Here is a 66228-nt window from a genome sequence, read left to right on the forward strand (position 1 = left end):
CAATCGGCTTCATACCTGAAACCAAGCCCTTCCTGGGGTCCATTTTGGAGTCTGGCAAAATTTAAGCTCCACGTCTAAGCCAGGAAAGCCAAGCAGCACACATAAAGAGGAAACCTGGAGACAGTGCCTATTAGAACCTAGGGAAAAGGGTGCCCTGCCGTGGTCATTTCTTAAGAGTCTCTCAGCGAGATTCTGGTGCCCTCTGCCCTTAACCAAGATGGCCGCTCTGAAGCGGCAGCGCACTGTGAGATATGGCAGCGCTTCCGGTCCCTCTGCCCTCAGCGAAGATGGCGGCAGTGGAGAAGCGGCGGCAGGCGGTGGCACAGGCAACCAGTTTCACAGACAGCGGCCGGCCGGGGGTGCCCCGAACGGCGGCGACGGCCGAGAGTGAAGAGGACTTCCTGCGACAGGTCGGCGTGACGGAGATGCTACGCGCGGCCCTGCTAAAGGTGCTGGAGGCGCGACCGGAGGAGCCCATCGCCTTTCTGGCGCACTACTTCGAGAACATGGGCCTGCGGTCTCCTGCAAACGGCGGCGCCGGGGAGCCTCCGGGCCAGCTCCTGCTGCAGCAGCAGCGCCTGGGCCGCGCACTGTGGCATCTTCGCCTGGCTCACCACTCCCAGAGGTGCGGGGCTGGGCCGGGCCTGGACGGGTAGGGGCTGCAGCCGGACTTCAACTCCCAGCGGGCTCCGCGCGGCTCCCCACCCTCGGCGCCGGTGCACGAGCGCGGGGCGTGCTGGGAACTGTAGACGGCTGCGTCTGGCGCAGGAGGGGCGCGGACCGCGCGGGGGTCCAGGGTCCCGGCGAGGCCACCCAGCTGAGTGCTGGCGCTGGTAATTCTGGTCGACTTGGTATTTGGTGATGCTGGGGGCCACCCTGGTTTACACCGCGTGACTCAGAGGGGCAAGTATGAAGGAAAAGGCTGTGAGCAAGGAGAGGACCCCATCTCTTCAAACACTGAACCAGAGCCCCTCCCCCTTGGCTCTCTGACATTGTGTGGGTGGGGGAGGTCACTCTGTAGAGGGTCCTGCAGGTGTTGAGCAGCCTCCTGGGCCTCCACCCACCCAATGGTGACAAACAAAACTGCCCCCAGACATCATTACTAGTGTCCCCTGGGGACAGAGTCACCCTGTCGAGAGCCCCCTGTCTACAGCGGAAAAGTCTCCCTGTTTCTGTGACATGACCCATAAATTGGTTCTTTTTAACAAATGCCCAACATGCTCTGTAAACTCCTCTGTGTGGGAGCTGACATGGGGGAGCCTGAGGACCAGAGCCCAGGATGGCAGACCGCGTGGGTGCGCCCTCTCAACTGGAGCCCCCAGAACGGCCTCAAGGTGGGGTGTGGCCTTCCTCTGTCTTCTCCCCTGATGATCTCACCTCCCTGGGCCATCACTGCCTGCTATGCATCTTCCTGCCCACAAGGCTGGGAGCCCATGGTAAACAGCACCTGGACAGGGCTGCATGGCAGCAAGTGACAAGCACACGTGGGACCCCAGCCTCACACCAGGCACAAAAACTAATCTCTGTCCTCCCAAGAATCCTGAGACACAGGTTAGAACCCTTATTTTCCAGATGAGAAAAATGGCACAGTGGATAGAACCGGCACAGGTCTAGGCCGGCCAGGAACAGCACTGACCAACTCCAGGGCGATTGAGTCACTCAGAACAACTGGCTGGTTGACCAGGTTCCTGGGGGAGACTTCAGGCAGAGCTGAGTGGTTGATGGATGAGCTGTCAGGCCACAGGGACAGGAACCTGAAACCTCAGTGGCCTCACAGCTGCTGCAGAATCAACAGGGCACTGCTCACCCAGGGTTGCAGGAGTGGACCCTCCATGGGAAGTGGGCCATGCCCTCGGGGGTGGGACAGCCTGCTGCCAAGATACCCCCAAGAGCCTCCTGTATTCACAACCTCAGGCAGCTGCCTCACACATCAAACCAGACCAGCCCGCATCACCACCTTGCCTGTCACCCACTCAGGGGGCCAGCACCATAACCTGAGCGTGTTCATGCTGCCCCTGGGGAGGGGCTTCCACAGGGAGCCTTCAGGGGAGGGGGCTCCACCAGGGTCCTGGCTGCACACTGAGCTAGGACCACCCAGCCAAGCCGCTCCCAGTTCCTGACTCAGTCTGGGACACGATCTAGGTGTGGGCTTAATTGCTACACGGCCACCAAGCTGGCCCCAGCATCATCACCACCAGGCTTGCTCCCACCAGAGACCCTTGTCCTGGGGAAAGGAGCTGACAACAGAAGTTCCTACAAGGGCTTGTTTCGAGGTGGCAGCAGTTAACGCAGTGCCAGTTGTGCAAAGGGAAGGTCTGGCACCCCCACACTTCACAGGGTGCTCTCACTAACCCCAAAGCCCCAGCACATTGTCCTAGAACTGAGAAGTGAATCCCAGCTGGGCAAGACCCCAGGTCCTACCCTCTCCCCTCTGCACCTCGGCTCCTCCTCTGTAAGGGGCCTTGACCCCTGGAGCTCACTGGGTGAGCATGGCTGTTCCTGGACCCCGCCCTGCTCCAGCCCAGTGTAGACCAGGTTCCCACCCATGCTGTCCAGTACAGGCGGGTGGCATGCCGTGTCTCACAGATAAGAGTGGAGCCAGGCTCTCAGAAAGGGTGAGTGTGAGCCGTGGGGTTCCGCTTTCTCTGTGGGACCCCTGGCCCGGCCATCAGCTGCCTCAGGCCTCACTTCTTTGCTTTAGAGCTGCGGCAGGGTGCTGGCTGCCAAGGGAGGGGTTGGAGTGGGCACCCAGGTTGACCCAAGCCCACACACGACCACCTGGGAAACTCCTGGCATGGCCAGGTCACGGCAGAGGGGGACCTCATGGCTTCGTGAGGCAAGCAGTAAGTAGTGTCGGCACTGGGGCCATTCCTGATGTGACCTGTGGAGGCAGGAAGCAGTGTGTCCGGGTTGATGTGACCACTTTCAGATAAACTTACAAAGCAGCAGCAGCAGGCTTGAGCCACACCCTGGGTTACAGGCTCAGGGCCTGCACAGGTGAAATGAGTTAACTCAGTTAAGAGGTAGGGACAGTCCTGCCCAGTGACACCTCTAAGGTGGAAAGTCCGTGGGCAGGAGCCCGTTGGCAGCCGTTTCTCTAGCTCCTAGGTGGTGGTGTGGGCCCTAGGACTGTAATGAGTGACCGGACAGATGAACTCCCTGATAGGCTCCTGAGCTCATGTGACGGGAAGGAGGGAACTCAGGAGGACTCCGTGAAGATAAGTATAGGAAGGGGTTAGGCGGTCGGGGAGGGTACTGCCCTAGACATGATGCTGAACACAGACGGCTGAGCACAGACTCGGTGGAGCCGTGGGGAGATCTGGGGGAGGGCGCTCCAGGTCAGGGCACAGCTGGTGGAACGGACCTGAGGCAGGAGGGGCCGGTGTGTTGAGGTTGGGGGGCCGGAGCAGGCCTCTAGTGCGAGCCGACGCCCCCTCCGCCCTCAGGACGGCCTTCAACAACAACGTTGGTGTGGCCTACGAGTGCCTGAGCGCCAGCGGGCGCAAGAAGAAGCCGGGGCTGGATGGGCGCACGTATAGCGAGCTGCTGAAGCGCATCTGCCGCGACGGAGAGGCCCCCGAGGAGGTGGTGGCGCCACTGCTGCGCAAGATCCAGTGCCGGGACCACGAGGCAGTGCCGCTGGCCGTGTTCCGCGCGGGGATGCTCACCTGCTTCGTGCTGCTGGAGTTCGTGGCACGCGCCGGCGCCCTCTACCGGCTGCTGGAGGACCCGGGCCTGGCCATGGCTGACCGCCGCTTGGGCCAGGCCGTGCTCGACACGCTGGAGGGGGCTCTGCAGGCCAGCGACGACACCGCGCCCGCGCGCTACCTGGAGGCGGGCTCGCGCCTGGGGCCCGACAGCCTGGCGCTGGCTATGGACCGCGCACTGGTGGCCCGACGACCCAGCGCCCCCATGACCCGGGAGGAGTTCCTGGAGAAGGCCGCGGCCCTCTTCATCGCTAAGGTCAAGCCCGTGGGCTGAGCCCCGCCCTCCGCCGCCGCCTCCTCCTCCGCCTGGACATACAGGGCCCTCAGGGCCTGTTCACCTGCTTCTGGGCGGAGCACTTCCGGGGGCCAGGACTGGGGTGTCCCTGCATGCCAGCTTCCCACCTGGAATGGTGCCTCAGTCCCCTTCAGCGGGGGAGGGGGCAAGGGTCCCTCCCCGCACATTCACCAAGGTTCGCCTCTCCTGAGCAGAAATAAAGTCTGTTCCCCAGGCAGACCTGATGTGTGTGCAAGCGCCTGTGACCACTCCCAGCACACGTCCCCGGAAACGCTCTCCATTCGGGGAAACGCCAGCCAGCCCCAGCGAGTCCCACCGCTGCCCAGAAACCAGGGTGGCCCTGCACTTGGCTTCATGGGAGCGGAGGGCACTGGGACACCCAGTGAGATGCCTTGGACCCACAGCCCCAAGATCTGGGAGGCACGGGCGGCCCCCAGCCGTCCCTCCCCGAACCCCCTGCCAGAGCAGGTCCTCTCTGGTCCTCGATTTACCCCAGCCGCCAAGGGAAGAGGTCAGCTGGGCCGGTAGTCGTGATGGTGATGACTGAAACAGCCAACAAGTCCAAGGCCTGCAGTGTCTTGCCTCACCACTGTCTTATGCAGAAGGTAAACCACTGCCCACATCTGGCAGATGGTGAAACCCAAGCCCAGAGGAGCAGAGGTCACACCACCAGCAAGGGGCCAATAGGGCCCAAGCCCCAGTCACCCACACCCACACCACCTCCAACACCATGGGATTGGGGGGGTGGGCAGGGAACCCATCCAGGATCTAGGCACACCAGACAGTCACCAAGTACCTGAGTGTCCCCTTCCCACCAGTGGGATCACTTCCTGGACCCAGGACTCTGCAGGAAACACACTGCTAGCCCAGATCAGGTGCAGGCAGGTCCAGCCTCAGCTTCCTCCTCTGTCAAATGGGATCCAGGCCACCCCTGTTGACTGAGGGAGACCACACACAAGGAGGGAATCTAAAGCCTTTCTCCAGCTACCTTTGGCAGGAACCAGCTTGCCTCCTCCAGTTTCCCAGCACCTGCCCTTGGCCGGTAACTGATAAACCAGTAACAGCCCCACCTTCCTTTCTTTTCCCACTGGCTCTTCCAAAATCTCCCAACCCCCTCCAGGGGCAGGAAAGAAATGGAAACTGAGTCCCCCCCTCCTTGCGCTTGGTGGCTTTTGTGACAGTACTTGGCTGTATGTACCTGTCATCATGAAAGGTGACAGGTACCCCTGTGGGTGCTGGCATGGTATGCAGTGGCCATGCTGTGAGGAGGCACAAGCCACCTGGAGGTACCTGACTGGCAGCTCCTGCTTTGGGGTAAATGAATGAGTGTTATTGTTTCAAGTCTCAAAGTTGTGGAGTCATTTGTTCCATAACCAGAAGGTTCACACAGGTGCTTCAGTCAGTAAGCATTAGCTGTTACAGCGTACAGATTACTCTTGGGCCCCAGGAGCCGCCAGTAACCTGTGGTTCCCCCGGGGCGACAGAAACTGTCGCCAGCCATCAGAAACAGGGCTGGACAGTATGTAGAAGCCGTCACTGGTGCCACCAGATTCTCTTCCCAGCTAAGGAGGCTCACTGCTGCCCCACTGCAGAGAAGGAGCCACATGGCCCAGGAGACACCTTCACCCCCTCTGGGACAGGAGTGGCCAGTGACCACCAGGGGATAACCAATGGGGGACTGCCGGGGGCGTGGCCAGTGAAGGACTGGCCAGAGGTCTAAGCTGGCCTGCTTGCCTCAGGGGAAGCTACCTCTGGGGGCAGCTCACACTTCAGGGCCAACCTCCAACTCCCCCCGTCCCACCTGGGTCGGGCTGAGGCTGACACCAGCTGGGGTCATGTCCCCCGTCCCGTCCACCTTCCCTCACTGCCTCCCCTGAGTCACCATCACGCCTGGTCTTGGGTCCAGAAGTCCTGGCTTGACCTTTACAGGCATGACCTAGGGAAGCTGAGCCATCTTGCTTACCTGGCCTCGCAGCAGCGTGGGCACTGGCCTCCCTGCCTTCCACACTCCACAGGCCCCAGAAGTCTCCTCCTCTCCCCCAGCTTCCCAGGGGAAGGCAGGTGTCCTTGAGCTCTGTTAGGGGCCTCTCCTCTACTCATGCTTCCTCCTCACTTGGCATCTCACTGGGGCCGCAGCTTCAATTACTGCCTGGTCACCAAGGAGTCTCAAATTCACATCTCGAGCCCAGCTCTGCTCTACTCCAGCCCTAGAGAACCAACCACCTGCTGGGCATCTCCTCAGGGACATCCCAAGATCATCCCAGGCCTGTCACATCCAGGATGGAGCCTCCGGACAGCCTCCCTGGTCCTGAGGCTCCTCTAGAGTTTCTGGTCTCTGAGGAAGCCTCCCCGCCCAGGACTGGGGCTTGGCCTGGGTGCCTCCCCTGTCCTGTCAGCGGGCGCTTCTCTGCATCATGTTGCTTGCACATTATAGCTTCATCCTGCCTGGTCCTCCCGACCCTGGTCCAGTCCACATCCCCACCAGCCCAGCAGTGCTCCAGGCACCCTGGCCTCAGTGAGTGGTTCAGGAACAGCATGTGACTCCCAGCTGGCCAATAAGACACACAGCCCTGGGACTTTTCCTGGAACTGCTGTGCTGAGAAGACCTGGGCCTGGATCCTGGAGCCATCTGGTCACCACATGGCCTGTGAACAAAGTGAGCACTCAGGAAGGCTGGGCAGGGAGACTCCTCAGTGTCTATTCTTGCCTCTGTCCCCTCACTGGGCCAGGCACATGGTATCCAGCTGGTCTGGCTTGTCCCTGCTTTAGGCCTTTGCACATACTGTTCCTTTTTCTGTGACACTATTCCTCCAGACCCACGTGGCTCACTCCTTTCTGGTCTCTGCTCAAATGCCACTTCCGGAGAGGCGCCTCCCCCAACGATCCCCATCCAAAATAACCTGTCTGCTCCACTCCTATTGCTAATGCCTCACTCTGCTCTATATTTCTTCATAACAATTACTGCTACCAGAAGTTGCTTAACAATTTGCTTCTGTCCTTTCTTCTTGTCTCCCCCAAAGCAGGGGTTTTTATAAATTTTATTCACTGCTGTACCTGAATATGTCTATGGAAGGCCATGAATTAATCACTTTTCCAGAGGAAGAATCTACACTCACAGAAGCCAGGGTATTCATTTCCTGTGGCTGCAGTAACAAACCACTTGAAAAACAAAACCCCAGAAAAACCCCACAACAACACAAGTTCATTATCTCACAGTTCTGGAAGGTTTAGCATTTGAGGATCATTTCCAAGTTTATGGCAGAACCTAGATTTGAATTCAGGGCTCTTCTATGGCATGTGATGGAAGGCTCAACTCAAACTGGCTTAACAAAAAAAGAAATAATTTAATTACTTGCATTACTGCAAGGGGAGGTCAGGCATGGCTGGATCCAGAGCACAAACAGGATCATCAGCACGCTCCCATCAGGCAGCTCAGCCTTCCTGAGGACCAACTTTTTTCACAGGCCTCATGGTGATGAGATGGTCCTTTAGCTGCAGGCCCAAGTTCTCCCAGCTCAGCCACACCAGCATCGTGTCCCCAGAAAAAGACCAAGTCACATGCTGTCCCCAAATGAACCACTCCAGCCAGGGGCCCTAGGACATTGGTTGGATGACCCAGCTCTGCAGCCAGGGCTAGGGGTCAGTCCAATTCAAACCTTGCAGGCTAAAAATGGGTACCTCCACAGGAAAATGGAGGTGCTATGGCTGGAAAACAGGCAAGTAGAAACCCCAGGTGGCCACCACCCCAGGATGTTTCAGAGTCCAAGGTGTGGACTTTCCTGGAGCGACACAGCCTTATGTGGGGGGGACTGGCTGGAGGGTCCATAAACCTGGCACCTCCCTTTACCCTTTACATTTTCCAGCTGAGCCCCCACCCACCCCAAAACTCCTGTGATGTGGGGTGTATGTTGGCAAACTTCTCTAGAAGAATCATAATTCATTCTAATTACTACTGATCAACAAACTGGTGCAGCCAATGCTATGATGTTGATGCTATGAGCAGAGAAGGAGGAACAGAAAACACTTAGAACACTAGACAAAGCAAGGTGTGCAGCCCGGTTTATAGACGAGGGTCCCCTCCAGGTCCCACAGGGTGCAGGGCAGAGCCCTCTGTACTGATGAAGCTGCTACTCTGCCCAGGGTTCTCAGAGTCCTCCATTCGTCCCCACAGATGACATTTTGTTTTCCTCCCCCAGACAGGTCTACCTGCCTGTCCTCAGTGGTGACCGGCCCAGGGCCAGATGTCAGGGCACCTGGGAGAAGGAAGAGGCTCAGCCCTGCCCCAGGTGTTGGTGCAGCTGTTGGCAGCCCGGGTCCCCCGCCACGAGGCCACCAAGGGCCAAGGGTGCCAAGCCCACCTTCATGGAGAGCTGTCACCTGCGGACGTGCAGGGATGGAAGCCACGCCCTACCCCTACACTCCCATCCAGATCTGAGTGGGTGTCCGGGCCCAGGGAGCAGCTAGAATCAGGACTCTGATCTGGGGTTCCGGTGGGACGGGTGCCGAGTCAAGGCTGCAGAAGGCGCGCCGAGTGGGGAGAGGGCTGCGAGCGACAGAACCCTCCCCGCTCGAGCGTCTGGGGCGGCCGGACCGGGTCCCGGGTGGGGAAACTGAGGCTCGCGCCGGCACCGCCCCGGCCCGGCCCCGCCCCGCGCCGGGACGTCACAAAAAGGCCCCAAAAGCGCGGCGGGCCGGGCAGAGCGGCGCAGCGCTGCCCTGCCCGCGGCCCCACGCACAGGCGTCCAGGGAGCTAGTCCGAGCCGGGGCGGCGGCGGCCTTCCAGGGGACCGGAAGCGCCAAAGCGCCTGCGCGCGCGGCCCCCGGCTCCCGGCGGCGCGCTCGGCGGCCGGGGGAGGGGTCGCTTCCCGGCGTGCCCCGCGGGCGGGCGCGCAGGCGCGATCGGGGCGGGCGGCGCGCAGGCGCACTCGGCGGGGGCGGGGCGCGGCAGCGGAGGCAAGCACCAGGCGGCGGCGCAGAGCGAGTGGAGCGCCCGGGGGCTCCGGGCGGCGGCGGCGGCGGCGGAGGCGGCGGAGGCGCAGAGGAGGAAGCCGGCCCCGGCCCGTCCCGCGGCCCCGCGGCCCCCCGGCCCCACGCGCCCCGGGCCCCGGGCCCTTCCGCCGCCGCCATGGCCCGGCCGCTGGTGCCCAGCTCGCAGAAGGCGTTGTTGCTGGAGCTCAAGGGGCTGCAAGAGGAGCCGGTGGAGGGCTTCCGGGTGACCCTGGTGGACGAGGGCGACCTGTACAACTGGGAGGTGGCCATCTTCGGACCCCCCAACACCTACTACGAGGGCGGCTACTTCAAGGTGAGCGGCGGGGTGGGAGGGGCGGCGACCCCTTCTCCAGCTCTTCGGGCCCCCTCCCCCACCTCTGTCCCCTCCCCACTGCCCTGGCAGGGCCCACTCCCACTGTCCCTGCTCCTCGTGGGGTTCCTTTCTTCCTCCTCCTTCTCGCGGGGTCCCCTCCCCTTGCTCCTCTGCCTGGTCTCCTCTGGTGTGTTGAGGGCCCTCGGTCACCCCCTCTTCCTCTCCAGCCCCAAGAGTCCTTGAGAAGCGCCAGGTCCCCTAAGGCCACTTCAAGCCTCCAGTGGGGAGACCCGGGACCATCCTGTCCCTTTGGGTGCATGGCCTTTGCTTCCCCCAGGCCCTGGTGCCCGCCCCCCTCCTCCCGCCTGTACTTGCTGCCCAGAGCAGACAAAGAGGCCTCCCCAGGACCGGCCAGCACTGTTGTGAAGAGCCCTGGCCTCGGGAAAGGGAAAGGAGGCCTGCTGCCTGGGGGCTGGCTCGGCCGCTTGCTCGGGTTCCAACAAAGGCCTGGATGGGCTTGGCGGCCAGGATTGGCTTGGAAAGCGGCCACCCTGGCAAGTAGCAGTGGGCCAGGTCCTCTGGGCTTCACCATGATCTTTACATAACCTGTTCCGTTCGATCCTCGTGCCCACATTTTGTTCTGTTCCTGGGAGCCACACTGCAGAACCCACACAGGTCCGGCCTCAGAAGCTCTGGCTCCTCTGTGGCCTAGCTGGCGTTTCTCCTGTCCTGCTGATCAAGCAGCTTTTGGGGCCTGAATTGCTTGCTCTGGGCCGCTCCTAGGCCCTTTGTGGTGACTGAGTTCTGAGCAGTTCCCTGTTAATAACCATTATTGGGAGCAGTGAGGCATGGGCTGTCCCTGGGACTGGCTGTGTCTCAGTCCAGTGTGGACTAGAACTCAGGCCAAAACCTGAACAGGCTGTGAGTCCAGATGTGGCCTTGGGAGGATATCTCCCAGATCAAAGGACTTTGCTGCTTAAGCAAGGGGGATAAGGCAGGGGGTTGCCTTGCGAGGGAGGTGGGTCCTGGACTCACGGCTGGAACACGGTCACTGCCTGCCAAGGTCCCAGTGGGCCTGGCTGGGAGGCCTGGGCGGGAGCGGGGCAGGCTGGTGCTGCCCTGGCAGATGTCTGTGTTTGCACTCTTGGCTAGCATTTTAGCCAAGCCTGCTGTTGGCCTTAAGGGAGCAAGCTGAACTACTGGGGTGATCCCTGGTTGAGGTTCTCTGGTTGCCAGAGTTGGATGGGGGATTGCAAGTTGACAGCCCTAGGCTGAGGTCTGATCTGGAGTCCATCTTCTCCACACAGGGCCTGCGTTTGGGGCTGATCACCAAATGGTTTGACCAGCCCCCCCTCCCACAAGCCCCTTTTGTCTGCTTCTGGGAGCAGCTGACTGTGAGGATAAGAGCCCCGCTCAGAGCAGGAATAGGGAGTCCTACCTAAGGCCAGGCCAGAACTCTGGCCTGAAAAGAACGAACCTGGGTTTCTGGCTGTTGCCTACTGTTTGCAAGGGATTGTGGGTAGGGCCTCCCGGGCAGTTTTGGTATAAGCCTGGTTTTCTAGAGAAGGATGGCCTGGAGAGGGGGCGCATCTGATCCTGTCTGCTGTCGGCTGGCCTTAAGGAAGGCAGCAAGGGACCCACGGTGGTTCTGCCACCCTTGGATCCTCCTGTCACACTGTGGTTGGGTGCTCAGTGGGGAGAGGACATGGGTGCTAGAAGTGCCTGGGGGTCACCATGGTTTCTCAGTGCCTCCCTCTCAGCCGCCCAGCCTCACCCGTTCCCCCTTATGAGCTGCAGGGGCCCCAGGAAGCGTGTGCTGTGCTGAGGGGTGCCCCAGAGACCGGGTCGGGGAGTCCCTCCACAGCTGCATGCTGTGCGCCCCTGGGCATGTTACTTTCCACCGAGCCTCAGTTGACACAGTGGTGAAGGCACCTCTGGGACCTGGTGGGTGCCTGGGGCAGAAGAGGCCTCAGCTGGGCTCGGGCTGTCACTTAGAAACCCAGCCCTGGGCTTGCAGGAGACGATGGGGCAGGGTCTGAGACCTGAGTTCAGAGTTGGCTCACTCCAGAACAGAGAGCCTCCCCCTTGACCCCAGTGTCTCCTATCCTAGAGGGTGATTCTCCAATGATAGGAGGAGAGGGGACATAGCAGAGGTGCCCCATGGGGCCCCGAGAGCCTGAAGCACTGACAGGGTCCCTGGACTGGGGCATAAACAGGCTGAGTCGGGGACACAGATCTCCCCCCGGGGCCCTCCTCTGTCTTCCCATGACCTTCCCGGCTATCTTCTGACACCCCAGGGCTGACACCTGCAGGCAGAGGGCCCGGCGCTGACTCATCTCCACCCCCAGTGCCTGCCTAGTGAACACGCATCTATTTTAATCCTCCCCACGAGCTGGAGACTGAGGCTGGGCGCCCAGCATGGTGCTCAGGTAGCCAGCCCCGGGCTCTGGTCCCACCACAGGCCTTGGAGCTGCTCCCCAGGGCTGCCCACACCTGGCAACAAGGCAGGAACCAGGGTCGGCTTGGCTCAGGTGACTCCATGAACACCCCAGGCCCGTGAGGGGTGCCAGAGGCAGGCGGGTCCCAGGCCAACTGCTTGGGTGGCCTGACTCACTGAGCCCCCTGCTCTCCCCCCACCAGGCACGCCTCAAGTTCCCCATCGACTACCCTTACTCCCCTCCCGCCTTTCGGTTCCTGACCAAGATGTGGCACCCCAACATCTACGAGGTGAGCATGCCCTTGGGCCATGTGAGGGTAGGGGGGCATGGGGACAGGAGCCATGTGGGTGCTGACCCTTCCCTGCCCCCCCATATCTCACAGACTGGGGACGTTTGCATCTCTATTCTCCACCCTCCGGTGGATGACCCCCAGAGCGGGGAGCTGCCCTCGGAGCGGTGGAACCCCACGCAGAATGTCAGGTGAGGGCATCAGACAGGCCCGCCCTGGGGGGTGGACACGGGGCGAGCGCAACTTCCTGTCCTTGCACACACACGCCCTGTCTCTGCCAGCCTTTCCCCCATCTTTTGCCACCCACTACCCCACCCACCTTTGGTAACATTCTCAGGGAATCCTGGACTTCCCTTGTGGCTCAGCTGTAAAGAATCCGCCTGCAGTGCGGGAGACCTGGGTTCAGTCCCTGGGTTGGGAAGATCCCCTGGAGACCAGAAAGGCTACCCACTCCAGTATTCTGATCTGGAGAATTCCATGGACTGTATAGTCCATGGGGTTGCGAAGAGTCAGACACGGCGACTTTCACTTTTCGGGGAATCCTGTCTGCCTACCCCAGGGGTCCCCCCTCCTTCCTTGAGCCCCAGAGAACACAGTCCCCTTTGTCCTGCGGGCTACGCTCACCCTGCCTTACACCCAGCGCCCTTCATTCAGCCCAGGTCTGAGCGTGGGTGGCCTGGGGAAACCATTTTGCAGGAGGAACACCCTGGGGAGGGGACAAACCTGCTTCACCTGAGCAAAGGTGGTCCTGGCCTTGGCTGCCCACCCCACGTCCTATCCCAGGAGCTAGGCATGCGGCAGAGGATGAGGGTCAGGGTGGGAGGCTCCCAGGCAGTACTCTGGGCCATGGATTCCCCCACGCCGACTCCTGCTCCTCCAGGACCATCCTCCTGAGTGTCATCTCCCTCCTCAACGAACCCAACACCTTCTCGCCAGCCAACGTGGACGCCTCTGTGATGTACAGGAAGTGGAAAGAGAGCAAAGGCAAGGACCGCGAGTACACGGACATCATCCGGTGAGCGGCCCAGGGGTCTGGGCCCTCCTCCTCCTGCCAGAAAGGCCAGGATTTTTCTCTCATGAAGCGTGTGGTCCACGTATGTACCGTCACATGTGGACATGCTGTGTGTGTTGTGGGGCATGTGTGTGTGTCTCGTGTGTGTGGTGTGAGGGCATGTACCTCACATGGAGTTCACACACCCTGCTGTCTGCCAGGATTCAGCAGGGTCTTGCCACCTTCCCTGGTTTTGTAACTAGAAGGGCAGTGATTCCCGACCCCTGCTCTGCCCTGTGTGAAGACCCTGCACACTGGGGCGTGATCATGTGCGCTTGGCCCTTGGCTTTTCCCCACGGGTCTCCTCAGGAGTGGGTTCTCCATGTGTGACCAGGCCCAAGCTGTGCAAGGTGGTCTGTTTTCTCACCTCCTGAAAGTGAGTCTCACTGGCGCTGCAGTTCTGAGACTTGGAATCATTTTCTAAAGGCAGCAAAGCCGGGTGGGATCAGCGTGTTTAGGAAAGGTCTTCATTTAAGGAAAGTAATTTTTTCCTGGCTATGAAAGCAGTGCATCTGTCAGGAGTTGGCCAGGGGAGCGCTCTCATTACCCTGGCCTCCTGTTCTCTCCCCTGTGAGCAGGGTACATGACCTGGCGGGAGAGTCTATACAAAACTCCCCTGAGTGCCGGCCGTGCCAATAGCGCCCCTGGGCCTGCACATTCCACCTGGTTGTGTCTGCTGTGTCCTGTGAGCTGGTCTGTGATCACTGCTCTTTCTCACTTGTTCTCCTGGGACTTGTGACTTACGTCACGACAAACTTAACTCTTTCATAAGTCTCTTCTGAGGAGGTTTTTGGTCTGTTCTTTGTGTCTTAGAAAAGCAAGTAGGTCAGACGCGTGTTTCCATGACGACCTAGTCTCTTCCCCCACCCCCAGCATTTACCCTGAGAAATGAGTCCTTGTTCTCACCAGCACCCACACTCACCTGCTGTGTCGCTGTGCCTGCGGAGCTGTAGAGACCCGTGCCTGTGGGCCAGCCTCGCGACCTCACGGCGAGAGCTCAAGAGAGCCCAGCGGCACCGTCGGAAGGTGGGACCCCAGGGGCAGCAGGTGCAGTCAGAGCCCCAGTGGGGAAGCACATGCAGAAGACGTGATGCCAGTCATGGCAAGATACTCAAGTGAAGAGAGGGGAGGACTTGGGACCCGGCCTGGCGGCAGTGTGCTGAGCATCTGCCGGGGGCACCACCCTGTGGCCGGCCTTCCCCTGCGGTGCTGAGCAATTCCCCCGCCTACAGAGCTGGCCCAGCACCCTGGCTGCTCCCACTTGACCCAGCTTTTTCCTCAGCAGCTGGGATCTGTGTTTCTCTTCCTGATGAGCTGACACCTTCCTGGTTCAGAACCCACGCTCCGCCTCTTCCTTAGCCCATGGTCACCCCATTCTGTGCACATGTGTGTGCGTGTGCACCTGTGTGTGAGCAGAAACCCCTGGGTTTCTGGGGCACACATGGGCTGTCCCCTGAGGGATCTGGCTCCGTCTGCTCTGGGCGCCCCCTGGTGCTGGTGTCACCCCTGGGTGCCCTGCACTGTTCCACGGGAGCGCCTGCGCGGGTCTGGGGCCACCGACCACAGCAAGGCTGACCTGTGTCTCTCCGCAGAAAGCAGGTCCTGGGGACCAAGGTGGATGCAGAGCGGGATGGCGTGAAGGTACCCACCACACTGGCTGAGTACTGTGTGAAGACCAAGGCCCCAGTGCCGGACGAGGGCTCCGACCTCTTCTATGACGACTACTATGAGGATGGCGAGGCTGAGGCTGACAGCTGCTTCGGGGACGATGAGGATGACTCAGGCACCGAAGAGTCCTGACACTACATCCCTGCGAATAAACTTACAAATTTTACCTCAGCCGCCCGACTGTCTGCCGCCGCCACTACCTCCGGGCGCCGCGTGGCCCGGCGCCGTCCACCCCATCTCCGCCTCCAGGGAGGCCGCCGGGCTCGCGTCCCTGGGCACCGCGTGGGCCAGACGCTGCTCAGGGACCCTAGCCTGCCTGCCCCGCCTGCAGGCCAGAGACTCAGGGTCCCGGCTTGTGAGTGGACAGATTGACTTGGGGTCACCTCTTCTCTTTGCTTTGGTTTGTTTGGAATTTAAATAAAGCAACTTTATGAGAAGCCCAAGGACCAACCTCTCCTTGGCCCCAAGGTCGGTGGGACCCAGGCAAGGGCACAGGCTCTAGTGACGGGCATGTGATCCACAACGGGAGACTTCAGCCGCCCCTCTGAGCCTGGAAGCTCCCGGGGCCTCCTGTTGGGTCGTCTGACTAGGGGGAGGGGCCACAGGGACCTGGGCTCTGGGTAGGAAGGGCCCCGGGGGCACACTTGGGGCTGAGAGGCCCTGGGGGTACTGAGCTCCAGCTCCCGGGCAGTGTCCTCCATGCTGGTGGTGTCCAGGGCTGTGTGTCCTTTGAACCCAGTAGGTGCTGGTGCCCAGGCCGTAGGAGCCACCAGCCAGTGTGGAGACCCCAGAGCCCGCAGCCAAGGCCTCCAGCCAGGCTTTGTCACTGCCCATTTTGTAAATAAAAGTTTTATTGGAACAAAGACATACTCATTTCTTCACCCACATTTAGCTGCAGCTTTAAAGCTTGAGTGATGGTAACACAGCCTCTGTGTCAGAAGTCAGAAACACTTCCTGGTCGTTTATAGGTGCGTCTGCAACCTGCCATAACCCTCAGGCCTGGGGGTCCAGCCCTTCTGCTCCTGGGACCCGTTCCCCCTGCCCCTAGGCTTTCGCTGCCATGTAATGACGGGCCCAGACTCAGCATTCACCCTGCTTCACACTTGGCTTGTGTAGGTTGGGGGTTCACCCTCCACCACTGAGGTGACCAGAGCCTTGGGGCCTGGAGAATAAGAGCCCAGCGTCAGAACAGTTTCTGCCACCTGAGTGACCCGGCACTGCCACCTCTGCACAGGACAAGCAGGGGCAGGTATGAGCCCGGAAGCAAAGGGAAGGGACATGGGCTGCCCTCCAGAGAGTGAGGCTTGTGGCTTGGATCCACACAACTGACCAAGGCCTAGGAGTCCTATCCTTCTAACCGGGGTCTCATCTCAAGCTTGGGTCTGCCTTGTGGACTTCAGGTAAACATGTAATGGGATGCATGGAATAAGTGTAATCCCATGTAATGTCTGGGACTTAATTGTACCAAAAAGTTACTTGTGTATCTGAAACTCAAATATAAGCTGTTGCCCAGTTTTTTTTACCTGGTAAATCTGATGAACAACCCCCTCTCCCAGCCCCAAACACTAACGAAACCTGCTTCCTGGGGTCATTAGGATTAAACAAGGTTGGACATAACACACTATAAATACCCATTTCTCTTAAGCCTAACTCTGGCCTCACACCCTCCTATTCGGAAATGGCTCCAGAGCCTTGTGTGCCAGACGCCACTGAAGGAGAGGTGGACAGTAGGCCCCTGCTGCAGAGCCAGTACTGGGATGAGCCTGTCTGCCTCTGTGACCCATTTTTCAGCCAAGTCATATTTATTTATCACGACCCTTTCAGTATCACAGGAGAGGAAAACCCAATTCACACCGACTCAAGTGTGACTTCCATGACTGGCGGGCAGGGGTTTCAGGCACAGCACTGGCTCCAGCCCAGACTCTTGTCACTCCCCAACCTGTGGGCAGCAGAAGAGCAGCTCCAAAAATGTCCATTCCCCGACCCCCGGCATCTGTGTCTTTAGACTGGAAGGGCAGGAAATGATTCTCTGGAGCCCCAGAGGAACCCACATGTGGATGTTTGCCCCACGAGAGAGTAAATGCATGTGGTTTCAGGCACTGAGCATGTGGTCAGCTTCCTCATTTTCAGGCAGAAGCCCCTCACCCTGGTCCCACCAGGGTGATACCAGGCTGGTATCCTTCCAAGTCCAGCAGCATGAAGGCTGTTTCTGGAAAGTTCCAGAAGAAAAATGGGCCCTCGTCTTCACTGAGCTGGTGCAGGGTTTAAATTGGTCCTCTGCCCACAACCAATCTCTATGGCCAGAGGGTATAGGGAATGCTCTGATTGGCTGGTCTGGGTCCCATGGTGTTGAGGGCTGCAAGGAGAAGGGTGAACTGAAGGAGGGAGGACCCAGATGAGCCTGGCTAGGACCCTTAGACTTGCAGGAGCCCCAGGGTGCTCATAACAAATGAGTTTCATACCATCTTTATTCATAACAGCCAAAATCTAAAAGACCCCAGATATCCATGGACAGATGGAGGGATAAACACACAGATGATGGATAAATACAATGTGGTCCCTCCACAAGCTGGAATATTATTCTGCCTTTAGAAAGAAAGATTCTGACACCTGCTACACCATGTATGAACCTTGAGAACACAATACTCAGAGAAACCAGATCCAGAAGGACACACACTGATTCCACTCACAGGAGGTCCCTAGAGGAGTCAGATCCAGAGACAGGAAGTATTTGGTGGGGCCACGGGCTGGGGGTGGGGCTGGGGAGTCAGTGTTTCATGAGGACAGAGCTTCAGTTTGGGAAGATGACGTTCTGGAGATGATGGGGAGGGTGATCCCATGACAATGTGAACGTACCTAATGCCATAAGCTGTGCATTTAAATACAGTTAGGATGCTGCATTTATGGTGTGCGTATTTTGCCACAATGAGACAACAGGGCAAGGAAATGATCGAGCTGAAACCACACAACACCACGGCTGAGCTGGGAGGTGGAACATGACGGGGTAATAGATGCTCAATAGGGATTCCTGTAAATTTTTCAGATGTGATCATGGTGACAGGGTTTTGTCTCCAAAGAGTGCATATCTTTCAGAAACACCTGGGGGTGATGTGGAATCATCCGGAGCTGTGAATGTCACCTCCCTCCCCCACAGGAAGGGTGGGTGTGAACTGTGCTGGGGCTCGGGGCCAGAACCGTGGAGGCCCCCAGATCCAAGATGCTGCTCCTGCTGGTGGTCCTGGAAGCCCTGTGGGCAGGTGAGCGAGGTGGGGACCCTGAGGCTGGAGCTGCGGCACCCAGGGTCCACGGCGAGGGGCAGGGCAGGGGGGTGAAGAAACAGACTGGATACAATTTCCCTGTCCCCAGACAGGACTCACTGAAAAAACATCAGTGGCCCCCAGAGCACGAGATGGCTGTCCATGAAACAGCCTCGAAAAGAGCTTGTGGGGAAAGCAAAGAGCAAAGGGCAGAGGACACCCGTCGTCCTGAGGGTGTCCGTTCCCCTTCCCCAGATGAAATATTTCTGGAAGGAGGCTCCAGAGCAGGAAGCAGGGCGGCAGCGAGGGAGCTTCACTTTCCTCCAACAATATATTTTTTTTAATTTAAAGTGGAGTGGGGGACTTCTCTGTTGGTCCCCTAGTTGGGACCCTAAGCTTCCATTGCAGGGGACATGGGTTTGATCCCTGGTCAGAGAAATAAGATCCTGAAAGCTATCATTCAGGATGGCCAAAATTTTTAAATTAAAAAAAAAAGGAATAAATTAGAAGTTTCGAATTAACAGATACATAAAGGGCTTCCCAGGTGGCTCAGCGGTAAAGAATTTGCCTCCCAATGCAGGAGACACAAGAGATGAGGGTTTGATCCTTGAGTCGGGAAGATCCCCCTGAGAAAAACTGGCAATCCACTCCAGTATTCTTGCCTGAGAAATCCCATGGACAGAGGAGCCGCGGGGGCTGTATAGTTCATGGGGTCACAAAGAGTCAGACGTGACTTAGTGACTAAATAACTACAAGTATATATAAAACATACAGCAAGGTTCTACTGTTTGGCACAGGGAACTATACCTAATATCCTGTAATAACCTAAAATTGAAAAAGAACCTGAAAAAGAATATAAATGTGAGTGTTAGTCACTCAGTCATGTCCAGCTCTTCACAACCCCGTAGACTGTAGCCCGCCAGGCTCTTCTGTCCATGAGATTCTCCAGGCAAGAATCCTGGAGTGGATTGCCATGCCCTCCTTCAGGGGATCTTCCAGACCCAGGGATGAATATATATATAATATACATGTATATGTATATAACTGAATAATATATATATATTTTATATATATATATATATATTTTTGCTATACACCTGAAACTAACACATGGTAAATCAACTATACATCAGTCTTTTAAAAAGTGAAAAAAAGAAAAAGCAACCATTAAAGAAAAAAAAAGGTGTGAAGTGGGTTGCTAACAGTTCGGGGCTTCTTCCTGGGGTGATGGGACTTGCTGTTGGGGAAGAGTTTGGTTTCACAGCTTGGGTGACCGAGGGTCTGTCAGTTTCATCTCCATATGGCTGTCATGACTTCTTCTGAGTGAGGCCTGAGGGTGAGGGCAAGGCTTGGCAGATGTGAGGTTCTTTTCCTTTCTTGAATTAAAAAGAAAAATGTGTTTATTTTGGCTGCACCAAATCTTTGGTGGCACGCAAGATCATCAATCTTTGTTGCAGCAAGCAGGATCTTTAGTTTTGACATGTGAATTCTTAGTCACTGAATGTGGGATCTAGTTCCCTCACCAGGGACCAAACCCACGCCCCCTGCACTGGAAGTACAGAGTCCTAGCCTCGGGACCACCAGGGAAGCCCCCCCATTTTTTTCCTTCTGACTTCTTTCCACTTTCACAGAGAAATCAGGAGAGTCCTGCAGACAACTTTCCTTTTCTCCTAATCCCTCGGTGGTAAACATTTTGCCTCCATTGCTTTATCATCCCCCCCAACCTACCCCACCCCTTGGTGTGTATACAAAATACAAATATGTGTTTATCATTATTTTCCTGAACCATTTGAGAATGAGATTTAGATGCACTGCCCCTCACCCCTAAACGCTTTGGCATGTATGTGTGTGTGTGCGTGTGCATATGTGTGCGTGTGCGTATGTGTGTCCGTGTGCTTATGTGTGTGTGTCGGGGGTGGGGGGCGGGTTATGTGTGTGTGCTGGGAACAGGCCATCCTGTCACAGGATGGATTCTCAGCATCCTTCCCCTCAGCTCACCTACAGACCTCACTCCAGTTGTCCACACGGTGTCCTCAGTGAGCAGGATCTAGTCGTCCTGCTGTTCTCGGTCCCCTGTGCTCTGGTAGCATCTCCATCTCCCCCAAGTCCTCCGACCGCGGCCCTGGGCTGAGTCCCCAGGCTGGGCTCGGATGATGCATTTTCCGGAGGAACCACGGAGGGGCGCTGTATTCACCCCTTCATGGTGGATCCCACCAGGCCTCTCCAGGGTGAGGTCGCGCATGTGCGCCTGGTTGTTGTCTTGAGAGGCGGCCGTGGGGCTCTGGTGGAGCTCTGGTGGAGCTGGATTCGCAGCATGTGGGACAGGTGCAGGCTGTTTGCTCCCCAGCAGCACCCAGGAAGTGCAGAGAAGGAAACCACAGCCCCACGAGCGAGGCAGCCTTCACACGACCGCCCCGCTAGGAGGGATGGAGCTGGAATTTCAGCCCCAGCTGGCTACCTCCCCAGATTGTATACACTTGTTCATAAATGGCACCTGGGAGCATGAGATGCAGACTGGGTGGGATGGTGGGCATCCCACCATGCTGGCCCACCATCACTGTGATCAACTGGTGACCCAGCAGGATAGGGGTTCCCACCACCCACCCATCATCCTTTCTCCCTTCCTTCTTTCCTTTCTTCCATTCCATGCATGCATCCATCCATCTGTTATCCATCCATCCTCATCCATCATCCATCCATCAACAGCAGGGAGACCGGAGTGCTGGAGGGGATGGGGGCAAGTGTGAAGGAAGCAGGGTCAGCTGAGGTGTGTCTTGTGGGTCATGAGGAGTTTGGATGTTTAACGCATGAAGGAGGGACTTCCCTGGTGGCCCAGGAGTTAGGAGTCATGTTTCCACTGCAGGGGGCATGGGTTTGACCCCTAGCCAGGGAGCTAAGATCCCACATGCCATGCAGCACGGCCAAAATTTTTAAAAACAGATTTTAAAAATTAAAGCATGATGGGGAATCACAGGTAGATTTTTTTAAGCTAATTTACATTAAAATGCTTTTTATCAATCATTTTTAATTCACAATTTTCCAAAAAATTTCTGGCCACATCCCAGGGCATGTGGGATCCAATCCTTGTCCCTGCATTGGAAAACTGGTAAGTCCCCATGATTGGTTTTAAAACAATTTTTATGGCAGCTTTATTGAGATGTCATTCACATACTATGCAATTTACCCAGTTAAAGGGTACAAGTCAGAGAATTTTAGCGCATTTGGAGTTGTGCAACTATCACCATAGTCTAATTCCAGAACATTCCATCCAGGGCCTTGGAGCTGGAGTCAGAGTGTCAAGGCAGGGGTGGGGCACCCAGTCCTAACCTGGCCTTTTCTCTCCCTCTCCCCAGGAGGCAACACCTTCGAGACACACATCATCGGGGGTCGAGACGCTGTCCCCCACTCACGCCCATACATGGTCTCGCTGCAGAAGTCGTCTGGCTTACACCAATGTGGTGGGGTGCTCCTGCACCAAAATTGGGTGTTGACAGCTGCCCACTGCCTGACCCAGCCGTGAGTGACCCAGCCCCACCCCATCACACCAGATGTCCCCAGACCTATCCTGGTTTCCCCATTCCCACCAGGAGGTGGGTCTGGAGAGATTTAAGTCAACTGTAGTGTTGTGAGGGGGTCCCCTTCCCCTCTGCAGTGATTGCTGAGGCAATAGTACATCACAGCAACCTTATTTGTGTATGTGACATTAGGCTGCGAGGATTCCTGGGGGCAGCTTATTTGCTATAAAAAAGAACCTTCCAAATGGACAGAGGTGGGTCTCTTGTGACACCCAGGAGTGTGTCTCCCACCTGTGGCCACAGGGACAGAGCTGGCCTATGAGGGTGGCAGGGCCAACACAGAGAGGAACCTGGGTGCATGACGCCATTGTGAAACCACCAGGTAAAGCCATCCCAGAGCTGTCCTACCTCTGGACTGGCCAGTAACAAAGACCGCAGATCAAACCCAGAGAAGTAATCAAAGGGGGTCTGTTTATTCAAGTAACTGAAAACATGGAAAAGAGACAGCCTTCAGGCATGGCTGGACAGGAGTCTGGGGTGAGGCGGGAGCAGGGAAGGCTTCCTGGAGGAGGCAGGGAGAAGACCAGACTGGGCAGGGGAAGGACTGCAGAAAGAAGCCGGGTGAGGGGGTGCAGTATTGTGAGTGCCCCTGGGCCAGAGCCTGGGAGGGCTGGGGCTCACACCCAGGCCTGCCGCCCCCCACAAATCCTGCAGCACCCCCACACCCCAACCCTGCCGCCCCCAGGACGCAGCAGCTGAGGCTTGTGCTGGGGCTTCATGTGCTGGGAGAGATCAGCCCTATCTACCGCATCAGGAAGGTGGTCTGGCACCCCGAATACAAGCCAGTCCCTCATCTGGAGAATGACCTCGCGCTGCTAAAGGTGCTGCCAGTGGGAGGAATGGTAGTTCCAGGTCCCCTCCCCCTGGCTCCCCTCCCTTACTGTCCCCTTCCCCAGACTCACCTTCCCACTGCCCCTCCCGCTGTGTTCTCCTCCCCCAGCATCCCCTCACCTACTCACCTGCCTCTTCCTGTCCCTATAGCTGGACGGGAAGGTGAAGCCCAGCAGGACCATCCAGCCCCTGGCGTTGCCCCGAGGGCGCCAGGTGGTGGCCACAGGCACCCGGTGCAGCCTGGCCGGCTGGGGCCTGACCCACCAGCCTGGGAACCTGGCCAGGGTGCTGCAGGAGCTGGACGTGCATGTGTTGGACACCAGGATGTGCAACAACAGTCGGTTCTGGCACGGCAACATCAGCTCCCACATGATCTGCCTGGCAGCTGACTCCAAGAACCAGGCCCCCTGCAAGGTGCGGGTGCTGGGGGTGGGGGCGCCCAGGTGAGCCTGGCTCCCTCCCTTCCCTGGAGGTCCTGAAGCTGGGAAGGAGCAGGCGCCCACTTCTCAAGTGCAGAAACTGAGGCACGGAGAGACTAAGCAGTTTGCCCATGGTTACACAGCGGGTGGCAGAGCTAGGCTTTGAACTCCAGCACCTAGAAACATCAGGGCATAGACGGAGCATGTGCAAAGGCCCTGGGGCGGGAAGGGGTCACAGAGAGAGTTACCAGGCAAGAAAGGAACTGAGAAGGGACTAAAGGAGGTGGGGGAAGGGGATAGATGGGGGTCTCTGCCCTGGAATCAGCCTTCCATCCCCTCCCACTGGATAAGCGGCCCCCTTCATCAGGAGGTGACTGGTGCTCCATTGCCTCCACAGGGGGACTCAGGCGGGCCGGTGGTGTGCAAAAGAGGCCAAGTGGCTGGAATCCTGTCCTTCAGCTCTGAGAATTGCACCGACATCTTCAAACCCCCCGTGGCTGTCGCTGTGGCCCCCTACATGCCCTGGATCAAGAAGGTCCTCCGCCACAATGGCTCACCTCCCTCACCTTGACCCTCCAGAGGTGGCCCTGATTCTGTGTTCCAAGGGGCATCCTGCAGCAGGGCAGCCAGGGGCCTGGATGTATCAGGGGACCAATACACCATAATAATAAAACTGCTTGAGCCTCCTGCGGGCCTTGGGCCTCGGGTTTGCCACCTACAAAATGGGTGGCACTTTTCAGGCTGCATGGGAGGGCCAGCCGCGGCCAAGGCCCATGGGCACTGGGGGCCAAAGGGAGAAATGGAGAAAAGGCCCCCGAATCTCCTTCCTTATCTTTTTGACTTTGGTTCTGTGTTTAGTGGGCTTCTCTGCTGGCTCAGAATTTGCCTGCAATGTAGGAGACCCGGGTTCCATTCCTGGGCTGGGAAGGTCCCCTGGAGGAGGGCATGATAACCCACTCCAGTATTCTTGCTGGGAGAATCCCATGGACAGAAAAGCCTGGTGGGCTACAATCAATGGTGTCACAAGAGTCAGTCATGCCTTAGCAGCTAAACCATCAACCACCACCATCTTTCAGTTCAGTCACTCAGTTGTGTCCAACTCTTTGCAACCCCATGCACTGTAGCACACCAGGCTTCCCTGTCCATCACCAACTCCTGGAGCTTGCTCAAACTCACGTCCATCGAGTCAGTGATACAACCCTACCATCTCATCCTTTGTCATCCCCATCTCCTCCTGCCTTCAGTCTTTCCTAGCTGCTGCTGCTGCTGCTGCTGCTAAGTTACTTCAGTCGTGTCCGACTCTGTGCGACCCCACAGACGGCAGCCCACCAGGCTCCGCCGTCCCTGGGATTCTCCAGGCAAGAATACTGGAGTGGGTTGCCATTTCCTTCTCCAATGCACAAAAGTGAAAAGTGAAAGTGAAGTCGCTCAGTTGTGTCCGACTCTTAGCGACCCCATGGACTCCAGCCTACCAGGCTCCTCCATCCATGGGATTCTCCAGGCAAGAGTACCGGAGTGGGGTGCCATTGCCTTCTCCCTCTTTCCTAGCATCAGGGTCTTTTGCAATGAGTCAGTTCTTTGCATCAGGTGGCCAAAGTGTCAGAGCTTTAGCTCTGGCATCAGTCCTTCCAATGAATATTCAGGACTGATTTCCTTTAGGATTGACTGCTTTGATCTCCTTGCAGTCCAAGGGACTCTCAAGAGTCTTCTCCAACAGCACAGTTCAAAAGCATCAATACTTCAGCACTCAGCTTCCTTTATGGTCCAACTCTCACATCCATACATGACTACTGGAAAAACCACAGCTTTGACTATACAGACGTTTGTCAGCGAAGTAATGTCTCTGCTTTTGAATAGGCTGTCTAGGTTGGTCATAGCTTTTCTTCCAAGAAGCAAGCATCTTTTAATTTCATGACTGCAGTCACCATCTGCAGTGATTTTGGAGCCCAAGAAAATAGTCTGTCACTGTTTCCATTGTTTCCCCATCTATTTGCCAGGAAGTGATGGGACCCGATGCCATGATCTTAGTTTGTCTTTATTGAGATATAATTCACATGCCATGCAATTCACCCTTTTAAAGTGTGTAATTCAGGGGTTTTCAGTGCATTCCCAGGGTTGTGCATCCAGCACCTCTATCTAGTTCCAGAACTTTCCAGCACCCCAAAAGCAACACCACCTCCTCCCCAGCCCCTGACAACCAGGAACCCACTCTCTGTGTCTGTAGATCAGCCTGTTCTGGACGTTTCCCATCAGTGGAATCACACCCTTCGTGTCCTTCTGTGTCTGCTTCTCTCACTAAGCTCGTGTTCTCAGGGTCCCTCCACGTGGTAGCGAGTGTCAGGGCTTCTCTCTTCTTCAGAGCTGAGGGATGCCCCATGTGTGGAGGGACACGTGTGTGTATGTCTGCTCACCTGTCCATGGACACCTAGCTTGTTTCCACCATGGCTACTGTGGCCACGGGTGCCAAGGCATATGTGGATGTGTTTTTAGTTCTCCTGAGTGTGCTCTGATGAGGCAGAGAGAAATTGCTGGACCGTGTGGTGACAGACTCTGTGTGGAACAGTGTGAGAAAACTGCTATTTTCTGGTAGAATCTTCTGCTTTTATTATGAAAACGCTCAAACAGCCACACTGAAATAACCGCACACCAGACACCTAGGTGCCTGCCCCCCCCAGCCCCCCACCCCTACCCCTACCCAACTCCCACCACGCAGGTTTCTCCCAGGAGCAGCTGAAGTGCTTGCTTCTTCCTCCACTGTCCGTCTGTCCATCTGTCCATTTGGCTTTGTTGCTGGTGCATCTCATGGAGGTGGCAGCCTCCCCGAGGAGCCCCCAGACTGCCCTGGGGGGCCAAGGCTGGGTCGCAGGACTTACTCAGGCCCATCTCTCCCTCCCTCCCTCCCACACAAGGAAATACACATATCTTGATCAAGGGTTTGCTGCTCTGACAGCAAGACATGCACATGAGCAACCCAAGCCCTGTGGAATCTGCACCACCGACCCCAGAAGATCCCTCACTTCTTGCAGGCTTGTCTCGCTCAGGAGAGAAAATCATCTCTCCTCCTCCATCGAAACATTTTTCCCAGGAAGCAACGGTCTCTGGCAGCACCTTCCGTGCTCATCCAAGGGTGTTCTGAGCAGGAAAGGCCACTGGTCAGGCAGCCCAGAAGGTGAGTTTGCCCATCACAAGGCAATAGCTTTTCTCTTCTGGTGATGCGGCAGAATTTCCTGTCTTCTGAGCACTGTGAGTTCCAGGCCTCCTGCAAGGTGGTAAGACGCTTTGGGAAACGCTTATGTCTTTATTTCAGAGCCAGAGAAAAGGAAGGACAGAAAGGAGAAGGAATCTACTCAACTCATTTTTCTTTTTTAAATTGCTAAAGGTTCTTTTATCTGTCTTTTTTTTGGGGGGTGGGGTGGGGCGTGCCATGCAGCATGCAGGATTTCAGTTCTCCCATCAGGGATCAAACCCGTGTTCCCTGCATTGGGAGCGTGCAGTCTAGCCACTAGACAACCAGAGAAGTCCCTAGAACAGTTTTATATTTACAGAAAACAATGAAGAGAGTACCAAGTCTCCAAGTGTTCCTTCCCCTTCAGTTGACGAGATTCTTATTATGATGTGCCTGGTGCTCTGTCGTGTCTGACTCTTTATGACCCCATGGACTGTAGCCCACCAGGTTCCTCCATCCATGGAATTTCCCAGGCAAGAATACTGGAGTGGGTTACCATTTTCTCCTCCAGGGGATCTTCCCAATCCAGGTGTTAGGGGAAGCACACTGATTGAAACTGCCCAGCCTGGCCAGGCACCATAGTAACCATTTCCATCTGAGTTGTTTTACAACAGGAGGTCCTGGTAAGGAACATGGAACTAATAAGTCTCCACCAACCAGAAGAGTTTGGGAAAGGTCAAAACGAGACACCACATGTCCGACCACCTCCCAGAATCCTTCTATCTGGCATCCATCTTAGTTGAAGAAGGCGTGCACCACCAGGAAGGGCTCTGACTCAGAATGATTGGCTAAAGACAACCCGGAAAATAATCCCATCACCATAAAACCCGAGACTGCAAGCCACATGTCAGAGCTGTTCTGGGTTCCCTTACCCTACTGCTCTCCATTCGGGTGCCTTTCCCAATAAAATCTCTTGCTTTGTCAGCACATGTGTCTCCTCAGACAATTCATTTCCACATGTTAGACAAGAGTCCAGTTTCGGGCCCTGGAAGGGGTCCCCCTTCCTGAAACACAGGGATCAGATCAAACTCATGTCTCCTGCACTGGCAGGCAGATTCTTTACAATCTGAGCCACCAGGGAAGCTGTCACAATTAATGAACTAATCTTGGTATGTTATTATCAACCGAAGCCCATATTCACCTCTCCTTGGGTTCCCTGACATCCTCTCAGCCCCAGGACTTTTCAGGGTCCCCTGTGATGTTCAGGCCTCTCTGGGATCCCCCTGGGCTGTGCCTCTTTCAATGGCCTGGGAAGTCGGGGGTGGGGGCACAGGTCAGGGGTTTTGGAGAGCATCCTTCCACGGAGCTATTTTTTCTCTGATGTTTCTCTCAGGACTGGATAACCCAACCCAAGATTGATGGGTCTGCAGGGGCAAGTGCCTTGTTAACCTTTAACTGTTTATGGAGGTGTCACCTATATACAGAACACACCCAGGTCACAACAGCTGGTGATTTTCCACAAACCAAACTGCTGAATCCTGTCCTGGCACACGGCTCCTAAAACCCTCCTAATGAGCCTCTTTCAACCACCTGAGTTCACATCCAGGACAGGAGGGACCAGGCTAGAAGCCCTTTGTACCTAAAACTCTGGGACAAAGGGTTCCCTTTTCTCCACACCCTCTCCAGCATTTGTAATTCTTAGATATTTTAACAATGGTCATTCTGACTGGTGTGAGGTGATATTTCACTGTAGTTTTGATTTACATTTCTCTGATAATTAGTAATGTTGAGCATCTTTTCATGTACCTATTGACCATCTGTCTGTCTTCTTTGGAGAAATGTCTGTTTAGGTCTTCTTGTTTTTTTGATTAGTTTTTTTTTTTTTTCTTGATACTGAGCTTCATGAGCTGTTTGTATATTTTGGAGACTAATCCCTGTGGGTCACTTCATCTGCAAATATTTTCTCCCATCCTGTGGGCTCTCTTTTTGTTTTGTTGGTAGTTTCCTTTGCTGTGCAAAAGCTTTTAAGTTAAATTAGGTCCCATTTGTTTGCTGTAACAAATTGGTCAGACCCAGGGAGAGGGGTGGCAGGAACCATGACACACAGCTAGTTGGACGGTAAGAAGTTCAGGGGTCACAGAGGACTCGGGACTGGTATGAGAAGGGGACAGGGTTGTGGACTGAGCCCTTAAGCTGTGGGTTCTGCACTGACTCCAGGCAGAGAGGGTCAGAACTGAATTAAAACTGCATGATGGTGTCCTCTGGGCATTGGAGGATTGCTGGATGCTTGACAAATACCCCAGGCAAACAAAACACCACTGTACTCAGTGCCCAGGTCAACACAACAGGATCCCCCAAGCCTCCACCCCAGCAAGGTTCCTACCTCCAGGTTCCCATTCCTGAGGTGGGTCCTGTCTGCTGTACCCCCCAAGGTTTCTGGGCTGTGTCTAGTCCTCCCCTCAACACTGAGTGTGGCAGTGCTCCCACCTGGCCAAGTGTGGGGCGGAGGGAGAAGTGGGCCATCCATGCCATTCCATGGGGGTTCCATCACGCACCCCCTCACATCTATTCTCTCCCATAGACCAGGGGGTCTCACTGGGGGTGATTCTGCCCCAGAGACATCTGTGGTCCCCAGGACTTGGAAATCTGGCATTGAGCAGGTGGTGTGGCTCCACACCCTGCAATACCCAGGACATCCCACAGAGGGTGACCCCCCCATATCAGCAGTCCAGGGTGGGGGAGCCCCAATATGGATGGATGGATGTCGATTGTCTTCAAAGGTTTGGGACTTTGCAAGATGAATGCCATGCTTGCCCACCTGTAGAGGGAGAGGGCCAAGAGCCTGAGCCCATAGGACGCACCAGCCTTTCCTGTGTGCATTCTCTAGCCTGCAGAAAAGCTGAAGCCCCTGCAGAGAATAGCGACATTCCCACCTCCTGGGCCGACACGAATGGCCCTGTGCATGGTCCCTGCCTGTTCTGGATGTTTCCCATCAGTGGAATCACACCCTGCATGCCCTTCTGTGTCTGCTTCTCTCACTGAGCATCATGTTCTCAGGGTCCGTCCACGTGGTAGCAAGTGTCAGGGCTTCTCTTTCAGGGCTGAGGGATGCTCCGGGGTGTGGAGGGACCACGTGCTATCTGTCCCATTTATCCATCCATGGACACATGGGCTGTCCCTGTACCCTTGGCTGCTGTGGGTCCGTGCCTGCTCCGTCTGGCCACCACTATCCTGCAGTTGGCCTGAGGCATCAACAACCAAGGATGTAATATCCCTCAGTGATTTCGGACCTCCAAATGTGAACGAGGTTCCCAAAAGGGAAACAAGGCCTGCGACTCAGATCCAGGAGATGCCGCCAGCCCCTTTGGTGACTGCTGAGGAGCTGCAGGAGGGGGCATGTGAGAAATCAAAAGGACAGGATGCTGCCCCCAGGTAGCTGAGATGCATGAAAGGAATGATGTCAATAATCCCAGACTCTTGCATCTTCTCATATGGAGAAGAGCGAGCATTAAATTCCTTGAGGTATCTGATTTTCCTTAATTAACAGTAATCCTTTGAGGTGCTGACTGCCTGCCCCCATTGTGGCAAACTCCTATAATCCTGACTCCTTCCCTGGCCTCCTCCATGCTACCTGAGACGCTACCTCCCTGGCTTGAAGTCCTAACATTTGCACCAAATAAAATAACACAACTCTCTATTTTCAGGTGGTGACTACATTTTGTAGTTGACAGAGGAATTTCAGCACCGCACCCCCACCAGGGCCACGGGAGCTGTGGTTTTAGGGATCTCCATTGTCCTGGGCAGGGACTTGGAGTGACTCCAGCAGGACGGAGATCAGTGGAGGTGGGTAGTGTTTGGAAGCCCAGCACCCTGGTGGGAGGAAGCTTATCTGTCTCCACAGAGGTTCCTTCCCGTGCAGCTAGGCCCTACCCCACCCCCAGTGATGGGAGCCCAGGGGTTTCAAGGGTTGGGAGAGGGGGTGAGGCAGCTGCAGCAGGAGGCGCTGGGGGACTGAGGCACCACTGCCAGGTGGGCAGAGGGCTAGACCAGGGGCTCTGTTCTCAGCTGGACAGCTGGGGTGGGGGGAGGGACCCTGCAGAGAAAGACTTTCCTGAAACAAGCCCCACAAACAAGCCCCACACCCAGCCCTTGGAGCAGCAGCTGTATCTGTCCCAGAACCTGGGCCCAGATGGCAACAGGGCAGCTCGACACAGTCAGGCCCCGGCTGGCCCTGGAGCTGGGAACAACTGCCATGAAGGAAGGCTGAGGTCAGTCTTTGGGGTACTAGACTGCAGGGAGGATCCCACACGGACCTCAGAGGGGCCTATGGACCCCAGGCCCCTGCTTTGTTCCTAGGGTGAAGCTGGTGCCTGTCCTTACTCCAAAATGGTTCTGCAGGGAAAATGTGAGAGACACAGAGACAGAGAGATGGGGCACAGACAGAAAAAAGAGAGTGAAGAGACAGCAGACAGGGAGGGAGAGACAGAAATAGAGACACAGAGATGGAGAGATAGACAAAGAAAGATAAAGAGACAGAGAGACAGGGAGAGATGGAGAGACAGATAGAGAGACAGGGAGGGAGAGACAGAAGCAGGGGTGGGGGAGGCAAACGTGGCCAAAGTCTTGACTGGGAATCCAGGTAGCTGGGGGTGGGGAGTGCAGGGGTTGCTGTCCCCAGACTCCTCTGCCTTTTGAGGACGTCGCAAAACAAACCTGAGAAACAAAGACCCCTCTCCTTATTTCAGGATGACATATCAGCAAACAGGCCGAGGAAACCTGGAAACACCAGCACACCTTGAAGCTCGGCCCCCTTGCGGCCCGGGGAGGTCTTTCGTTGACAACAGCCTCCCAGGTGGTCAGGACAGGGCAAGCCATGACTGTGTAGGACAAGAGTCTGAATTACCTGCAATCTTGGCTGGGGAGGCTGGACCCACTCTCACTCTCAGAAGCTTTCATTTTTGCTTTGTCCTGCTTCACCCATGGGACTTGCCCCCTAGGAAAGATCACTAGCCCCGGGCCACCCCATCACAACCCCGGGTTCATTTGGGGTTGTCCTCTGTCACTTTTCCAGGGACGACAGAGGTGAGAGGACGGCGGTGCCTATAAACCTCCCCTTCATGTGTCCCCCTCCTCCCACACACACCGACCTTAAAGCCAGAGCCAGGCTGGCTTGTGGGGCGTGTCCAGGGCCAGGACTCACTCCTGCAGGGAGCCTCCCAGGCTCCCAGCCTGGTGTTCCCCCAAACTGGGCAGCCCATGGCACACTTGAGTCAACCCCAGCGCCAGAGGGATCAACCACCGGACCCCCTGTACCAGCTCCTGGAGCTGCTCAGACAAAGCATGACCAATTAGGCCATTCACACAGCAGAAACCATGCTCTTGGGAGGGTCCTTTCTGCCTCTTCTAGCTCCTGGGGGCTCCAGGCATCCTGGGCTTGTGGCCACATCACCCCAGCCTGTCCCTCCATCTTCACATGGCCTTTCCTTTTTTTTTTTTTTAAGATTTATTTATTTACTTTTATTTTTGGCCTTACTGGGTCTTCACTGCTTTACATAGGCTTTCTCTAGTTGCATCGAGTAGGGGCTACTCTCTGGTTGAGGTGGATTCTCTTGCTGCAGAACACAGGCTCTAGGCACATGGGCTTAGTTGCTCTGAGGCATGTGGAATATTCCCAGACCAGGGATTGAACCTGTATCTCCTCATTGGCAGGCGGACTCTTATCCACTGGACCCCCAGGGAAGCCCTTCTTCTTCTGTCTCCTCAAGGACACTGGTCATTGGATGCAGGGCCACTCTAACCCAGAATGACCTTATGTGAAGACCTTTAATTAACAGTTACATCCGCAAAGATGTTTTTCAAATAAGGCCCCATTCTCAGGTCTGGAAGCAACCACTGAACCCACTGTACCATCCTGTCCTCCCTAAATTCCACTCCTAACCTGCCCATACCCAGCCCCAGATCAGTCTAACAGCAGGACACGTCCCTCCCAGGGCTCCTGAGTACCCTGAGGATAAAATCCACACCCCAGCAGAGGGAGGGTTGGATTTCAAACCCCACCCTCACAGAAAAATGCACATAAATCCTTAAGCTGGACAGAGAGATGGGTGTGATAAATGATAACTCATCCTGCTTTCTCTCCCCTTATCTGTGAGTTTGAAAGGTTTTGTAGGAAAAAGTAGAAAGCAAACAAACCAAACTGCAAACAAAGCAAACTGGACAGAGGCTGGGGTCCCAAGTTGGGGGGCCCAGGGCCAGAACTCTGGGAGCGGCCAGGGCGACGTGGGAAGGAGCGAGGCAGTGACCTGGGAAGGCATGCCTGGCGGCAGCAGACACTGCCCAGGCAGGACTCAGGGCGGGAGCAGGGCCAGCGAGGCTGGAGCCAAGCCGTGGGGGAGGTGAGGGCTACAAGGCCCGAGGGTCAGTACGGCCAGGCCCCAGGGCGGGGTTTGGCGCTAGCTTCTCTCTATCTGGCTGAAGGTAGCGGAGGCCTGTCTGTGCACACTGCAGAGGTGGGGGGCTGCTCCCCTTGTCCTTCTGTTTGTGGGTCTCTGGGCCCCTCCCAGTGTGCCCTCAGGCCTCCAGAGGCCAGGGAAGAATGGGGATCCAGGGAGGATCTAACCCTCCCATGGCCAGTTAGGGGCACCGGCTGAGTGCCGACCAGAGCATGGCAGCAAGCCCAGGCCAGGCTGCCTGGCCCTGCCTGCACGCACGGCCAGCGAGGAGCACGAGGTGCCCAGGAGGGCAGAGAGTGACCAGGGGGCCAGGGGAGTTAGTTACAGAGGGTGACCAGACCGGCTGCTTTGACAGATGGGGTCAGAGTGAGGCAGGAGACAGACGGGCCCCAAGCTAGGTATTTACAGCTGGCCTTCTGTTCACACATCCCGGGGTAAGGAGATGAGCTCCAGGAGTCCATGCATCACCAGCCCCCTGATTACATTTCCTGAAGCAGGAGACAAACGGGCTCCAGGACAACATATTCATGACTGACTCCTTTCCATAAAAACCAACTAATGGAGGGCTTCCCTGGTGACTCAGTGGTAAAGAATCTGTCTGCCGGTGCAGGAGACAGGGGTTCAATCCCTGGTCTGGGAAGATCCCACATACCTCAGAGTGACTAAGCCCATGCACCGTAACTATTGAAGCCCATGTGCTCTGGAGCCCATGCTCCACAATAAAAGCAACTGCAATGAGAAGCTCGTGCAGCACAACTTGAGAGTAGCCGCCACTCCACACAACTAGAGAAAGCCCAAGCAGCGATGACGACCCAGTGAAGCCAAAAGTAATAAATGAAAATTAAAAAACATACACACAGCAACAGGGATGGGGTAAATAACCAGATAGCGGGCATTTTTATGGCAGGAACAGATTGGGGCTAGGCTGTTATTAATAAAGGGTCAGGAGGTCACACACTTCCCATCCTTGGAGCAAAGAAGACACTAGACATGGGCGAAACCTTCATGGGGTCAGAAAGGTAGGGGACGCCAGCCCATAATGAGTAGTTTGTTGTTCAGTCGCTAAGTCGTGTCCAACTCTTTGCAACCCCATGCCACCCCATGCAGCACACCAGGCTTCCCGTTCTTTACTGTCTTCTGGAGTGCTCAAGTTCATGTCCATTGAGTCGGTGATGCTATCTAACCATCTCATCCTCTGCTGTCCTGTACTCCTTTTGCCCTCAATCTTTCCCAGCTTCAGGGTCTTTTCCAATTGGTCATCTCTTCTCATCAGGTGGCCAAAGTATTGGAGTCCTGTTACCCCCTCCCATGAGCCTCTGCTATGAGATCCATCTTAACTGAGGGGTGCCTGTGCACCCAGGGGAGGGTCCAGAGGCAAATTAGCCAGGGGGTCAAAACAATACAATTGGCCAAAAAGAAGACAAAGACCTGGAAAACTGCACCCTTCCCTGACTCAGTCAGTAAAGAATCTGCCTGCAATGCAGGAGACCCAGGTTCAATCCCTGGGTCAGGAAGATTCCGTGGAGGAGGAAATAGCAACCCACTCCAGTATTCTTCCCCAGGAAATCCCACGGATAGAGGAGCCTGGTGGGCTACATTCTTTGGGGTCGCAAAGAGTTGGACATGACTGAGAGATTAACACTACTCATAAAGGAATTAAATACTTCCCAAAGGAATGACTCTCTCTCTGAATTTGCCCCTGCATCTTTCCACAGGGACTTTTATTTTCAATAAACTTTGGACTTTACTCTTTACCTTTTGCGTCCTGGTCAGGCAGGCAAGGACTCAGAACCCAGCCCCGCACTGCTGGCCCCTGTGGTCCAGCGGTTAGGTCTCCAGCTACTGCTCTCTGCCCTTACAGCTTCCGAGGTCCGGCATCACAAAGGGCCCATGGAATACAGGGCTGCAGTGAAATCTGAACTTCTGACAGACAACAGATCGTTTTTAATATAAGTATAAACCAGACAGTGCGTGGGATATACTTATACTGAATAATTCGTGATTTTTGGAAGATCTGAAATTCCAGTGTAACTCGGAGTCCTCTGTTTTTATTTGCTAAATCTGGCCACCTTTTCCGGGGTGATCCTGAAAAAACTCTTCTTGGAAGCAAAAGGGGACAGGGACCACCATCCTGAACTGGCAAAGAGGGGGTCCGGTGGGTGCAGGACAGCCAGGTCTGCAGGGAGCCGCTGCTTTGTTCGATTAACACAGAGCCTTCCTGGCAGCCCGGAGATCTCCCCAGCCCCACTCCGGGTGGGCAGGGGGCCCAGAGTTCTGTAGGGGCCTGGAGGTGCTTTGAGGCCAGCTGGCAGCCTGCCTCTTTCATCCAGCACGTCCATCTCCATACTGCTCCCTGCGGGCTCGCTGAGCCTGCCAGTCCCAGGCCCCAGCCCTGCTGGCCGCAGGAAGGGTCCTCGGCTCCCCTCCCTCACCGCCTCCATATCAGCAAGTCCAGGCTCCTCTACCACGCCCTTCCAGCCCAGGCTCTGTCAGCTGACCACCCCCACCTCCTTCGGCCCCAGCCAGCTACCCACCATCACTCCCCCGCACAAGGCTGCCCCGAGACTCACAGCTCAGCCCTTCCCTGGCTGCTGCCCCCTCCTCATTCATGGGTCACCTCCAACATCATCACCTCCAAGAGGCCTCCTGATCCACATCACCCCATTTTTTAATTGAGATGATTCACTTACCATACAATTCACCCATTCGAGCATAAAGGGTTTTGGTACATTCAGAGTTGAGCACACTTTACCGCAATTAATTCCAGAACTATCCATCACTCCACAAGGAAGCCCCGTCCCCACCAGCAGTCACTTCCCATCTCCTCCCCTAGCCCCTGACAACCAGGAACCTGCTCCCTGTCTGTGGATCGGCCTGTTCTGGACATTTCCCTTCAGTGGTATCACACCCTGTGTGTCCTTCTGTGTCTGCTTCTCTTACTGAGCATCGTGTTCTCAGGGTCCCTCCACGTGGTAGCGAGTTTTCAGTTCTCCTGGGCACACACCTAGGACTGGCATTGCTGGGTTAAGTTATCACTTCATCTCCTTTTGAGGAATGGAAGCACAGTTCGTTCCACCTCCTCATCAGCCCTGCACAGGGCTCCACTTTCCCTATCTCATTATTTCCTGACCTTATAGTGGCTGTGAAGTGGTGTCTCACTGTGGTTTCCACTTGCCCGCCCCTGAGCACCTTCTCATGTGTTTATGTTGTCTATTTAGGTGTCTTTTTTTGAAAGCTATGTTTTCAGATCCTCTATTTTGTAATTGGGTTATCTGTCTTCATTTAAACTTTTTAAAAAGTTGAGTTAAAAAAAAGTTGAGTTGTAAGTGTTCTTTATATATTCTAGGTACAAATCCCTTATCACATATATGCTTTACCAGTATTTCCTTCCATCAGGTGGATTGTCTTTTCACTTTCTACTTTGAAACAGAAAAGTTTTTAAGGGCTTTCCTGATGTGGCTCAGTGGTAAAGAATCTACCTACGGGTGCAGGAGAAATGGGTTTGATCCCTGATCCCTTATCCAGGAAAATCCCACATGTCTCAGGGCAACAAAACCCTGCACCACAACCACTGAGCCTGTGCTCTAGAGCCCAAGAGCTGCAAATACTGAAGCCAGCGTGCCCTAGAGCCCATGCACGGAGTCTTAACCACTGGACCACCAGGAAAGTCCCCCAAAGTTTTAATTTTGATGAATTCCAATATATCTAATTTTTTGTTGTTTTTGCTCGTGCTTTTGGTGACATTCATAAGAAATTACCTAATCCAAGGCCACAAAGACTATATACTATATACCCTGTTTTTTGTGTGTGTCATTTTGCAAAGTATTTGTTGTAAAACACGGGCATCTCAGGGTATGCAGTCCAGCCAAATACAGGACGACTAGTTACGTTCAATTCGGACAAATGATGATACTTTCCTTGCAAAGCAGTGTGCATACACTGCACTGAACACCTACACTACGAAATTACTCATCCTTCACCTGGAATTCAAATGTAACTGCTGTCGGGCTATTTGTATTTGCTAAATCTGGCAATCTCACCCCAGGGGACATAGCCTACCTGTTCACAGTGATCCTCATCGCCTCCGTCGCTGCTTTTTTTAGTTTTTTGCACTGGGGCAAAGTACACAGAAATTGAGCATTTTAACTACTTGGAGCGTAAATCAAGCCAGAAAGAGGTGAGACTCCTGGCCCAGCCTGCCAGGCCCCGCCCCGTTTCTTAGCAACGTAACCACGCCCCTGGACACAGAGCGTAGCTCACCCGGGTGATTACACGGCTCCGCCCACTCGGCTTCCTTAGAACGAATGAGTCGGCCGGGGCTGGAGTGTGCGTACATGCGTCCGTGCGCGTGCGCAGGTGGTAGGCGACTCACCGTGCACGCGCCCCGCCCGCAACGCTGCCTGCGTGCGCGCGCCCGGCGACTGTCGGGTTCTTATAGTGCCGCGGGCAGCGGTTGCGCGGGGACGGCTGGACGGCGGGATATGGCGGCCGGTCAGATCGCGGTGTTGGGGCTCGTGCTGCTGAGTGCCCAGGGTGGCTTCGGGGCAGGTCAGGACCTTGGGGTGGGGGCGCGAAGCCTGTCGGTGGTCCGAGCTGGCAGGGAGCAGCTCGCCTTCAGCTCAAGGGGAGATCCTGGCCTCTGCGAGAGGGGGACCCACGGCCTGGCGAGGGAGACCCCGGCCCGGGCGGGAGAGGAACCTCGGACCCGGGAGGGAGACCCCGCTTGGGGGAGGGTGGGAGACCCCAGGGGAGTAGAACCCGGCTTGTGGAGGGAGACCCAGGCCCGGGGAGGGGGGGTGGGGAGGGAGACTCCGGGCTGAAGCAGATCTGCGCGAGGCATCTTATGAAGAGCCTTCCCAGCTCGGAGAGCTGGAGCGTAGGGCGCAGGGGAACCCCTGGCGCCCAGACACTGGCTGTCATCCGGGAGGTGGGTGGGCTTTTGTCCCCAAGGGGACCTGCGGCTCCCCGGCACGTGACGGCCCCTGAGGCAGGCCGGCTTTTCGGCCGGAGGGATTGTCGCATTCTTGCCAGGATTTAGGTCCCATGTCTCTCTGATCGTGCACTCAACCCCTGGGGTCGCCGAAACACTTAAACCTTTGTGAGGAGGCCGACACTCCACCTCCTCCAGTTTTGTCCGATTTCAGGGCCCAGGAGGAGGTGGCGATGGTCCACCCTCCTATTTTTATCGGGATAGGAGTGGAGGCACCGGCCGGGAGGGGAGGTGTTCCAAGGTCACCGTGAGCCACCCGACTCAGAGCAGGAAGTGTGGGGGGCCCAGACGTCTGTTTTTTACAGACTCTTCAACACGAGGCTCTGTTTGCCAAGCTTCCTTAAGGTAGAGGCAGCCTGTTTGGTGGGCAGGTCGGATTTAGAGAATGCTCGCCTGAAAATACATTAAGGCATGCCTTTCCTGGAGAAAACCCCACAGACTCTTTGCCTGAAAGACAGATTTTTTTTTTTTTTCTTGTGTGGATCGAGGCTTCACAGTTGGTTCTGGGTTAACGATTTATACTGACCGGCACACGGAGAACAAAGTGCAAACCAACAGGGTCTGGGTCTCTTCCCCAGGGGAGGCGGGAACAGGTGGGCTCTGAGCAGGGCGCCAGCTGCCTTAGGGTGTGGAAGGGTCTGCATTTTGGGGAAGCTTCCCCTGGTTGCTCCTGACCCACTTTAAGATCCAAGATCTCAGTCCACCTCTTTCCTCTTCCTTATAATCAAAGTGGCCCTTTATTGACCACCTCTGGGTGAGGCCCTGGCAGCTAGCGCCCTCCAGGTGCAGGCCTCGCTGGCCAGTGGGGCAGGAGGCCCTTTGTGGCCCTCTGTAGAGGGCCATTCCTCCGGCGGTCCATCACCCTTCCCTGTGGACTGCTCGCGTGCTCGTGCGCACGCACACACACACACACACACATGTGTACTGGGTGGGGGGTGGGGTGGTCAGGACTGGTCAGTCCTGGGGCAGTGTCTGCCTCATCCTCCGTTTTCACTTTCCACCTTTTCCAGGGACTCTGGCAGAGACCGAAAAGTCTGGGTCCCATGTCCTTTTTCTGCCCGGGGTGAGGGCGTTCGTGGAAGTCTTTGCCTCTCCTGGCCAGGTCAGCCAGAAACTTGCCTCAGGGGCCTCTTCGGCCCTTCTGTCACCTGAGGCCCCAGGACAGTGTTCCTGCTGGGAGGGACCTGCCGTCCAGATGTGCAGGGTCCCCTGGTCCTGGCACAGCTGGTGGGCAGGCAGGGGCTTGCTCGCTGGTCCCTGTCTGGGTCTTGAGCGAAGGACTGGCCCCTCGCCAGCACAGTGGAGGGGTGAGCAGCCCAGGCTGGCCTTCCAGAGGTGGTCTCCTGTCTGCCTCGTCCCAGGAGCTCCCTCTGGGCTGTGTACCAAGGCCTGCCTGGCCCTGCGCCCGGCCCGGCTGCTGAGTGGGCACGGAGGAGGGGTGGCTGTTTTTAGATGAAGGTGACTTTACTTGAGAACGTGGGTTGCAGTCACATGGCCAGGAAAGGAGGAGGGTCAGGCGCCCTCCCTTCCTGGGCTCTGCTGCTTCTTGCCGGGGTCCCTGTGAGTCCTGGGGGTGCTGCCCGGGCCTCCTGGTGCTGGACTGGCTGGGGGTCAGGCTTGCTTTTCCCGTCAGTGCTTCCTGAGGGGCACTGGGAGGCGTCCTTCCTCGTGGCCCTGTCCTGGTGACTGTCAGTGTCGCAGGTGTCACATCCTTCGTGGTGGCCTTGGGTGGCTGCATCCACTGCACCCCACACACACACACGCACAGGAGGGACCCAGCCCTGCTGATGGGCAACCGGGATGGGGCAGATCACTCGAGGGGGTAGGATGACTCCCTTGCTGTGTGCAGCCCTCTGACCAAGCTTGGGGTGTTGGCCTGCAGGGCCTCAGCTGGGGAGACTCTCCTGGTTGATTCTGGCCCCACTGGCTCCTGTAGACGCCCTGGGTGAGGCTGGGGCCCTGCCTCTGCCCCTCTGAAAGCTGAGGCCTCACCTTGCTGCCACCTGGAGGTGGCCTAGGGCACTTCTTTTCTCACTCAGGAGGCAGGGTGGGGCCTGTATAATACCTGCCTGAGCTCCTTCCTAGCACCCTTGAGTCCGAGGGCCTTCTCTGGGAGAATGGGGACTGCCAGCCTCACTTCCTGCCCTGACTCACCTCCCAGCTCTGCACAGAGCTGCTGGTTTTGCAATCTTGGGAAATCTTGACAGAGAAACGGGTGACTGGAGGCAAGCCTTCGAAAGTGGCGCAGAGGTGGTATCCAGCCTCACACCCCTGTTCCTGTCACCACCTAGCCTGGGGGCTGAGTTGCCTGTGGGCTGCCCTGGGTGGTTAGACTTGAAGGTGGGCCTGTCCCTGGGCCTTGTGGCCTTCCAGGCGCATTCTCCTACACAATCTGTGTGCGCACATGTGCAGGTGCTGCTGTGGGAGAGTCCCGGGGCAAGGGCACCCAGAGCTGCCAAGGGGCCTCCTTTGCTTCAAGTCCTGCTGGCCTGTATTCTGAAACACCCTGTCCTCTTTTAAAGAAAGCCAGCAGGTGGTTGGAGGTGGGGCAGTGAGGACTGGCGCTCAGAAAGAGACCCCACCGGGCCGTCCAGTGTCTTGTCCACGGGCTTCCTTGGGTCTCCCTCCTCCACCTGAAGGAAGCTGGTGTCCCCCGAACCAGAACTAGAGCTGGGGTCTGGATCAGCTTGCGGCCAGCCCACCCAGGACCTAAAGCCGAAGGCAGCCCAGCTGTGAAGTCTGTCCTGGGATTCAAGCCTCAAGCCTGGACACTGGGGCGATGCCCAGCAGCCATTCCACTTCGTTCCACCCAGTCTCCTGGGTGGCTGGGAGTCAGTGTTGACAGAAGTGGGGAGTGGGGGCTGAGCAGGTTGTGCTCTTAGGATGGCCCCTGGTTGGGGTATTGGGCATCAGTTGGAGTTTTCACCATCTCCAATCACTCCACCAGCTTCTAATGCTTTGTCTGTGCTGTCAGATGGCACTGTGACCCCATTGAGGAAGCAGGAGTCCGGATGGCGGCCTGGGCTGCTTTCTGGCTGGCTGAGCTGTCCCAGTGCAGCCCTGGGCTGTGCTTTATGCCAGAGACCCCTGGGCTGGCTTATTCTGCGCATCCACCCTGGGAGTATGGCCTTCCCCAAGGGACACCTCGGGGGTGTGTGTGTGGGTGATGGTTCCAGAGAAACAGACACCTCCTGGTGGATGACCTGGCAGCCAGCTTTATTACAAAGTCCACTGTCCCCAGGCACAGTGAGAGCCCTGTTCAGCCACGGATCCCAGGGGGCTGACGGGAGTGTCCCCGGGACGCCTGCTCCCAGTGCTGGGAAAGGGCTGTGGTGTGGACATGGCTGAAGGTCAGCACCTGGAGGCACAGCCCGACCCCCAAGAGGGGTTCTCTTCTGGTCTGCCTCCTGGCTCCTCCCTGAATGCCTGGAGGTCTGGAGTGTCCTGCCTTGGTCACTGCAGAGGGACCTTCCCTAGCTCAAGCCCAGTTCCCCTCTCCAGAACCATCCACCTGCTTCTGACCATCTGGTTCTAAGTGGCTTCGCATTTTGGTTCCTAAAGAGAAGGTCGTAACAAATGGGGAGGTTTGCCTGGCTGGAAACGAAGTGGAATGGCTGCTGGGCATCGCCCCAGTGTCCAGGCAGGACACTCTGCATGGAGGCTTGGTGGCAGGTGTGGCCTCCTGGAAGGCAGGCACATCCAGCTGGGCTGCTGCAGCACCATGGCCTGAGCACACCTGACCCTCATGGTGGCCTTGCCTTGGTTGGGGGAGAGGGGAGTATACCAGGCCGCCCAGAGGGGGCAGACCCAGCACTCACTGTCCTGGTCCTTATTCTGGCATGAGGTGGGTGCTGCTGCTCCCCCCAGACCTGCGGCCCGGCCAGTGAAGACCATTCTCCCAGAGTCCCGCCCCAGATCCCAGGGGAGGACCTTCCAAAGCCCTTGTGCTTCTGGACTCTGGGGACTAGCCCTGGCCTCCCTTCCCCTGTGGAGGGGGCTGGGGCCCATGGCAGACTGACACCATGGGTTCTCCTGACGGATGGATTTTCCTGATGCCTTTCACATCTCTCCTTGGCTCCGTAGGGAGCAGGATCTGGACGAACATAGACAATGATGGCTCCAAAACACGACTCACCTGTGCCTTGAATCACAGTGCCACTGAGATTGTGGGCCACCGCTGGGTGAAGGGGGGCAAGGTGCTGAAGGAGGACGCCCTGCCTGACCTGAAGACGGAGTATGAGTAAGTGGGGCCACCATACAGATGGGTGTGGAGATGGCTGAGGCCCAGGATCCAGGGAAGTTCCCGGGCTGCCAGACTCCACCACCTTCAAGAACCTTCCTGCTTCCTGTGGATTGGGTTACCCCACTCCTGGCTCTCTGGGCCCTGCGACCCACAGGGAGCAGCTCCAGAAGCTGCCATGGGCTTGGACTGCAGCCAGGCCGGGGCTCCTGGGTGTGGTCCCTCCTCCCCGGGAACCTGCCCACTTCACCCTGCTCCCTGCATCCGCTTGCAGGGTGGACTCAGAAGACCGCTCAGGCCAGTACTCCTGCATCTTCCTTCCGGAGCACGCGGGCCGCACCGATCTGGAAGTGAAGGGTAGGCTCCAAGGGGAGTGGGGGCAGGCGCAGATCCCACCTTGGGGGCTGGGGCAGGGCAGCTCCACCACCATCTCTGGCTGGGGGTCAGGCTCCAGACTGCCCTCTTCCCCGCAGGACCCCCCAGCATCAAGGCCGTGAAGAAGTCAGAGCACGCCACGGAGGGGGAGACTGTGATCCTGGTCTGCAAATCGGACTCCTTCCCGCCAGTCACCAACTGGCTGTGGTACAAGGAAAGCGAATCTGGGGACCAGGTCATCACCAACAGCACCCAGAGCAAGTTCTTCGTGGTCTCCTCAGAGAGCCGCACAGAGCTGCACATCCCCAACGTGGACCTGAAGGAGGACCCCGGCAAGTACGTGTGCAACGGCACCAACTTGGAGGGCACCAGCCAGGCAGCCATCACGTTGCGCGTGCGCAACCGCTTTGCTGCCCTCTGGCCCTTCCTGGGCATCGTGGCCGAGGTGCTTGTGCTGGTCACCATCATCTTCATCTACGAGAAGAAGCGGAAGCCAGACGAGGTCCTGGATGGTGAGCCGGTGCCACAGTCTTCCACTCCCTCCTGGGTGGGGGACCCTGGGCCTCTCGGCGGGGATGCGCTCCCTTCCCTGGCAGGGAGTCTTCCAGCCCATGAGACCTGACCTCTCCTCTCCTCCTCACTGGGCTGCCTGGTGGGGCATCCGGGGCCGGGCACCTGCCTGCAGGGGTGCTCCAGGGTACCAGACCCACCAAGACCCTAGACAGCCCATGTGAGGGTGCCTGTCCCAGGGGCGGCTGAGGGCAGAGTGCTGTAGGTCAGGGCCACCCAGTGAGGGGTCTGGTGTGGGGAACCCCTGACGCCTGCCCCTTCTCTTGCATGTGGCTGCCTCTGCTCTGCTCAGATGAAGACATAGGCTCTGCTCCATTGTAAGTCCCCTGCTGGGGAGTGGGTGGGTGGGGGAGGGGCTGGGACCCCGATCCACCGGGAGGGGGTGCAGGGGTGAAGGAGTGGGGACTCCCAGTCTCGTCTTCCTGAGGACTCCTCTGCCCCTAGGAAAAGCAGTGGGAACCCCTTGAATGACAAAGACAAAGACAAGAATGTTCGCCAGAGGAACTCCAGCTGAGAGGTGAAGGGGAGGGGAGGGCATGGCAGGGGGCGGCGGGGGGCTGCTCCCGGGCTTGTCTGAGTCCCCACTTCCCGGGCTGGTCCGAGTCCCCTCTTCCCGCAGGACCAGGATGAGTCTACAGGCAGCGCAGAGAACAACCCCACGCTCTTCCCTCTCTGAAAACCCCCCAGCGAAAGCAGACCGTGTTGTACATTCAGACTACACATTTTGTCTCCTTTTTTAAAAACTGAAGTAGGATTTTCTCTGTGTAGAATTCTGTTCCTTAGGAGCTTTGCTTTTCTTGTTTAAACATCTCGTGAGCACCCCAGACCTCATGAGGTTTGTGTAAGGCTCCTGCTGCACCTCCTACCCCACTGGTCCCCTGGGCTGTTGGTGTCCTGATGTATTCACAGGGCAGGGGTGAAGGCTCCTGCCCCAGGTCCATCTCTGAGGCTGCTGGGCTGGGCTGGGCTGGAGCCAGGTCCCTGCCCTTTGTGGAAGGTCACAGGAAGGTCCCAGGCTGTGTGCCGTGCCAAGCGTCCTGCCGTGTGGAGCCAGTGTTGTCAGGTCACTGCAGGTCTGACCACATGGAAGCCTTAAGCACATCCCCCTCACCAATGCCCCATCTGCACACACAAGAGGAAGGTAGTCTGGCCGACAGTCTCAGAGCCGCTGTGCTGGGCCTGAGCCCCACTCCCTACCATCCTGCTCACAATAAAGTCTGACCCTCGTCCTCTGTCCTCTGTTGTGTGTCTTTGCTGGGCCTGGGACTCACCAGGAGAGCTCGGGAGATGGGGAGGTTTAGCTGGTGAGGCTGAGACTAGAGCATGGCAGGAATGCTGGGGGCCAGGTGAGGGGGAAAGGTGGGAAGGGATAGGAGGAGCCCTGCAGCAGAATTGAAGACACCCGCTGGCTCTTCAGGCAGCAGCCCTTCTAATAAGCCTGTTTATGTCCTTCGAAGGGAACCTGGGCAAAACCAAGGCATCCTTCCCATAGGGCCCCCAGGTCGGGCAGCTCTCACACCAGCTGCCAGGTACCCCCCTCCTGGGCAAAGCAGTTCCTGTGTCTTGGGTGGGCCTCACTCAAGCTGGAAGTCTGTCCAGGAGGCATAGCGGGTAGGGGTGGGGGACTCAAGGAAGGGCAGGGCCAATGCCCTGAGACCCTCCAAGGGAGAAGAGAGTTGCCTGCTTGCCCATCCTGTACCCCAATAGCTGGACCAAATGGGGATGGGGCCAAACCCTGGTCTTGGGGAGCCTAAGCCCCAGGGTTGTGTGGTCCCCCAGGTGCCCTCTGGAGGCCTGCAGACCTTCAGGTCTGGATGAGGGGCCCGGACCCCTGCTTTTCCGGAGAGGCAGGGGTCTCAGTGTTGGGCTGGCTTTTCCCATATTTCCAGAGAAGCCAGAGATCTGGTGGTAGTGGTTTAGTCGCTAAGTCGTGTCCAACTCTTGCGACCCCACAGACTAGCCTGCCAGGCTCATCTGTCAATGGGATTCTCCAGGCAAGAATACTGGAGTGGGTTGCCATTTCCTCCAGGGGATCTTCCTGACCCAGGGATTGAACCCAGGTCTCCTGCATTGCAGGTAGACTGTTTACCAACTGAGCTACAAGGGAAGCATTTTTCAACACTGGCAAAAATTCCCTACATACCATGTGGATAAATTAGGCCCGCTGGCCACCAGTTTGAGGCCTGGTAGGTTCTGAGGTAGAATGGACATGCCTCTGCTCAGCAGATCCCACTGCACCAGGCTGCTGACCAGGTGTGTCACAAAGTCACCTGCTGCTCTGGTTCCTCTGAGCGCCCGTGGAGTGAGTAGGGGCACTTTACAGGTACTTTGCACCCCACAGCCTAGAGAAGATGCCCTCATTCACAGCAACTGAGGCCACTGGTTCCAGAAAACCAAGGGGCTGGGGCAGAAGGGCTGCTGCTGGCCAACCATTCCCTCCAGCCACCACCAGAGGGCACCTAGTGCACACCCCTGAGGGTACTGGTTCCCGGGAAGTCAGAGAATCGTGTCTAGAGGCTTTCGGTTGCCCTACCTGGTCCCAAGTGCCCCCTTGCTGGACACACTGGGCTCTGGGCCCCGGGCACCCACCACTTCAACTTCTCTGGACATCCCTACTGGGCAGTGTGGTCAGCACTGATGCACCTGAGGCTGGGTGTTCCTCCAGCACAGAGGAAGTGATGACAAGGCTGGACCTTCTGGGGGTGCTGCCGAGGCTGGGGCTCAATATTGGTATGGAGGGGGCATGGGTAGAGGTTCCCTTGCTTGGGGCCTGTAACCCCAGACCCCTGGGGCTCCACCCATTCTGCCAAACCCCTTTTTTGTTGTGCCTCGGGCACCCGCACAGCAGCTTGGGGTTCAGGAGGCAGTGCTGGTTTCTTCATCCAAAGTGTGCATCTTTCCCCAGGCAGCACCTTGGGGGACAGAGTGGTGGTCCATGTGGTGTGGGGAGGGGACCAGTTCCAAGATAGGCCACTGCTCGCAGGGCCGGGCCGTGGGGCACAGACACACGGCTCCGCGTGTCTCCTTCACCAAGTGTTCCTGGCTGTTCCTGGAGCACGTGTTTGGTGAGTGTGGCAGTCTGCGGCTCCTGTGCCACAGGGGCTTCCTCAGTTCCCCCCAAGGGGATGTCACAACCGTGTCCCAAGATCCAGGGAGACTGTCTGCGGCAAACGCCTGGAGGCTCACGACCTGGGTCTGTCTTGAGGTCCAGTGGCTGAGGCCGGGGCAGGACTGGGTGTGCCTTCCCTCTGGGCCACAGCCCCAGCTGCCCACCCCGTCCCTGGGCCCACCGCCCCTGGAGGCACCCCAATGTACCACGGCAGTGGGCAGTAAAAGACGGACTGAGGGGTCTCTCCCAGCAGCAAAGGGAAGAGCTGAGAAGGAACAGCCCAAGGTGTGGGGGTCCTCAGACCCCGGTCCCCCTGTGTCCTTGTGCCCTCACCAGGCAGTTCTGGGGCTCTGTAGGGAAAGGAAATTCCAGGCCAACAGAGGACCCGCCCTCGCTGTGCAGGTGCCAGGACTCAGACCTGGGCAAGGGGCACTCTGCTTAACTAAGGCCATGGGCCAGGCAGGGCCTGACAATGGCATTCATGCGGGCACCCCCGACCAAGAGTCTTCCTCCTCCTCCAAAGTCAGCGGTGCATGTGGGCGCTAGGCCGCCATGCAAGGCTGAGGAGTTGTTTGGTATTTCCCTTGAACTTAAACTCTGGGCCCCTCTCTCGCTGGTCCCCGGCCTGCCAAGACCCTGGCCTAGTCTCAGCTCCTTGGCCTAAAGCTGTTTTTCACTCAGAGGGTCCCCAGACTGTAGGCTCCATGACTTCAAACCTGGCTCTGGCCCGACTGAGCAGGAAGTGTGGGTGGTGTGCTGAGGAGGTGCTGAGAATCTGTGGCAGGGGGCTGGACAGCCAGATTTCAGGACAAAGGCTCCAGGCCCCGCCTGCTGGAGGCCCCCGGGCCCAGAACGCGATGCCGATGAGGAAGAGGCAGAGACACAGGGTGGCAAGAACTGGGCTTTCCTTCCACACAGTGGGGGTCCAGCAGTTAGGACAACAGACTATTAAGAGTTTTATTCCATCTGCACTGTCTGGTCTCCACCCCCACCATCTCTGTGTGCTCATCTACACCTCCCACCCCCTGGGGCCTCAGTGTCCCTTCTCCTCCACCAGCCAGGCATCACGTTGCCCAAGGACCTTTGCATAGGCGGTGCTGTCTGCTGGACCCTCTTCCCACAGACATCCACAAGGCCCCATCCCTTCTGTCGGGTCCTGGCTTGGCTTCGGACACCACCCCTAACATCTCCTCATCCCCTGTCCTGGCTCAGGCTGAGCTCTGAAGGATACAACCATGTCTGCTAACATCACACCTGCCATGCTGACTGTAGCCTCCGCTCGACTGTCACCTACCAGGGTAGGGATGGCCTGTTAGGTTCACTTCTGAATCCCAGCCCCTGATCAAGTGCCTAATAAGTATTCATTGAATGAAGGAATGAATGATGCTAAGAACACTCTGGCTTGGGCAAGTGGTAAGAGTGGGAGGGAGGGACAGGGAGCCGGATGGTGGCCTGGCTCAGGGTGGAGCCCGTGGGTTGGGGAGGGGTCTGTAGGAGAGGGGTTGGGACCCTGTTCCTCTGTGACTCACAGGTCCCTGGTGGCAGGGTGCCGTTGTGCCCCTCCAATGTCCAGTGGGTCCTTGGGCTGAGCTGTGGGCCTGCCTCCTCCCTGCTCTCAGCCCAGAGCCCCAGGGCTCTGGCGGTCTGCCCAGACTGACATCTTCCCAGGGTGAGCATGAAAGATCCCCCTTCAGCCAGAACACACATCTGCCCAGGGCGGGCGGCAGCCTGGCACTGCAACTCCATGGCTGCCCAGCCCCTCTCTCACAGACTCAGGACAGACGGCAGCCCAGCCCCTCTCTCACAGACTCAGGACAGACGGCAGCCCAGCCTTTCCGCCCATCTGGCTGCAGGTCTGGCTGAGGGCACAGCAGAGATGGCCCCCTGGAAGGCCCCTTGGGGCCCAGAACAGTCTAGAGGGTGCCTGAGATGGCCCAGTTCAGCCCACCCACTGTCCACATGGGCCCATCCCTCAATCAATGTTGAGTACCACCTACTGTGTGCACTGTCAGGGCCCTCTCCAACCTCACCATCCTGGTCCTGACATCCAGGTGGATGGAGGCTCCCAATATGATATCAAGTCTGAAAGCACTCAGAAGGCCCGATGGTCTTTGGAGGCCGAGGTCCCCCACCCTCCCCCACTTCTCCAGGCCCTTCCTAATCTCTGCTCTCTGTCTGTCCATCAGAAAGCTCTGGTTGAGCTGGGGTGTGGACTGGAGGCCAGGAGGAGCCCCAGGGTTGTGGCCTATGTTACCTAATGCCAGGAGTCACCCCCACCCCCAGCCTGGCTACAGCCCCCAAAGCAGAGCCTCAGGTGTTTTCCCAGATCTGGGGACCCAGAGTTGAGGGGCCGGCTGGGGCCTGAGCCCAAGAGGCAGAGAAAGGAGGCAGCCCAGTGGGGATCACATGCGACCATCTGGTGAGAAAGGGTGGCAGACCCTGGGTTCCCCTGTGATTCTGGGTAACTTCCCACTTTAAAGTCCACCTGCCTTTTGGGAGATCCCACTTCTCACTGTTTGAAAGTGGGATCCACAGCATCCTTGGGTGGTTCTTCCTCTTGGCCTCATCCTGCCCAGTTCAGCCTCAGTTTCCTCATATGCGGGAGGTGGTGGTGAGGCAGGGCGGCCACCGTGGAACCCGGAGACTCCTGGCCTGACCGCTCTTTGCCCCTCCCCCTCCACAGATTCTTAAGGGTCCTTGTGGAGGGGCTCAAGTGACAAGGCAAGGAAGGGCTCTTGTGGCCTTTTATTATGGAAATTCTCAAACCTACAGAAAGGAGGGAGGCTGTCGCGGGGGCGGGTGGGGGGGCGGCTCCATTTCTCCGAGCCCCAGCGTCAGTGGTTCCCGCCCCGCTCTGCCCTCTGGAGAGAGGAGAACCGAAGCGCCAGGAGAAGGCCCCTCGCCAAGGTCGCGCGCCAAGGCCTCAGCTCCGCGGCTGGGCTCGGTGACCTTGGACGCGTCCTTCCGTTTCGCGGGCCTCAGTTTCCCCTTCTGGGACTCAGCTTGATCGGGTCTCCGAGGTCTTGAGCCACGTGACCTTGGACTGTCCCCGACCCGGCGGCCTCAGTTTCCCGGGCGCAGGACGGGGAGGGGCGCGCCGGGAGTGGGCGCGGTCAGAGGAGGGGCTCCCACCCCCGCCCCTCCCCCGCGACCGTGGCTCCGCCCCCCGCGGCTCCGCCCCGCCCTACCCCCGCCTTCCCCCCTCCCTTGGGCTCCGGCCGGCGGCGGCGGCGGCGGCGGCTCCGCTCCGCACTGCCCGGCGCCGCCTCGCCATGGACGCGCGCGGGGGCGGCGGGCGGCCCGGGGAGAGCCCGGGCGCGACCCCCGCGCCGGGGCCGCCGCCGCCGCCGCCGCCCGCGGCCCCCCAGCAGCAGCCGCCGCCGCCGCCACCACCCGCGCCCCCTCCGGGGCTCGGACCGGCGCCCCCTCAGCAGGCGCCCCGGACCGAGGCGGCGCCCCCGGAGGCAGCAGATGAGAGCGGCCCGCGGGCCCGGCTCCGCAGCCGAGACAGCTCTTGCGGCCGCCCGGGCACCCCGGGCGCCGCGAGCACGGCCAAGGGCAGCCCGAACGGCGAGTGCGGGCGCGGCGAGCCGCAGTGCAGCCCCGCGGGGTCCGAGGGCCCGGCGCGGGGTCCCAAGGTGTCGTTCTCGTGCCGCGGGGCAGCCCCGGGGCCCGGGCCGGGCTCGGGCGCCGGGCCCGGGCCGGCGGACGAGGCGGGCAGCGAGGAGGCGGGCCCGGCGGGGGAGTCGCGCGGCAGCCAGGCCAGCTTCATGCAGCGCCAGTTCGGCGCGCTCCTGCAGCCGGGCGTCAACAAGTTCTCGTTGCGGATGTTCGGCAGTCAGAAGGCCGTGGAGCGCGAGCAGGAGCGCGTTAAGTCAGCGGGGGCCTGGATCATCCACCCTTACAGCGACTTCAGGTACTGTCGCTCGGAGGGCCAGCTGGCCTGCGCGGAGGGGCACAACGAGCGGACGCGCGCGGAGGCCGTCCTGGGAGCGCTTTGGAAGGGCGGGGCGGTGCGCCCCACGGGTGACCTCGGGCCCCCCTCAGTGACCTCGGGAGAGTCTGGGACCCGCCCCAGAAGGACCTGGGCGTCAAAGGCGCCGCCCTTGGAGGGGCGCTGGGAGTTGCACGCAGGCTCGTGCCATGACCCTGGCGCGCCCCCTCCCACGCAACCTGACATTCTCCGCCCTTCGAGTGGGCGCACGTCACGGGCCGCAGGACCAGGGTCTGAGCGCAGAGGGGCGGAGAGGACGAATAGAGGGGAACGTGGGCGCCAGGGAGGCGGAGGAGCGGAAGGAAGGAGGAAGGAAGGGCGCCCAGGAAGGACGCGCCCCGTAGAGGCTGGCGGAGAAAGGGTTAAGCGGACACGCCGGATCCCACGGTCTCCACCTGCGCCCCACGCCGCAGAGAGGCGCGCCCCGGGTCCCTGGGCCTGGGTGTTGCGCGAGGAGTGGATGCTGAGCGTGCTGGTATCCCACGGCCGTGTCTTCTCAGCCTTATCAGCTCTGGAGGCCGGGTGGCGTGCCCAGGTGTCGGTGGTTGGGTTGTCGATGTGGAGCCGGCTGGTGCGTGGAAAGGCTCAGAGCGAGGCTGGAGCAGGGTCATGCCGCGTTTGTTTGCAGTTCCGTTCCTGGGCGTGCGCTGTGTGGCCTGCGAGTGAGAACGATGCCTGTCACTGCAGTCCGTGTGTGTGATCAAGAGCATGTGACTGCGGGGGACGGGGGTCCTGGGGGCGCGGGCCGAGCGCTCTGGGGGGTGTGTCTGCACGGCAGATCGCGGCTGTATGTTGGGGAGAGATGGTGTGTGTGTGTGTGTGTGTGTGTGTGTGTGTGTGTGTGTGTGTGAGATGATGTGTCCCTGACTGGAGTGTGTGAGCTAGGGTGCACAGGGTCTGTGTGCCCCACTCCGCTCGCCTACTGGCTGTGGCTCCCAGGGAGGATGCGGTTTCAGCACCACGGACAGCAGTCCGGAGGCCTGCGGGTCCTCTCCTTCCGCGGGTCTCCGGTCTCCCCTCTTCTGGAGTCGGAGGTCTTTTGCTCCTGGACCCCCAGAGCTGGGAAAGGGGGCTGCGGGACTCTCCCTTTCTCTGGACGGCTGGGGAAACGGAGGCCCAGGGACACAAGTCAGGGGTAGAGGCTGGAGGAAAGTCCATGATTCCAGCTCCTCACCCTTCAGACCCTCCTGGGAGGTGAGTGCAGCCTTGACTAGAGGTTTGGGTTTGGGGAGAGGCCAGGGGCAGAGGTCTCAGGGTCACGTTCTGATGGGGTGGCGGGGGGCGGTGGGGGGGCCTCTGGATGGTCCTGACCTGCCTGGGGGCTTTGCATCCTTCTGTAGATGGTTCTGGTCTGTGAAATGGGGATGGACTTGACTTCCAGGGCTCTCTGGCCCACCTGGTCCCCCTGTGAACCGGGGGCTAACACCAGCTGGCTGGAAAGCGATATGGGGGACATGTGGGCACCGGGAGGTAGCTGCAGAAAGTAGTCATTCCCCTGTCCCCTCCAGCACGTCTGTTTGCAGCTTCCCCAGGGCAGTGGGTAGCCCAAGCTTCCTCTCAGCTGCAGAAGGGATGGTGGTGCTGGGAGAAGGAGCTGGATGTCCCCATCCTTCTGCCTGTCCCACACAGTCATTCGTGTGTCCCTGGGCAGATACATTGTAAACTGGGGGTGATCAATGGGGTGGGGGCGAGGGAAGGGGCATGTGTGGCCTGTAGCTGGGACAAGGTAAGCCAGTCAAGGTAAAAACCCTAAGATCCTGCCAAGTTGGAGTGCAGCTACCCCAAATTTACACACCAGGAGAGGGGCACAAAGAGGTAAATTCACTTGCCCAAAGCCACGCAGCTAGTCCCAAGCCAGGTAGAATGGGGATTCACGCCTAGGGAGGCTAGCCTCTGAATCCACACTTTGGATTGTCAGGCACGCTGGTTTCTGGCCATGTCCTGTCCAGGCCAAGAAGAAACAAGAGGAACAAAGGCATCCTGTGTTCATGGGTGTGTGTTAGTTTTAAGAACCATTCATAGAGCAGCAGGGAGGGTCCTTGGATCTGCTTGTCCACACTTGGCTCTGTCTGTGCTGATGACCTGATGGTGCAGACACTGTCCACGCTGGTGCCCAGGTGAGCCCTGGACACGACTGAGAAGGGAAATGAGGCTAAGAGGCCAAGGCTCCCACACCAGCCCCAGGACCACTTCCTTGAGCAACAACTTTGTTCAGGTTGACCTGGCACCTGTCTGGCACGGACGACAGGACAATTCACGTTTGATGAGCTGGAACAGCTGCAGCCATGCCTCACTCCAAGGACCACGAGGGCTTCCAGGGAGAGGGAGTGTCTGCAGAGGCCTCGGGGAGGAGGGCTCTTGAGGCAGGTGACCAGACCAAGGCTTGGAGAGAGGAGTACAAAGTCTGGAACAGGCTGCGGAGGGGCTGGGGAAGTCTGCAGTGAGGCCTGAAGTCCCTGTGTATAGCCTGGAGCCCTTCCCAGGCTTCCCTGCCTCAGTTTCCCCAAATTCAAGGTGTACCCCACTTCTCTTGATCCGATTTGTGTCTGCACCACCTGTGCACTTGGAAGTGGCCTTTTCCCCCTTGATACGCTTACCGGCCTTTCACACACTCCCCCACCATGGTTTCCTGGGGCCTGGCATGCAGGGGGGCCCAGGATGATTTGGGGAGCCCATTGAGGGGCCCATGTGGGTGCCAGGTGAGGCCGAGAGTCAGGTCATGAGCCCCATTTCCTGGCAGCTTAGGACCAGCCCCAACCCTTTCTGGCATGTCTTCACTTTTTCATGGGGCTGTGGGTAACCCTAGAGCTGGCGCCTGGATACAGTCTACGAGCGTCTGTGGGGTTGGGGAGGGGAAAAGCATGTTCCAGGAACAACAGGAAGCTCTCCCACTCTGGACCATCCACTCCTTCTGCCACTTTCTTCACCTCCTCGGATGGTGATCACTTGGGGATCAAGGCAGCTGTGGTTGAGTGGGGGCCTGGGCATGTCTGGGATGGGGGGCCAGTGGCCTTATCTCCCCAGAAAGAGTATGGGCGGTGGCTTCCCAGGGCCTTTCATCCTGTTTCCAAGTCTGTAAGCTCCTCTGAGTTCTGACCTGAGTCTCTCCTGCTGCTCAATGTTCCCAAATTGTGTGCCACCAGAAGGCCTGATTTTGCAGGGAAAAGAGAAGTGGGTCCCTTTCCTGGCCCTCAGCAGAGTTCAGACAAAGCCAGGTCCTGTGGATGCTGGCCTGTATCTGTGACACCCTAGGGGACCCCAAGAGCCTGGGGTGGTAGAGGACTGGCCTGAAGATCCAATAGGACTAGAGGCCTTCTCCTGCCCCAGATGGCCCTATGGATCAGCGGGAGATCAGGATGCGTCAGCTCATGAGAATAAGCCCTGAATTATCCCAGGGGTGGTGGGGGTGGGGTGGGGTGGGGTGGGGAGGGGAGGCAAGACAGGAATGGGGCTCAGAGCTTCCCTGGTTCTGAATCCAGCACTCAGAGTTGGGGGCAGTGGACATACCCATTTCCCAGGTGGAAGACCTATGGCCCAGGCCCACCCAGCAGGTAGGAAGGGAGCTTCACTGTCCCTATAGGGGGTCGGGGCCCCCTGTCACTCTACGGGGTTCCTGCCTGAAGTTGGAGCTTCTGGACCTTGAATTCCCTGCTTTAGATTGTCACACACCTATGCCCTGTGTCCACATCCAGGGCCTGGGCATGACCTGGGGGCTCAGGGGGAATGCTGGGAGAGTTCACTTTATATAAGCTAGCTTCCTCTGCTACTCACTTGCTCAGGAAAAACCCTGCTTCACTTCCCCCAAACACAGTGAGCACAGGCCACCCCACCTCCTGCCTGAACACTACCCTCCACCCCTTCCTGGCAGGGATGTTTGTCCTTCTTACTTTAAACTCACTCTGGCCATGGCCCCCACAGCCCCACAGAGCCCGGCTCCCACACCTCTCATCGCTTTTCACCTCCCTTTATGCCCCTGCTCCAGCCCCAGACCTTCCAGCTGCCCAAAAGGCAAACTCTTTGCTGGCTGTTCCCTGGGCCCAGGGTGCAGTGCCCTGTACTTTGCCTAGCGGCCCTTCTCCATCTTCTGCCCACATGCCACTTCCTCTGAGAAGCCCTCCTGATTCATCCTGGCTAAAGCAGCCCCCCTGAAGCATCCCAGTCATTTTTCTGTCTGTGTGGAACATCCAGCTCCCCACCTGGGCTGGGGCCCCGAGGGACTGACAGGTTTGTCTGGTCACCACGTGTCCCCCTGGCCTGGCACCCAGTTGGCCCCACAGTCTGCCCTGTCTTGGGATCACCCAGGAATCCTCCCCCGGGGAGTCTCCCTTTCCAGATCACTGACACCTGCCTGGGATCTGTAACTCATGTCCAAGGGCTCAGGCCCTAATCCTCCACCACCCCACCCTCCACCCCTCCAGGCTCATCCTTAATTGCAGACCTCCAGCCCCTAATCCCCTGGGATTTGCCTGATCTGATCCATAATTCCTAGACTGCCTCCTGCCCAGTTCTTGGTTCTCCAACCTGGAACGGAGGGAGCTGCTGCCCTTGTTCACCGTGTCCATGGCCAGCAGCTTCAGGCTCCTGGGATGCCCCTACCGGCCCCTCTCCTGGTCCTGCCTGCCCGGTCCTGGAAGCACAGGCTGCTTGTCCAGTTTCCAGAGTTGAAGGGAGGGGCCTGGAGCACTGGAGATAGGAGGGTGATCACGTGGTCCCCAGCTCTGGTCCTGAGGTCTGACTGCCTGGCTTCTGTCACTTAACCGTTTCCAGCCTCGGTTTCTCCATCTGCACAAAGAAAGGCCGGAGAGCTGCTGGAGCAGGTGCTGGGCTCCCGGTGGGCCCCACTGACATCAGAACCACCTGGGAGAGGGTTCTGAGTGCTCCTGTTCACAGAGTGCTGGGGTCATTGTGCTGAGCCCCCCACTTCCTGCCCAGGAGCCCTGGCCTTGCTGTCTTTCAGGGCCCAGTTCCTATCTGGGCACAGGTGGGAACCAGGGTCTGAGTGTTTTCTCATGGGGTCTGTTTGTTCGGGAGGACTTCTCCGTACAGGGTTTAATTACCATCCCCAAAGACCCTGGGTAACTGAGGTAGCTGTGACCCCAGACCCTGAAGCCCTGACCTTGTCCTGGGAGCTCTTGGGGTCCTGGGGGGTTCCCTGGGTCCTGGTGGGAGGGGTCTCTGGGTCCCAAGGGTCCCTGGGTCCCGGGGAGTCTCTAGGTCCTGGGGGATGTCTCTGGGTCTCAGGGGTCTCTGAGTCCTGGGGATACTGGGAGGTATCTGGGTCCTGGGGGAGGTCTCTGAGTCCTGAGGAGTCTCTGGGTCCCAGGGGGGGTCCATGAGTTCTGGGGAGGACACCTCTGGGTCATGGGAGGGCATCTCTGGGTCTTTGGAGGTCTCTGAGATGGCCTACTGTAGGAGGGGCTGCCGGGATTGGGCAGATAAGGCATGGAGGCTCAGAAGAGAGTGATCAGCCCTGGGGCTGCACAGCCCAAGGGGGCGGGCAGGCCGGCCCAGGAGACGTGGAGGTACAGGGGAGGGGGGCTTGGAACCTATACCCCAGGCCTCAGTCCCCTCCTCCTGCCCACCTCCAGGAGGACTGCGTTGGCTGAAAGGGATGAGGCTGAGACCCTGGGCAGCCAGGGATAGTTCTCAGTGACCAAGGGGCACTGGCCAGGGCTCAGGCCTGAAGGTGGAGTTCCTGGCAGTGTGGGCAGTAGACAGGACAGGCCCAGGGGTGGCAGGCTGGCTCTCAGGTCTCTGGCCCCGCATCCCAAGCCTGGGCCACCTCTCTGGTCTGTCAGTAGGGAAGTGTGGTGTCTGCCCACACCTGCCCCCCTACCCACACCCTGACCGCAGAACAAAAGGAGAGAATGTCTGTGATGTGTCACCTGGGGAGGAGAAGCACTTCTGCTTCTGGCCATTTAGACTTTCTGCCCCACCCTGGGGATTTCTAGGCCTCCCAATTTAGACTGTTTCTAACCCCCTCTCATGAGTTTCTGGGCTCTCTGGAGGTTTCTTCTTCACTGGCCTTTAGTTACTCTTTCCTACTTGCTTTGTCCTCAGGCATAAGCCCTTCAACCCCAAAACTGGGGCTGGGGGAGAAGGTCTCAATTCAGAAAGCGGGGGGGTTAGGAGCTTTGCTGTGGACATGCTGGGGGTGGAGGTAGGGAGCAGGCAGGTGAGGCCCCTCGGTCAGGTTGGGTCTTGGGTCCTGGGGGTCTCAAGGCTGAGTAGATGATGCAGATCAGAGGTCTGAGCCCTACATCTGCTCTAGATTTATGTAAAGAAGGCTTTGAACTTGGAGCAGTCCTTTGTTCTGCCCTTATCACTCACCCCAGATCATGTTGACACTTTCATCTCTAAAGGTCTCCATCTATCTCCACCCCAAGGTGGGTTTCCCAGCTGGAGTCCCCATGGCCACTGGGAGAAGCCCTCAGCACGTGTGGGTGGACAGGGCCAGGTGACCCTCAAAGCCTGCCTTTCCCTGGGCTCCTCCCAAACAGATAGAAGAAGAGACTGAGGTTCCCAGGGGCTGGAGGGACTTGCCAAGGTCACACTTGCCAGTGGGCAGAAGCCCAGACCTGGCTGTTGTCACCACTGTCTTGGACTTTGGGTCCTTTCCAGGCTTGGCTCTCACAGACCAGGCTGCTGTGAACATCTTGTTACAAATCACTTTTTAATTTTTTTCTCTTCCTCTTGGATGATTTCCTTGGGATCAGTTCCCCGAAGTGGAAGGCCTGGGTTACTGGGCAGGTGAGGTGCTATACTGCTGCTGCTGCTGCTGCTAAGTCGCTTCAGTCGTGTCCAACTCTGTGCGACCCCATAGACGGCAGCCCACCAGGCTTCCTCTTCCCTAACAGGGCTGCTCCCGAGAGAACCAACCCACAGTGTCTCCCAAATCAGGGTGCTCACTGTAGTCAGGTCAGCACTGCTGTTTATACCTTTCTGTTAGTTTTTGCTAATTTGGGAGAGTCCCTCCAGCCCCTGGGAACCTCAGTCTCTTTCTGTCTGAGGGAGGTCCAGGAAGTGGCAGGCTTTGAGGGTTCCCTAGCCCTGTCCTGCCTGCATACACTAGAATCTTCTCCAAGAGGACTTGGGGACTCTGGCCATCATGGGGAGGGCGCCTGGCCTACCAGATGGCCCAGGACACCCACCTCAGGGTGGGCGTCTCTCCCTGCACTGTGAGAGGCAAAATCAAACAAAGGACTCTGTTCTGAATTTTAGACCATCCTTTGTCTGAATCTTGACAGGGAATGTGGCCTCAGACCCCGATCTGGGGCATCCCTTCATCGCTAAGATCCTGGTCCTCGGTGTTCTCTTGTATACATGTGTTAACATAAATACAACATAGCATTTGGCCTTTAACCATTTAAAAGCATACAGTCAAGTGACATTAAGTACATTCACAATGTTGCTCAATCACCACCTTTCATCCTTGCCAGAACATTTTCATCTTCCCAAACAGAAACTCCCTAGCCTCTGACAACCAGGAACCCACTCTCTGTGTCTGTGTATCTGCCTGTTCTGGACGTTTCCCATCAGTGGAATCACACCCCACGTGTCCTCCTGTGTCTGCTTCTCTCACTGAGTACCATGTTCTCAGGGTCCATCCACGTGGTAGCGAGTATCAGGGCTTCTCCCCTTTTTGTGGCTGAGTGATGCTCCCATGTGTGGAGGGAACACATTATGTTTATGTGTTCATCCACTGATGGATGCATGGATTGTTTCCAATTCTGGCCACTGTAAGTCGTGCCATGGTGGACACTGGTGTACAACAGTCTGTTTGAATACCTGCTTTCCATCCTTGGGTGTAGGTCCAGGACCCATGTGGAATTGCCAGGCCACATGGTAACTTTAACTTTCTGCAGCGCCGGACAGTTTTGCCTTGAGTAGTTTTGATTCCTGTTTGTTGCAGGGCTGGGCATCTTTCCATGTGGCCTTTGCTGCGTCCATCTGTCCTCACGGGTGAATGTTGAACTCAGGACACGGTGCCCGGCTGTTGATAGATTTATTCCTCAAATGACAGGCCGTTTCGAAAGAGCATAGCATTCCCAGGTGGAATTCTGGAATTGACCTCAGGCACACATTATCAGTCCTGGGTGTGTGGGTCTGGCAGCAGAAGCAACCAGTCATCCCACTTTTAGGCATATTTATCACATGAAACATCCAAGCCTGGCCAAGTTGGGTCACTCAGGTTCCTCTGTCGCCTGGCCCTATGCTCTGCCTGCCAGGCCTTCCTCTTCCTTTCTCCCTGCCCCTGGGGCACCCCAGCCTCTTCCCTGTCTCCAGCGCCTCCCCCCCCGCCCCCCACCCTGTACCCTGAGCGCTTTCAGAAATGGAGGGATAGCCAGTGACCCCTGCTCAACCTTCCGGTGCCCTACAGGGAAACCCAGTGGGGGTGGGGGTCCTGCACTCTGTCTGGCACCCATCCCATACCTGCAGCCACCACCCAGCCACCCAACACTCCTGGAGCCAATCCCCACCCCACCCCTCCAGCTTCTCCCTTGTCTCCTCCCTCCCTGCTCAGCCTTACTTCCTTTGGCATGCCAACCTTATGCCAGGCACATCGGACCTTTTTGGTCCCAGGAAACATTTAGTCAATTTTTGAGTGGCTATTCTAGGTCTCTGACTTCTTCAAAGAAAGACGGTCAGGCTGGGCCTGTGAGAGGAACTGGGCTGGAGGAGTCCAGGCAGCAGTAGAGTGCAATCCGGGACGTGGGAGGGCTTCCTGGAGGCAAGGTCCACACTAGCCCTGCGTGCTAAGTCACTTTAGCCATTTCCGACTCTTTGCAACCCCACGGACTATAACCCTCCAGGCTCCTCGGTCCATGAGATTCTCCAGGCAAGAATACTGCCCTCCTCCAGGGGATCTTCCCAATCTAGGGATCGAACCTGTGTCTCTTACATCCCCTGCATTGGCAGGAAGGTTCTTTACCACTAGCGCCATCTGGGAAGCCCTCACCAACTATGACCCGGGGTGGGGGCAAATTGTCAGCTTCGCTGGAGTATGCGAGTTCTGGGCTGGTCTTCAATGGTACCTGCGTGCACAATGGGGCAGGCAGAAGCGCTCAGAGGAGGGCCCCACACAAAGGCAGAGTCGTGACCCACTGCACCTCGCCCCCAGGTTCTACTGGGACTTCACCATGCTGCTCTTCATGGTGGGAAACCTCATCATCATCCCCGTGGGCATCACCTTCTTCAAGGACGAGACCACGGCCCCATGGATTGTGTTCAATGTTGTCTCGGACACATTCTTCCTCATGGACCTGGTGCTGAACTTCCGCACGGGCATTGTGATCGAGGACAACACGGAGATCATCCTGGACCCCGAGAAGATCAAGAAGAAGTACCTGCGCACGTGGTTCGTGGTGGACTTCGTATCCTCCATCCCCGTGGACTACATCTTCCTCATCGTGGAGAAAGGCATCGACTCTGAGGTCTACAAGACGGCCCGCGCCCTGCGCATCGTGCGCTTCACCAAGATCCTCAGCCTGCTGCGCCTGCTCCGCTTGTCGCGCCTCATCCGCTACATCCATCAGTGGGAGGAGGTGAGTGGCTCTGCGTGGGCTCAGGGGCGGGGCCAAGGCCATGGGCGGGGTTTTGCGGGGCTGGTGGGCAGGGGCTGTGGGGCTGGGGCACAGAGGCAAGGGTGGGGTCAGTGGGGTCGTAATGGGCTGGAACTGGGCTGGGATGTAGGGGCAGGGTTGTGATGGGCGAGGAGGTGGTAATGGGTGAGGATGCCGTTGTGATGGGACCAGGCGATGGCTACAGGAGGCACCGGCAACAAAAAGGCCGGGCCATGATGGGAGACCCTTGGCGGGGGGTGCTGCAGGGTCCAGGGGCGTACTACAATGAGAAGACAGGCGGGATTAGACACACAAGAGTAGCGGTGTCATTGAGTACACCGAGCGGAGTTACAGGAGCTGCGGAGACGGGCCTGGGAAACACGGGTGGAACCTGGGCGGATTGGGGGCGGGGAGCTAGGGGCGTGGTCACAGGAGCCCCTACCTGCTGGGGAGTGGGTTCACAGAAAGCACTGCATGAATCCTTGACACATCTGCAGCCCTTCCTTCGTTCTGCCCTGTGAGAGGCAGACTTCACAGCCCTGTTGGCAATGGGGAAACTGAGGCCCCAAGAAGTGAAGTCATGACCCTCTCTCCCAAGTTCAGACCCACTTCTGGACTCAGTGTGACCTGACTTCTGCAACCCTCGGCCACCATACGGGCTCAGTCACCAGCACTTTCCAGGACGGCGACAGGCTGCCGGGGGGGTGTGGGTGGGGACTGGGTCACTGGAAGAGGCAGTGGTCCTCAGAGAGGACACTGGGTGGCTGGCCAGGCAGAGATTTGGTGCCTGGGTGGCAGGCTGGTAAGGGGCCATGTTCTCTAGTCTAGGGCACTTCATTACCTTGAGAGGCCTATGGGGAGTGGGGGCTACAAGGAGGCAAGGGCTGCCCCTCGTTGGGGACTGCGTCTTCCCACTGCTGGAGCATGAGTAACCATGGGTCTGCCGGACACTCACGTGAGCTGCCCTGCCTCGCCCCTAGATCTTCCACATGACCTACGACCTGGCGAGCGCCGTCATGCGCATCTGCAACCTCATCAGCATGATGCTGCTCCTCTGCCACTGGGATGGCTGCCTGCAGTTCCTGGTGCCCATGCTTCAGGACTTCCCACGCAACTGCTGGGTCTCCATCAACGGCATGGTGGTGAGCCCCGCGCTCGTGTCCCTCCTGCGTGCCTGGAGCACAGGGCACCTGAAACCCCCTCTGGTGGTGAGCGCTCCTCTGGGCTGCTGTCCCAGTTGGAGCCTTGCAGGTCCGGAACTATGGAGATCCTTCGCCGTTTGAGGGCAGTAGAGCTGCTTTTGTCCCCCTCTCCCCTCTAGAAATCACGTCATCTGCTTATTGTGTTTTGTGATCCATTCCACTCTTTTATTTGCACGCATGTGTGTGCATGCTGTTGCTTAGTCATGTCTCTTTTCGACCCCCTGGAGTGCAGCCCACCAGGCTTCTCTGTCCGTGAGATTCTCCGCGCAAGAATACTGGAATGGGTTGCCATTTCCTCAAGGGGATTTTCCAAACCCAAGGATCGAACCCGCATCTCCTGCATTGGCAGGCAGACTCTTTCCCACTGAACCACCTGGGAAGCCCATTTTATTTGCACCCATGTGTTTAAATGACAATTTTATCATAGTCCTCAAATGGGAAAGTGGTATCATCGGTCTTGAGAAGTAAAAAATTGGGAGATTCAGGAGCACCTATTGCTTTCTGGCTGAGACTGTTAACAAGCCTTTCTCCCGCTGGGATGCATTTGGGGCACAGGGCAGGTGGGCATTGATGGGCGGGAGCAGTGGAGGGAAAACCCTTGGGCGCCCAGCCCAGCGCCTGGCACAGCTGCCTGGCTGAGGCAGCTCATTGTCTGGCCGGACACCCGGGCATGTGGTCCTGTTTCCTGAACGGGGCCTGCTGCCCCTCCCCTAGCTGGTTCAACTGAGGACTGGCAGGGGGTGGTGGGTTTCTTCCTGGTCCTGTCTGATGCCTCTTCCTCCCTGCCCCTCTGATCAGTTCAGTGTCCTCAGCTCACTGTCCCCAGGACTTCCCCATTCTTTGGCCTCAAAGACACTCATCAGAAGTTGTAAAGTGGTGAGGGCTCTTGAACACCCAGGGCTGGACTCTAGCTGCTCGGAGCCTGTTTCCCCAGGAATGAAGTGGGGAGGTGGCTTCATGCCAGCCCTCTGCTGAGTTGCTGTAACATGTGTACACATCACGTTGGCTGCCTGAATCTAGTTTCCCTTGGTTGACTCTGGACACAGGGAGCTGGATGCCTGGGGAAGGGTGGGCAGGCAGGGCCCTGGGGGGGGGGGTTGTCAAGAGGCTCCCTGGGGACTGCGAGCCCCTGCCCACCACCCACCCTTGGACTTGCAGAACCACTCATGGAGCGAGCTCTACTCCTTCGCGCTGTTCAAGGCCATGAGCCACATGCTGTGCATCGGGTACGGGCGGCAGGCGCCAGAAAGCATGACGGACATCTGGCTGACCATGCTGAGCATGATCGTGGGTGCCACCTGCTACGCCATGTTCATTGGCCACGCCACCGCCCTCATCCAGTCGCTGGACTCCTCAAGGCGCCAGTACCAGGAGAAGGTCTGAGGGGGGAGGAACCCCCGAGGGTCTGGGGTCCACCCCATGTCCCTCCAGCTCCATGCGTTGTGCTCAGGATGGAGGCCAGAGGGGTAGAGGGGATGGGGACCTCAAAAGGATCTGTGGCTGTGATCAGGACTGAACATCCCCCCCCACTCCTTGGTGGGGGGAGCAGCTCACAGAAGGACAGTGAGAAAGCTCAGAGCCCTGAGGAAGAAGTCTAGAGGGGACACAGGGGCCAATGACGGGGAAAGGACAGGGCCAGGAGACCCCTTGGTGAGGGGTGTCTCTGGGCTGTCCCAGGAAGGGTGGGGGTGCTGGGGTTGCTCAAGGACACAAGGGAGGCCTCTGGGAAGCAAGGATGTCCTGGAACTTAGCCTCCCTGGGGCGAGGCCAATGTGGCCCCATAGACCAGCACTTCCTGGAGGTCAGCATCAGTCTTCTGCCTCAGTTTCCCCTCCCTCGGGCCAAGGATGGCCCAGTTCCCCAAACCCTGCCCCACCTGTCCCTGTACTGCTACCCCAGGGCTGGCCTTGGCCCAGCAGCTGCCGCACCCCCAGCAGTGGCCCAGCAGTCAGGTCGGCCGGGTCAGCTGGGCCTGGTGCCAGGCGCCCCGGCTGTCCGGAAGCCACCAGCCTCCCACCCAAACACGAGCTGGTGCCGCCACCCGCCCGCCGTCACGGGTTCCGCTGAGCTCAGGACAGCTGTGGCTGGGCGGGGCTAGGGCGGAAGCGGGGCCCGAGCTCCCCTGGGGGTGCCACCCTGGGGACAGTAGGGCCTGGCACCCCTGACTGGTGCCCTTGCCCCCAGCCCTGTTCAGGAGGGGCTGGGCTGGCGATTTCTAAAAAGATCATCGAGGAGGGGGCCACCAAAGGGTCAGGGGTGGTGGGAGGGGTTGCCAGAAGATATTCAGGACACAGGAGTTAACTTTTACTGCCAGGGTTAAAATTATCAGGGGCATTTTAGCCATTCATCTGAAATTCAGATTCCCTGAGTGTCCCATGTTGTCGTGGTCATAAGCTGAGGCCCGCTCAGGCTGGGGCTCTGGAGCGGACACTGCTGACCCGGGCCCCCCCATCCTGTTACAGTACAAGCAAGTGGAGCAGTACATGTCCTTCCACAAGCTGCCAGCCGACTTCCGCCAGAAGATCCACGACTACTACGAGCACCGCTACCAGGGCAAGATGTTCGACGAGGACAGCATCCTCGGCGAGCTCAACGGGCCCCTGAGGGAGGTAGGGGGTTCTGAGAGAAGTGAGCTCCTGGTGATCTGTATTTGATCTTTACTTAGACATTTACATCAAGTTAAACTGGCAAAACTGGATATAGGCAGAAGATAGCCATCTTCTGTCCTGTCCCTCCACCGGGTTCCTCCGGCTCTCCATCCGTTTTCTTACAAAACCATGGACGCCTGTGGGCCTCCAGGTGTCGGCACTCCCAGCGCCCCCTCTCTGAGCCCATCCTTCGCATTGAGGGAGGAGCTCGTGGCGCCCAGAGAGGCGAGGGAGGGGCACACCCTTCGATCCCTCTGAGGGTGACACAAGGGATGCCCTGGGAGCTGGTTCCCAAATGCTCAGTGAGAGGTGAGCCCCAAGGAGCTACACTCAGGTGCATTCTCTTCTTTTGGGAGAGTTTCCCTGTGATCAAGGGCTTGTGTTTCTGTGAATTGTCCGTAACTTTTGTTTTCCTTCGGAACTTTTGGCCTTTTTTAGAAAATTTTATTTTTAATTGAAGTATAGTTGATCCTCTGGGAAGATCCCCTGGAGGAGGTCACAGCAACCCACTCCAGTATACCTGCCTAGAGAATCCACAGAGGAGCCTGGTGGGCTACAGTCCATGGGGCTGCAAAGAGTCAGACACTACTGAAGCAACTTAGCACAGCACACAGTTGATTTATAATGCTGTGTCAGTTTCTGGTGTACAGCAATGACTCATCTATCTATACACACTCTTATAGATTCTTTTCCATTATGGTTTATTACAGGTTAAGAGCTTTCTGTGCTACATAGTAGGACCTTATCTATTTTACATATAATATCTGCTAATCCCAAACTCTGCAATTACCTACCCCTTTCCCCTCTGGTAACTGTTTTGTTTTTGGCCAAACCATGAGGCTGCCAGATGGTTCCTCAACTAAGAATCAACCCAAATCTGGGCCCTTGGCAGTGACAGCATCGAGTCCTAGTCACTGGACCTGCCAGGGAATTCCCTAAAAACCTGGAGGACTTTACCTCTTGGTGATGTAGATTTCCACCCCGTGACCATTTGTCTTTTTTGAGATTTTTTTCTGACATGGACCATTTTTAGTCATCCTTGAATTTATTACACTATTGCTTCTGTGTTACGTTTTGGTTTTCTGGCCAAAAGGTGTGTGGGATCTTGGCTTCCTAACCAGGGATTGAATCTGCTGCAGCCCTGCATCAGAAGGTGAAATCTTAACCACTGGACTGCCAGGGAAGTCCCACCATTTGTCTTTAAACCTTGCTGATTGTGGTTTCTCCCCCATGTGGAATTTTTATGCTGTATACATCAGGTGCTTTGTGTATGCTTGCTGTGTACAGCAGGTATTCCATGTACGCTTGCTGCATACTGCAGGTGCTCAAACCTGACTGCTGCACACAAGTCTTCAATATCTCCTCTCTGTGTATAGCAGGCATGCAGTACATGCTCACTCTACAAAGCAGGTACCTAACACCTGCCTGCTCTACACCTAGGTTTTAGAGAAATTCTCCTGTGTCTTCTTCCGATATGTGTGGTCCCCTGTTTTGCATGTGGACCCCTGATGCCTTTGGAATCTGTCCTGGAACTGGCATGAGGAAGGGTCCAGGCTCTCCTGCTGTGGGGCTGCACCCTCAGGCTCTGGGTGAACCGCCCTCGTGCCTGGTCTGTTTCTGGACTTTTCATCTGGCCCACAGGCCTGTCTGCTTTGTGTGCACCAAACCCACACTGTTTGTGTCGCAAGTTTTCAGTGTGTTTTGGTGCCTTGGAGGCTGAGTCCTCTGCTCTTTCTTATTTTGGGCTAAGCTGGGTCTTTGTTGCTACACAGGCTTTTCTCTAGTTGCGGTGTGCAGGCTTCTCATTGTGGTAGCTTCTCTTGTTTCAGAGCACAGGCTCTACGGTGTGTAGGCTTCTCATTGCAGTGTCTTGTTTCCTGGACACAGGATCTAGAGTGTGCGGGCTTCAGTAGTTGCGGCACACAGGCTCAGTAGCTGCGGTTCCCGAGCTCTAGAGCACAGGCTCAGCAGTTGCGGTGCACTGGCTTAGCTGCTCCATGGCATGTGGGATCTTCCCCATCAGGGATCCAAGCTGTGGCTCCTGCATTGGCAGGCGGATTCTTTACCAACTGAGTCACCAGGAAAGCCCCCTCCTCTTCTTTGTCATGGGTTTCCTGATGTTTCTGCTTGTGTATTGAGTGAACAGCCCCGGTTGTTAAGAAGCGAGCCAGGCAGCATTTCCACAGGCTGTGCACTGTGGCCCTACCCAGGGAGAAAGGGTGTCTCCTGTGTCAAAGATGGTAAGTGGCATGTGTTCATGGCTCTTCTGTGCCTTTGGGGGGTTTCAGTGCATCTTCATGTAGGGTTGGACGTGTCTTGTTAAACTCATGCCACGCCACCTCATATAGCTCTTTATCTGGGTGGATACAGGGTCTTCTCACGCATTGCATCTTCTTTGGAGTGGCTTTGTTTGTACAAAAAGCTGGGTTTTTCTCTTTATGGTAAGCACTCCTTCTTATTGAAATGTACCTTAGAGAAAAGTACCCCTCCTGTCATCAGGGCTCACCTGATGGACATTCTATCAAGTAAAATCTGCACATAATCCCTACACAGATCAAACATGGAATCTTCCCATCCCCTGAAGCTTCTCCACCAAAGATAAATGGTACCCTGTCTTCTACACCATGCGTTTACTTTAAGGCTCTTGGTTTTCATGTTGTTTTTTAAAAATCACTTGCTATTTTGACTAACTTCCCTTGTTATAGTTTTCCATTGACTCTTTTGGGTTTTTCAGGCAGTCCTATTAATAGAAAGAGTAAAGAGATAATTTTACTTTTTCCTTTCCAGTTCTTATAATGCTGGAATGCTTTCCCATGTCTAACAGCATCGACCAGTGTTGCCAACACAGAGTTAAACAGTAGGGAATCTTTCCCTGATCCTGTCCTTGGCAAAACCTCCAGTGACTGCCTATTAAGACGCTGGTCTTTGGGCTGAAGTGTACAACTGCTTTCACAGACGGAGAGTTTGAGGTGCAACCTCCAAAAGGAGGATAAGATGGGGAAGCCTGACACTGTCCCCCTCCCACCCCCACAGGAGATCGTCAACTTCAACTGCCGGAAGCTGGTGGCCTCCATGCCACTGTTCGCC

At 57.3% G+C, this 66228-nt stretch overlaps 5 protein-coding genes and 1 long non-coding RNA gene across 18 annotated transcripts in view; 5 read left to right on the top strand and 1 right to left on the bottom strand.

The window, feature by feature from the left end:
* Nucleotides 1–280: 280 nt before the first annotated feature.
* TPGS1 (tubulin polyglutamylase complex subunit 1) lies at nucleotides 281–4219 on the top strand. The gene is made up of 2 exons (XM_086411229.1): nucleotides 281–625; nucleotides 3447–4219. The coding sequence occupies exons 1-2, from the start codon at nucleotides 288–290 to the stop codon at nucleotides 3979–3981; spliced, it is 873 nt and encodes a 290-aa protein (XP_086267355.1). The 5' UTR covers nucleotides 281–287; the 3' UTR covers nucleotides 3982–4219.
* Nucleotides 4220–8741: 4522 nt separating this feature from the next.
* CDC34 (cell division cycle 34, ubiquitin conjugating enzyme) lies at nucleotides 8742–15187 on the top strand. 12 transcript variants are annotated; one of them, XM_086411218.1, is made up of 6 exons: nucleotides 8742–9304; nucleotides 11945–12031; nucleotides 12125–12222; nucleotides 12912–13046; nucleotides 13992–14108; nucleotides 14675–15187. In XM_086411218.1, exons 1-6 carry the CDS (start codon nucleotides 9128–9130, stop codon nucleotides 14880–14882), a joined length of 822 nt encoding a protein of 273 aa, XP_086267344.1. In that variant the 5' UTR covers nucleotides 8742–9127; the 3' UTR covers nucleotides 14883–15187. The 12 variants fall into 12 exon arrangements, 10 of the variants coding, with proteins under 10 accessions (XP_086267344.1, XP_086267348.1, XP_086267346.1 ...); XM_086411222.1 differs by having other exon boundaries at nucleotides 14679–15187; XR_015167313.1 differs by lacking the exon at nucleotides 13992–14108 and having other exon boundaries at nucleotides 12912–13125.
* A 2672-nt stretch (nucleotides 15188–17859) lies between these two features.
* On the top strand, nucleotides 17860–23519 carry GZMM (granzyme M). Its single transcript, XM_086411230.1, has 5 exons — nucleotides 17860–18007; nucleotides 21361–21523; nucleotides 22268–22403; nucleotides 22564–22827; nucleotides 23230–23519. The coding sequence occupies exons 1-5, from the start codon at nucleotides 17968–17970 to the stop codon at nucleotides 23401–23403; spliced, it is 777 nt and encodes a 258-aa protein (XP_086267356.1). The 5' UTR covers nucleotides 17860–17967; the 3' UTR covers nucleotides 23404–23519.
* Nucleotides 23520–25411: 1892 nt separating this feature from the next.
* On the bottom strand, nucleotides 25412–36682 carry LOC147369280 (uncharacterized). Of its 2 annotated transcripts, XR_015167317.1 has the most exons (3): nucleotides 36510–36682; nucleotides 30712–30875; nucleotides 25412–26091 (listed from the first exon to the last, which is right to left on the bottom strand). It is a non-coding gene; the product is annotated as an uncharacterized LOC147369280 (long non-coding RNA). The 2 variants fall into 2 exon arrangements; XR_015167316.1 differs by lacking the exon at nucleotides 30712–30875 and having other exon boundaries at nucleotides 36510–36637.
* A 65-nt stretch (nucleotides 36683–36747) lies between these two features.
* On the top strand, nucleotides 36748–43854 carry BSG (basigin (Ok blood group)). Its single transcript, XM_086411217.1, has 7 exons — nucleotides 36748–36998; nucleotides 41524–41680; nucleotides 41955–42037; nucleotides 42154–42567; nucleotides 42918–42942; nucleotides 43070–43142; nucleotides 43245–43854. Exons 1-6 carry the CDS (start codon nucleotides 36755–36757, stop codon nucleotides 43137–43139), a joined length of 993 nt encoding a protein of 330 aa, XP_086267343.1. The 5' UTR covers nucleotides 36748–36754; the 3' UTR covers nucleotides 43140–43142; nucleotides 43245–43854.
* A 5137-nt stretch (nucleotides 43855–48991) lies between these two features.
* The window catches only part of HCN2 (hyperpolarization activated cyclic nucleotide gated potassium and sodium channel 2), a 20336-nt gene continuing 3099 nt past the window's right edge, over nucleotides 48992–66228 (top strand). The window contains exons 1-6 of the mRNA XM_086411237.1: nucleotides 48992–49650; nucleotides 58850–59273; nucleotides 60272–60433; nucleotides 61652–61870; nucleotides 62956–63102; nucleotides 66175–66228. The exon at nucleotides 66175–66228 is cut by the window's right edge and continues 187 nt beyond it. Of these exons, the coding sequence (XP_086267363.1) occupies nucleotides 49007–49650; nucleotides 58850–59273; nucleotides 60272–60433; nucleotides 61652–61870; nucleotides 62956–63102; nucleotides 66175–66228 (1650 nt within the window). The 5' untranslated portion in view covers nucleotides 48992–49006. The remainder of the gene's footprint in view (nucleotides 49651–58849; nucleotides 59274–60271; nucleotides 60434–61651; nucleotides 61871–62955; nucleotides 63103–66174) is intronic.

The sequence above is a fragment of the Bos grunniens genome, chromosome 7 (genome assembly GCF_055505025.1).
Source record: "Bos grunniens cultivar Pamir isolate PY7600 chromosome 7, Bosgru_T2T1.0, whole genome shotgun sequence".
Classification (NCBI taxonomy): Eukaryota; Metazoa; Chordata; class Mammalia; order Artiodactyla; family Bovidae; genus Bos; species Bos grunniens.

Bases quoted from the DNA above. Each gene is read 5' to 3' on its own strand.
- TPGS1 (XM_086411229.1), top strand. From the start codon at position 288: ATGGCGGCAGTGGAGAAGCGGCGGCAGGCGGTGGCACAGGCAACCAGT. The intron at 626-3,446 runs GTGCGGGGCTGG...CTCCGCCCTCAG, and splicing joins CTGGCTCACCACTCCCAGAG to GACGGCCTTCAACAACAACG.
- CDC34 (XM_086411218.1), top strand. From the start codon at position 9,128: ATGGCCCGGCCGCTGGTGCCCAGCTCGCAGAAGGCGTTGTTGCTGGAG. The intron at 9,305-11,944 runs GTGAGCGGCGGG...TCCCCCCACCAG, and splicing joins ACGAGGGCGGCTACTTCAAG to GCACGCCTCAAGTTCCCCAT. The intron at 14,109-14,674 runs GTGGGACCCCAG...GTCTCTCCGCAG, and splicing joins CCCAGCGGCACCGTCGGAAG to AAAGCAGGTCCTGGGGACCA.
- GZMM (XM_086411230.1), top strand. From the start codon at position 17,968: ATGCTGCTCCTGCTGGTGGTCCTGGAAGCCCTGTGGGCAG. The intron at 21,524-22,267 runs GTGAGTGACCCA...TGCCGCCCCCAG, and splicing joins GCCCACTGCCTGACCCAGCC to GACGCAGCAGCTGAGGCTTG. The intron at 22,828-23,229 runs GTGCGGGTGCTG...TTGCCTCCACAG, and splicing joins AGAACCAGGCCCCCTGCAAG to GGGGACTCAGGCGGGCCGGT.
- BSG (XM_086411217.1), top strand. From the start codon at position 36,755: ATGAGTCGGCCGGGGCTGGAGTGTGCGTACATGCGTCCGTGCGCGTGC. The intron at 36,999-41,523 runs GTCAGGACCTTG...TTGGCTCCGTAG, and splicing joins CCAGGGTGGCTTCGGGGCAG to GGAGCAGGATCTGGACGAAC. The intron at 41,681-41,954 runs GTAAGTGGGGCC...ATCCGCTTGCAG, and splicing joins GACCTGAAGACGGAGTATGA to GGTGGACTCAGAAGACCGCT.